We start from the raw sequence: 72,089 nt of genomic DNA, 5'->3' as shown, positions 1-72,089 counted from the left end.
ATTATGATAACCCCAAACTTGAACCTTACTGTGATCATACACTAAAGTACGGTGGCGTTCCAAAGGGAAAGAAAAAGAGCTAAAAGAGTCGCCAACAAGTTTTAGGAACTTGTAAACCCAAAAGACAATCCAAAAGGACCATCAACTACTCCATAAGGTCTTGAACCAAACAGGGTCCGGGGATGAGGGTACGAATCCAATCTACAAAAGAAAGGACCCGCCCTATAAAATAGGCCTCTACTTTGTTCTGCTCGTATTCATGTGCGCTTTTCGAATAACATACAAACATTATATTAAACCTAACCTGTTTATCTATGTTGGTTGAATATTAATGCACAAATAAACTATTATTGGCGATCACTTGAGTTAAAATCACATTAGCCTAAACCAAATTAATAATTATCTTATTAAGCGTGATTTCAAGTACAAATTCCCTTTAACAATCATAAAAGGTGTAATCAAGCAATAACAATAAAATATATCAAGCAACATAATAATAAACAATAAATAATAATAATAATAATCATGATGATAATAACATGATAAGGCATAATAAAGCTTAAATACAATAGCAAGATCCTAGGCATGATACTAACAAGATTAATAACAAATCCTAGCATGTCACTAAACAATAAAGATCAAAGCTTTAAACCTAACATGGCACTAACATGATATTAGAAAGAGTAAAGGCATCCTAAACATGATTCTAGAAAGCATAAAAAACATCCTAACATGATACTAGGAATATTAAACATCCTAACATGATACTAGGAATCATAAAACAATAATAAGCATGCAATCTACATTGTGAATAAAATAGGGAGTAAGCTAATCTACTTACTTTGAAGCCTTGTACCTCTTTCTAATAACAAAATACACAAGTTAGTAAACTTCAATGAAAATAATAAAGAATAATTAAAGAATTAAAGAATTAAATTGAAATCAAGTTAAATAAAGTTTTGACTAGTTTTGGACCAAACCCTCAGAAATTATCAACCTTGCACGTCTAGGGCGAAGGCAACTTCGAACTTGGCTAGATGATTCTAAATCTTGTGAATGCGGAATATTGTTTGTAAAAAGATAGTTTAGAAAGAGAGAGAAAGAATAAGAATTAAGTAATTCTTGATGAGAGAATAGAGATAATTGATTGGGAGAATAGATGAGAGTTGATAAAAGTTGATGAATAAAAACGGAGGTTTGAGACCCTATTTATAAGGAAAAAGTCCGGAAAATCATAGAATTTGATAAGGAATAAAACTCCACTCTGTCGCTAACAAACTGACCTTGTCGCCAGAAATTTATCTTGTCGCCAGGCGACAGAGTCTGTCGCGAGGCGACAAGCCTGTCGTTTGGCGACAGAGACAGTTTTTGCGGATTTTGTTTTTATCATATCTTTTGATCTAGAAGTCCAAATAAGTCATATAATATGTCGTTGGAAATATCTTGAAGTCTAATTTCTAATGCAATTGGAATCAGATTAAAATATTTTGTAGATAAAAAGATATGGCCGAAATAGTGAAAGGGTGTCAGTTTTGGATAGAGTTTCGTATATCTTTAATATCTTTTTCGTTATAGCTCGGATTTATTATTATAATATATCATTGGAAAGATAATTTCAAGATCTATCCAAACATATAAAATTTGGATTAAAAATATGAGGCACGAAAATAATATCTGACTGTCTTTGAACATCTTTAAATCCGAATAGAATTAGGAAAGTTTTAAAAAAGGAAAGTTTTATTTAAATTCAAACTCTATGATCTTATCTTTTCAAAAAAGGATAATTAAGATATTTTAGAAACTTATAGAAGATTCTAATCAATCCTAATTAGTTTAGGAATAGGATTAAACCTTTGGACCCTCCTCATCGTAGGTAAAATCCGGTTTGGGCCCAGTTTAGTATTTTGGCCATAACTTCCTCATTATTCATCGGAATTGGGCTTATAATATATCGTTGGAAAGGTCTTTTCAAGCCCCATCCAACTACACCATTATTGGACCCTTATCATGGACCAAAATAAACTGAATTGGACGTTTTCATAAAATAGAGTGGGTTTTCGAAAACAGAAAGAAGGATTTTAATAAAAACTAACCGCAACACTTGACTTTTCACACTTTCACCTAATTCGATTATGGTTCAACGTGAAAGGTATTCATCACTGTGTTGGTTTTGGGGAGACACAAATGGGTGTCTACAGTACCTCATGGTACTTCACCACAAACTTCAGATAAGTTCTGCTCGACTGATCCATAGTCCAAGTACTTCTCATAGGTATGAATGTTGCTGACTTCATCAACCTGTCCACTATTACCCAAATAGTGTCATTCCCTGCCTTGGTCTTTGGCAAAGCTCCCACAAAATCTATAGAAATCGACTCCCATTTCCACTTGGACACCTCCAAGGATTGGACCTTTCCTTAAGGCCTGCGATGCTCAATCTTCACCTTCTGACATGTCAAACGCTTAGCCATAAATTCAGCCACTTCTCTCTTTATATTGGGCCACCAAAGAGTCTTCTTCATGTCCTTATACAACTTATCCCCTCTAGGATGCATTGAATAAGGAGAATTATGGGCTTCTTCCATCAATCTTTGTTTCAGATCTCCACGATTCTGCGGTACACACCATCTTCCCTTAAAACAGATACTTCCTTCATCACCAATGGTGAAATCCAACACTTGTCCTTCATCAATCTTCTTCTTAATTGCCTTTAACTTCTCATCTACCAATTGAATTTCCCTTATCTCATCATAAATGGATGGTTGAATCACCAAGGCATTCAACATCCTAGTCACTTCACCATGCTCCATCACTTCTAGGTTCAACTTCTGAAATTCAACACACAACTGATCTGGTACTACCATCACATTCACCGTATGTTCTCACTTCCTTCTCAAAGCATCTGCCACCACATTAGCCTTTCCCTCATGATAACGAATATCCAATGTATAATCACTCTATATTCCAACCATCGTCTCTGCCTCCCATTCAAATGCTTTTGGGTGAAAATGTACTTCAAACTCTTATGATCCGTGAAAATCCTACAAGTCACCCCATACAAGTAATGCCTCCAAATTTTCAAGGCAAACACTATTGCAGCTAACTCTAGATCATGGGTTGGATAATTCCCCTCATGGGCCTCGATGCATACGCAATTACTCTTCGTCTTTGCATCAAAACACATCCCAGTCCAAACCTCGATGCATCACTATACACCTCATACAAATCACTTCCATCCGGCAGAGCCAGCACAGGTGTTGTGGTTAACCTTTCTTTCAAGATCTTGAACGCCTCCTCACACTCTGGATTCCATAAGAACTTATGCTCCTTTTTCATTAAACTGATCATGGGATTTGAAATCCTTGAAAAATCTTTCACAAACCTTCTGTAATAGCCTGCCAAACCCAAGAAACTCCTTACATCCGACAAATTCTTTGGGGTTTGCCAATCGCTCACAACTCGAATCTTGCTTGGATCCACTACAACTCCGTCCTTGGAAATCACATGGCCCAAAAATGCTACTTTCTCCAACCAAAACTCACACTTAACAACTTGGCATACAACTGATGCTCCCTTAAACATGATAACACTTGCCTTAAATGCTCCTTATGTTCTTCTTCATTCTTCGAATACACCAAGATATCATCGATAAACACCACCAGAAACTTGTCCAAGTATGGCCTCAAAATCCTATGCATCAAATACATGAACACTGCAGGTGCATTGGTCAAACCAAATTGCATAACTGTCAACTCATAGTGACCATAACGGGTCCTGAAAGCACTTTTTGCAATATCTTGCTCCGAAATTCTCAATTGGTGATACCCTGATCTCAAATCTATCTTTGAGAATACTCTTGCTCCTTTCAGTTGATCAAACAAATCATCGATCCTTGGCAATGGATACTTATTCTTCACTATCACCTTATTCAATTCCCGATAATCAATACACAACCTCATACTGCCATCCTTTTTCTTTATAAACAACACTGGAGCTTCCCAAAGCGAGGAACTAGGTCGAATGTAACCCTTCTCCAACGAATCATCAAACTGAGTGTTCAACTCCTTAATCTCAGCTGGAGCCATCCTATATGGAGCCTTAGAAATAGGTCCGGTACTAGGCACTAGGTCGATAGTGAACTCAACATCCCTTACTGGTGGCATACCCGGAATCTCGTTTGGAAACACATCTATAAACAATAGGAATACTCTCATCACCCTTCTTTTCCTCACTTTTAAGCTCTTGAACACTACACAAAAACAAAGGACAACCCTTCTTAACCAGTTTCTGTAGTTATATTGCAGACACGATTCTCAACCCTGAACTTTTCCGTTCCCTTTTATATACCACTTTGGTCTTACTTGGGCTAGTCAAAGTAACCTTTTCAGCCGCGCAATCAATCTTTGCTTCATACTTTCCTAACCAATCCATACCCAGAATCACATCGAAATCATTCAAATCGAACTCGATCAAATCTGCCAGAAATTTTACCCTAGAGATGGAAATAGGAACACTCAAAAACAATCTCAAACAACTCCTCACTTCCCTAGACGGAATAGATACATCTAGAAAACTGACTCAGCACTCTCTAACTCGAGACTCCCAACTACTTTCTTAGAAATAAAAGAATGCGACACCCCTGAATCAAACAAGACTTTCACAGGAGAAGAACTTATAAAGAAAACACCAATTACCACATCATTATCAGACTCAGCCTGACAGCTATTAATCACGAACACACGACCCTTTGGGGCACCTCCCGCACCGCTATTTGTTTCAGCCTTGGGTGTAGGTCCACTAGACTGAGGTGGTTTACTAGGTGCACTAGACTCTTTTACTTTCCCAAACTTAACATCAGCTTCCTTCTTGAAACACTCGTACTCACGGTGTCCCAACTTCTGACAGTAACGACAAGTTACCGGGTTCCCTTCACAGTCCTTCCCTGGGTGGTCTTTTTACACCTCTTGCAGAAATACTTCCTCTTAGGTCTCTCACCCCTTTGGTTACCATTCCCCTTCTGGTTGGACGACTGGCCTCCATTCCCTTTTCCAAAGTTTCCATTGTTGTCCCTCCTATCTCCAGAATTCCCTTGGTAGCTCCCATTGGGCTTATGCCTCTTTTCACCCCCGTGAAAAGAGTCCGGGTTCTTCCTTTTCTCTCCAACATGTTCTATTTCCCTCCCCTTAATTCCGTACAGATGGGCTGCACGGCCATACACTTCATCCAGGGTCTCAAAGGTCACTCCCCTTAGCTTCCCTTGAAGGGTCAAGGTTAGGCCTTGCTCAAATCTCTAAGCCTTAATGGTTTTAGTAGGGACTACTTCCGGGGCAAACCTCATCAACTCAATGAACTTGTTGTAATATTCACTGATTTACATGTTCCCCATCGTGAGGTTAGTGAACTCCATGCACTTCTACTTTCTCAGGTAGGAAGGGTAAAACTTTTCTCTCAAGGCTTCCTTAAACTCATCCCACCCAAAGTTTGGCTTTTTCAACAGCTCATCTTTTCTTTGTTCCCACCATAGATCAGCTTCCTCCCTCAAGTAGTAAACCCCATTTTTCACCCTCAGCTCACTTAGGCAATTGATAGCCCCTCCCCCCACTGCAACCGCCTCTATACCGGTGCTCCACCGTAGCCCTCCTCCACTGTAGACTCTCTCCTCCACGTACAGAGCAGCTCCTCCTCTCTCGTTCTTTCCCAATAAAGCGCACAGACGACTTCTGAAATCAATTAAGGCGACTTCTGAAAGTGAATTCTGATATCTAGTGAGGCGAATTCTCTCAGGTAACAAGTTATTTTTCTATGCAATCATTGAATCAATTTTACAATCTAGGGTTTATCCTTAATTTGATTGTCAGTATATTCAATTTAGGTTTCTTTTAAACTCGATTATCATATTAAATTATTGCTTATAATTAAGTTTCTATTGAATTATTCGTTGTTAAATTGACTTTTACTTCCCTAGGTGTTCGAAACATGCATGTAATGTAGGTTATTGTTGTTATAGATTTTAGACTCCAAGAAGAAAAGTTTTTTGATTTTGATTAGTCAACTTGTGTTTCCATGTGGTTTGCAATTAGATTGTTGATCTGAAATAGGTGATTAAATATTTACTAATTTGCAGTTTCAATTGCTCTACTTTATATATATATATATATATATATATATATATATATAGGGGAGGGATCCGGTAAGAACCCCTCCTTACATAAAAACTCTTGTCATATAAGAACCAATCTCAATCGTAGGATTAGATTGAAATAGACGCTCTAGATTAAAAGAAAGCAAGTAATGGAATTATAGTAAATACGAAAACTGACCACCTACATATATATACCCCAAATTTTCTCTCTCCTCAAACATAACCCTCTCTTCCTAGAGTTCCTACCACACTCTCTCTCCTAAAACCCCCAAATTTACTTCGAAAATCACCAAAATTGCTTCTATTTAAAGGAAATTCCAAAGATTTCTTATTTTAATTTTCACTCAATTTCAACGAAAATTATTGTTCATAGCATAAACTTTCATTAAACAAGTTTAATTGAGCAATTGATTTGCCAATTTTGTAATTTCGAACCCTAATTTGATGCAAGAAAAAATTGAGTTGAAGGAGAAGATCATCAAAAACGTATACAGAAATTAATTGCTCAAAGGTAATTAATAATTTGACCATTTTGAAGAATTTATGTATTTATTTGTATTTTTTGGTTGATTTGTGCTAATTTCATCACAACTTAATTAAATCTGCAGAGAACTTGCAAGGTTAGAATGAAGAAAATCCAGAAATTTCTGGAACAAATTCATCTTTGTACATGTGTAATGTAAGAAATTTTCTAATATTATTGTTTATGTTTGTGTTCTAATAACCTATATCTATGCTCCAAAAGTTTGGAATTTATGTCTAATAATGTGTTCTAAAATTATAGCCTAAAGTATGATTAACATGTTTAACGACTCTAATAATTTTTTTTCAAAAAAAAAAAAATTATGTTCTAAAGATTGACCATTATGTTCTAAAATTAGTAATATTATGTTCTAAAGTATGTGTTCTAAAATTAGTAATATTATGTTCTATAGTATATGTTCAAATACATTGATAATGTTTATAATCAATAATTAGTTTTGACCTTGGAACTATAGAGTATCATGAGGCTCTACACCCTAAATCTCTAATGATAGAGTGTTAGTTAATGTTGGGAGTGAATGTGACTCAGCTCGTTTAATTAAATGTTGAAGGTGTAATATGCATTATGTAAAAGATATGCAAACTCTTTTAAAAGGTTGGTTTAGAAGCTGTAGGAATCTGCCCCAAATGTTGTTTACAGCTTGAAAATCTATGGTAGTGGAGTAGGTTGTCTTTGCTAGTCGATTGCAAAGATTTCCTTGTATCTTCTTAACATTTGTCTCTTGTCTCAACATTTAAAAGAAAGAATCAAAATCTTGCTAGGTACATTTATATGATCTTTTGCATTGTTGATTAATCAAGTTGGTTGCCTTATGAAGCTTATGTGCTTTTGTTGACATAGTTGCAATTATAGTCTTTCAATTTCACTCTTATAGTCCTTAAATTTCACTCTTATAGTCCTTGAGAAGCACATATAGGAATTCCATTAGGGAACCAATGCGAGGGCTTTTCTTAGAACATAGGTACATGAAAAAAAAAATTTAGAACATAGGAATAAAAAATTAGAAGTTTAGAACATAGGTAGAAGAAAAAAATTTAGAACATTGTAATAAAAAATTAGAACGCAAGTAGAAAAAAAAAATTGAACATAGGAATAAATTTAGAACATATAGAAAAATTTAGAACATATTATAGAAAAAATTTAGAATATAAGAGTTTAGAACATAGGAATTTAGAACATATAAAAAAATTTAGAACATATTAAAAAATTTAGAACATACTAAAAATTTAGAACATAGGCAGAAATATTTAGAACATAGGAAAACTAATCTAGAACAGAACATATATAGGAAAAAAAATATTAGAACATAGGCAGAATAAATTTAGAACATAGGCAGAATAGTTTAGAACATAGGCCAAAAATATTTAAAACATAGAAAAAAAATTAGAACATAGAGAGAAAATTTTAGAACATATGTAAAAAAAATTTAGAACATAGCTAGAAGAATTTAGAACATATATAGACAAAAGAAATTAATATAAATTTAGAACATCGGAAAATAAATTAGAACATAAGATTTTATTATGGTTTAATTTTAGGTTGGATTGCACTATTTAATTTCAAGTCTTTGCCCTCATTGGCATTCCAAGCCTCTAATAGAAACAGTTATATTCGATTCTATTCCATGTAGTAAAAGTAAAACATTAAAATCAACATGCAACCCTTGGAACATAGGGAAAAAATTTAGAACATATAGGTTTAGAACATAAGACTAAAACTTTAGAACATATGAAAAAAAAAAAATTAGAACATAGATTAAATATTATCACGTAAGCTTAAAACCATACAGAGTAGGAAAAAGAGTTAGAACATTGGTAGAAAAAAGTTAGAACATATTTAGACAACTTAGACTAATTTAGAACATAGGGATAAAATATTAGAACATAGAGTTATTGTAATTATTGTACCATTTTTTAATTGTTGGTTTGCTAAAACCTATTAGCTCAAATGGTAGAGCACTATGCAAATGCATAGGGATGTAGGTTCGATTCCTACATAGGTTATCTCTAAATGGAAACTATATTACAATTAAACTCTTATACAAAAATTTCATTTTCACATTATACAAATGAACCTATGTGGGATTCGAACCCACATCTTTTGTCCATTTGCACAATGCTCTACCCATTGAGCTAGTAGGTTAATTGCGCTATACATATTGTCATTAGTTGTCCTTTACTGCATATTTGGGAAGGCAAATACTATCCCATATTAAGACTAGTGCTAATCAGGCAAGCATTGACAAAAACATAACTAATTAACAATAAAGGTAGTACTAATATCAAAAATTATACTCATGATATTCATATCGTGTGGGCACTGTAGGCACACAAGTCATAAAACTATCCATAAATTCCTTTAAGCAGTACCATGTTCTAGAATGGTTGCAATTATAAGGATATGTCTAGCCTAATTCTTGAGCCTTTCTATTGGTATCGATGCTAAGACCATTATGTTTCTTCATGTACTATCTCAAGTCCCAGAGGTGAAGAGCTCAAAATGTTGATAAATTTAGAACTTAATACAGAGTAGTTAGAACATATGCACAAATCTTTAGAACATGATCAATAATAGTCCAAAAAAAATATGAAAAGAAGTTTCATACATTAAACCATTGAAATTAATTACAGGAAATTAACATGGGGAAGATGACTATTAAGATAAACTTAAGGATCAAAAATGAAAAATTATAAACCTGACATTGATAATAAACACATGCAATCAATAAATAAATGCAGCAAAATCAGACGAAAAATAATGACATAAACAAAATTAAGAAAATACATCGGATAAAAACACAAATTTCAGAAAATTTGATGATGTAGTTGAATAAATCAAACACAAATTGATAAAACTTAAGCCGAAAATATCAAACACCAACCTATGAACTTAAGCCGAAAAAATCGAACACTATGGAACAAATTAAGCCGAAATAATCGAACATAAATTAAGAAAATTAAGTCGACCAAAAATCGCATAAATCGGTAAAATGATGTGCTAAAAAATTCGCTCGGCAAATAGCATAAATTCGCTCAATAGTCAGATTTCGCTTTAATTAAACGCTCAAAAAAATTGTGAAAGTCGCAGCCAGAAATCGCTAAAAAAATTGAGAAAATCGCATAAAAAATGCTCCAAAATCGCATAAAAATGCTGTAAAATCGCAACAAAAATTATGAAAATCGAAAAGAATGAATAGAAAGAATTGAATGATAAGAATTTAACAATAAACCTTAATTTTTTGAAGTAAACCCTAATTTCTTAAAGGAATTTGCATCCAAAATCATGAGAGAAGAGAGAGAGAGAGAGAGTTGTAATTGTATGATGTTTCACGGCAAGAGAGAAAGGGGAAAGAAACGTGAATGAGGAGAAGGGGAAAGTATGTTGCGAAAATTACCCAAGCGCCATTACTAATCCATTCATTTTGAGCTGTTAGATCAATTATAATTCACGATCCAGATGGGTTCTTATATAAGATTGGTTCTTATATAGAGGAGGGTTCTTACATGTGCTACATATATATATATATATATATATATATATATATATATATATATATATATATATATAACCTTTGGCTATTATTGTTTAGATCTAATCTTTAAAATTATGACTTAAAAATGTTGATTATATTAATCTGTCCTTCCCTGAATAAAATTGTTCTTATTATTAGTTAAATCAGTTCAATTGGTAATTAATTTATAGTTTGTAAGAGCTTGGTCCAAGCCTGCTATATACACATCACCTATGCTAGAAGGAAATCCAAACAGCAGCAATTTGATTCAACTTGTTAGTTGATGTGGAATTCTGTTACCAAAGTTGTTAGAGGACAGGTTATTAAGTAATCTAGAAGGAGTTTGTTATTTTTCTTGTATGAATCATTCAGAAAAGTTGTGTAATAGATTGAAAGACAGCAATGTAATCTCAGGGTAATAAGCAATAAAGATGGAAGCTTTCGGTTGTTTGATTTCTAATAAGGATAATGGTAGTGGCTTTAGGCCACAACTCTCAAGGAACTTTAGGTTGCTAGTCTCTTAATTAATCATAATAATTCACATGAACTACTACTGAATGAGCTAGCCTCTTATATATTAAGGCACTACTACAAAATTACCTAGTTTCCAATTTAGAGATTTGTCTTGTATTGATGGAATGTCAGAACATCAAAAATTAAGGTACCATCCTCCTTAGTGGAATATTAATTTTGTTTGTTTTCTTCTTCTGCCAAGTCATTTATGCCTACCATGTCATTGTTGTCGTTAGTTGCTTTGCTTGCTTTCCTCCTTGTGTAAACTTTGAGTGGAGGTTGTAGATGGTTCATCATTGTTGGCCTTCTTGTGTAAATCTTACCAATGTTGTAGCCACAGGTCCTTCTCAATGGTATGGCAAACCTGTTTGGAAACAAAATACATTTTAAAAAAATAATTAAAAGGAAAAAGAGAAGTCAATTCAATGGTACATGTATATTTGTGAAACATCTTGTACATGGTTAGTTTCATATTTTGCTTCTTTAGTGCTACCTATTGACAAAATGGTTAGTTTCGTATTTTGCTTCAGAAAATGCGGCACACAACTTTGGTGTAAGAAGGCAAGATAGGACCAAGCAGCGGTGAGTTACATGACGTTTCAGATGTGATATACTTAGATGCTTTCACAGAGTTAAATAATGATTTCTTTGAGCTTGTACTTGATAGGTGAAGTCTCACCAGAAGGCTGCTAAGTCTCACCAGAAGGCTGCTGCTGGTAGATTTAAAGATGAAATAATACATGTACACACAAAGGTTTGTCAATTCATGCTCTTAATAGCTTCTCATGATTTAAAAATGAAAGATTACTGCTACCGTGATGCTTTGTGTCTCATGAGAAGGCTATATATTACTGTTAGTGTGTATGATGGTATCATGGTATCTGGCTGAATGCAAGTATCGCAAATCTAGCTTGTATTCAAGAAGACTGGTACAACTACTGGTATAAGGCATTTCAGAGATGAATTTAAGTTCTCGTACTTGTGTAGCACTTTCCTCTCTTACCTTTTTTTTTTTTTCCATTTCCTCTCTTGTAGGAAATTCTAGCCAGATGACAGATGGCTGATGGTGCTAGAGATGTTATTTTAATGAAAAGAAGTCGTACTATGCATACTAAATGAACAACAATGGCAACAGACTATTCGGCGAATGCGGATGCAGCTGTGGTGATGAGGACGAAGGAGGATATAGAAGAGAAACTTAAGAGCACGTAACAAGATGGCATGATCAAGAGAAGAGTAGGGGTTTGGTGTTTTGGGTATTAGGAAGAGGGATTGTTGGTACTGCATTTAAAGCAATAATTGATAATCTTTTTGTTTGGATAATTAGATTGTTTAGCCAAACAAAAAAAGAGAAAAAAAATGGAGTTTATGGATTTTTTTTTTTTTTTAGAAAACACGAAATTATATCAATTTAATTTATTGTCTATATTATATGTTAATTTCACATTTGTGGTTGTACATGTTAATATTATTGTTATATATAAAATTTTTTTTTTTTAAAAAAAGGGTTGCATATTTTAAACAATTATAGTAGTAATAAATGTTACCTATTAATTAACAAGGTATTACGTTAGTTTGCAAAAAGTGATACATATTGTCAAATATAGTGACACTATATGTCAAAAGATGATTGAAAAATGTTACCTAATAACCAATAAGGTGTTTGAGAAAGTGATATGTAATGCCTAATAGAGTGTTACTATAAGATTGATAAATGTTACTAAAGATAAATAAGTGTTACATAAGAAATAAAAAGTAGCACTTCAAAAATGATACTAGTAATATAAAAAAAGTGTTACATAAGAGGGTTTTTAGTAACACATTTTAAAGTGATACCATAGATTACCCAAAATGTTACATAAGACCTTAGCTAACATGGGCGGATGTATCACCCACTAAAGTGTTACCTATCTTCTATGATAATATTTTTACCACCATATGTAATACTTTTTGGGTGTTACTTAAGGTTAATTATTTACTAGTGTTTCCTTAATTATGAACATTCGATGTTGTAGTTTAGGAAAGCATGATGAGTGATTTATTATATGGCACTTTATAATATATGATGTTATTTATTGTTATATATAGACTAGTATGGCCCATAGATTTTAAATACGATCTGCATATCGTGTCGTATTTTTGTAATCTAAATACGGTCTGCGTACCGTTAAGTATTTTTGTAATTTATTTTATTTTATTTAAGTAGTAGATAGAATAGAATAATATTACAGGTTGCAGTTGATCCAAGAAGCCAATTGAGTGAAGGCCCAAAGGAGCTAGATGGATGAGATCCATGAAGGTTCAAGTGGGAGTTTTGCTTTATTAGTTTTCATAGGATTAAGGGGTCATACTATGTTATGTTTATTTATGCATTAGTAGATTATGCATGTTAGATTTTATTGATGCTTGTGATGATGCGCTAGAGTTCACTTAATTAACCACAAACATAATGAATCTAAGTCCCGGTAATATTGAGGTTGCTTTTCCAATAAAAAAAAACCCAATAAACCTTTGATATTTATGATAGGTCATGCTAAAGCTGGGTGTCATTTTATATCTTGGGAGAGTTGGGGTACATCAAGTTTTATAATTTTAATTGGTTATATTCAACAAGGTTAACTAAAGAGTTTAGAACCTTGAAGCAAAGGGTAATAATTAAACATGTGATGGTTAATTATTCAACCAAGAGTTACAAGAGTTGTAATCAGTAAAGAGTTTACTCACCTTGAAAATGTAATGGTTGATGGTAGGGCCAAAGTTCGGTCAATTATTGCACAAATAAAGGATCTTGGAATCACTTAATTCAAATAAGGATCATTTAAATTGAATGAAGTGTTTTAAAGTTACCAAATTTAATTTTTTATGGTACTTTAAATTTTATTAAACATAATTGAATTTTGCATTTATTTATAAGTAATATTTCCTTCTAATTTTATTTTAATATATAATCTCCTCGATTGAAAATAAAGTTGAGAAACGTTTTCAAAAGGCTAAAAGATAATCCATAAACCTATATTCCAATTTTGCTAAGATGGTTCTAAAAGGCAAGTGTTAGAAATCCATGTCATGTGTCCAAGGTTGGTTTTATTCAAAATGTTTGAGTAAAATACCAACACATCTTCATTTTGAAATATGTTTCAAGGGATATAATGAGATGAGAGGTAAAAACCCTCCAAAAGACAAGTATATAAGTCCAATAAAATCTCTTATCTTCAATATGATTGAATATAAGAAAGTGATTGGAAGTCGCTATGATCAAAAGTTGATTAAAAGACATTATTCTTCATCCATTTCATATAGAGTTAAATAGTTTATTAAACTCTAATATGAATAATGATTGAATAGACTTAGCAAAATCATGAAATGTGCTTAAATTAGTTGAGCAAAGCATCATTTTGAACCTAAGAGAAATGTTCTAAGTGGCTCAAAGGGAAAGGTTTAAGAATATAAGAGGATTGCATTAAGAAGTTATAGGCCAAGAAATGCAAGCAAGTTGCTACTTCTAAAACCTAAAACTACTTATATGCTAAAAGTTGTTATGAACAACAAATGTTACAAATTAAATGGACCAAATCCATTTGATTAGAAACTACCTCATACAGCTGGAAGGTAAAAGAATGGAAATGTTCCAATTTAAGAAGTATATTATAGAAATTGGCATATTACTACTTCTTGGACATGAGATGTCATGTGTATTTCTCTTTCATTGACAATGTGGTTGAACTAAATGAAGAAGTTTGGCTAAGGGAGAAATAAATCTACAAGTTTAGAAACAAATGTTGCTACTTTACAAGTAGAATCTAGAAGTCTGGAAGCAAAAGTTGCAACTTTACAAGTAGAACCTTTTTTTTTCACCTAACCTAGTAATTGACTAGAATTAAATAAATGTTATTTATTCTTGTCATTATCAAAACATACTCATTCAATGTTAGAAATGACTAAGCATTGAAGATTAAAAAACGTGGAGTAAATGTTATTCTATACTTTATTGAGTCACGATGTGCTTTGAAGAGCTAAATAGGTTTAAAAGTTCTATATGGTAGATATAGATAAACCGGTTCTATATATATAAATTGTCTCAAAAAAATGTCAATTTATTCGAATGAAAATGAGCATTGTATGCGAAAGATCCAAAGGGATGGACTTTCAATATGAATCCACTTATATATGTAAATGTCATTCTAATTTGAAAATTTTGACAAAGTCACCATTTAGAGAAATGATGATGTGAACTCAAGGTCGAATACATATCGATGTAAGAAAACCAAAGGTTTAAAGGCTAGAGACGGACAGTGAAACTTCATTTGTGATATGATCACTTGTGCTTAGTTGAAACAAAAGTGTGAAAATTTTGAAAAGTTCAAAAGTCTAGTATGAAGTTCAGAATCAACTTGACAAGATAATAAATACATTACAATATGATTTTAATGGTGAAAGTTTGAGTCAAGACACTTGGCAATTTATATTCAAAATATTGCGATATGATTGTAATAATGAGAATTTAAGCCAAGACCTTTATAAACATCCAAGAGTTGTGAAATCGTTTTACAACAAACTCCGAAATAAAACCTTGTGAAATGTCTATAAAAGGAGCTATTAATCTATATGAAATATATTTTGATAATGGATGAAAATAACCTATCTTCCAACCATTATTCAGAGGATATACTTTTAAGATAAGCTACAAAACTAAACAAAACTACATATGTCAAATCAACATGTAGCAAAGGCTTCATATGTGATATGGATAAGAAAAGTTCTTATAAAGTCTTTCTACAAAGCAAGGAATAAAAAGCGTATTAAATTGTTTTATACACGTTCGATTCCTATATAGAGCACGGGGTACTACTACACAAATCATACATAGCATAAAATGTTTGTTGCTCGAGTAAATGCCCTTCTTGAAATTGTCATTTCCAAAAGGTCAAGTAGGAGTAGTGTAAATCTCGAAAGAGTTCGAGAAAAGAAACAAACAACCATGGTTCAAACCATGGTTGGTTCACCCTATGCTAAATATGCCTCTTCAAATGGCAAGTGGGAGTATAAAAATCTTGAAAGAGTTCGAGATCCTTGAAAGAGTTCAAGAAAAGTTAATTCGAAAATCTTGAAGAAATTCGAGAAGTAATCGAATAAAAGTAACAATATGAGCATGATTCACCTCATATTATAAATGACAACGCGTGGTCTCATTAAACTACTACAAAATTTGTTTTTTCCCAACGCATTTTGAGCCTATTTTCGACGTAAAAAAGCATCGAAAAAATTTTTCTCGACGCTTTTGAAAAAACGTGAGTCGAAAATTTTACTCGACACTTTTACATGTCTAAAAATTTATACAAAGCGTCGAAATATTGTTTAGACAACGCGCCATCAGCAAACTTGTTGACGCTTTTAAGTGTATATTCTCCAAAATTGGCGACGCTTTTATGTGTCATAATTTTATTTTTCCCAAATTTTGTAGTTTTGTCCTTTTGTTCCATATCTTCTATATAAGCCTAGAATTTTATAATTAATACTTTCCCATGGATTAAAGAAATCAATAATAAAAATTCAGTATAATGAAATAAAACAAACATTATTAAATTAAACAGAAATAATATTTTTATTGCATATTAATAACTAGTACAAATGTACAATATCTAATTTCAACTAATGAATTTTACATTACTGTATTTCAAACTATCTGATTTTTCTTTATAATTGATAATATTCTAATTTTTACATCACTAGTTGAATTCAAGATTTGCCTGCCTTGATAGTTGAGTTAGAGATTGAGTACAACTTGATCCGGTAAACAACGTCACAAATTAGCATAAAGAAACACAGCTCGGGAACGTGGTGATTTTGCTGCAATAAGAAAACATAACAAATTAGCACAAACAGTTTAGAAAAAAAAAAAAAAAAACATGCATAGGGTTCGTTTATCACACTAAATGGAGTAAAATCACTTACTCATCCCAAAGAGAGACGTTCAGAATATCTTCTAAGCATATGTTATTGTAAAAACAGGAGATACAATTTTCTTTTCTATTTATAAACCCTGTGCTATACAAAGACCCCCGAAAGCCACGAGTCTATCAAAAACCAAGGAACCGACACATAAAATGGCCAAATACTATAAATGCTAAGTTATTCCTCCAAAATCATACCATAGACTAGCACCGAAAGTGAGGCACAATTAGATAACAACACTAATATTACTAGTGTAGAAGAGCAAACCTTTGTTAGAACAAAATTAATCAACTAAGTAATAATAAGTTCATTTATTCTTCTAAATTTATGCTCCCAGTCCTCAGTGGACAACTTGTTAATCCTAGGCTGATATTAGATGGGACCATCCCTGTGATATCCAGAGAGCTAACTTTGTTCAAAAGGGAAAAAAATAGTTAAATGTGATCCACATGCGTCAATAAAAAGGTTTACCTTGCCTAAGCAAAAATCTAATGCAAGTCTCTGCAATTCTCCACCAGAAATATTCATAGCTTCTTGATCCATTAACAACTCAATCAAAAAAAAGCTTTATAATATTTTAAATAAATTAGAGATGAGTATATATTAGTCTTCCTACAAATATAGCCAAATTCATTCCTTACTTCACCCAAATTGTAAATGAATCTAGATGAAAAAAGAATACGGTCAATTTTTTTGCTACGGAACTACACATCCACTTCAATAAGCACTATTAGCTTGTCAAATTGCTTTTTTTTTTTTTTTTTTTTTTTTTTTGAATTCATCCCTTATAACTTTCTTTTAAACTACATTATATTATTTCAATACTTATAAGTGTATCTTCAAAAAAAAAAATACTTATAAGTGTAGATACTACTATTACATACTGTTAAAGTAAAATTTGAGTTTTCTTATCCATCCAACAATTGAACGCATTCACTATAACTTTCCCATGTACCCACTCCCAAAGCTAAGTCTCAATACAATACCTTCACCCAAAACTTTACTGTACCCACCCACCCCCCAAAACCCGACACACAAAATCAATATTCTTATAATTTATACACTACAACTCTACCCGGGAAAAAATAAAAAGAAAAAAAAAAGTATATATACATACCTCAAAGTCAGATACAACAGCAAGAACACTAATACATTCAAACATTAATACATTCATAGCCCGCTAAAACTATTATATGCTCAGCTACAACCGAACCCAAGTATTTTTGACACAGTGGGTTCAATCTTTTACAACAATACATGTTAAGTAGGGAATTTTTGTGTCAAACTTTTTGTTCACTATAAGATACAAAAGGATGATAATTATGATAAACTAGCTAAGACATACTACGCAAATCTTACTACTGTAAGTATCATCCTGAAATTAAAAACATTCCCACAAATAATTTGATAAGAAATATCACTTGTTCAAAGATCTATTAATTTCAAGTGCAAACTCATAAAAATGAAAATCATAGACCTACTAAAAGAAAAACCAGTACACATTTATTTTATTTTTTTTTAAAAAAAAAAAAACAAAAATATGCAAATACCAATTAACGTATGAACTAGAAAGAAATGTACATACCTTGTCATGAAATCCCCAAAATTCTTAAAAAGAATGAATATAAATATGAAACATATCAACAAATACATATTTGAAATGAAATTAAACAAAGAGAAACCCTTAATTACCAATCGGAACATGTAATAGATGGAAAAAAAGCCCCTAAAGATCGATACTCTAAAGGGAGAGAAAAATATACATACCTGAATTAGGCTGTCAAAAAAATTAAGATAGATTATTGAAATAATCATCAATTTTGTTTCCTCAATTTGTGGTAGATCTGGAAGTTCATGCAAAAGATACATAATGGAGGCCAAAATCAATGAGAATTAATATCACAGTGAGAAAATTAGAGAACAATTGATTTGACAGAGGAATTCGAATAATATATTAGCCAAAAAAAAAAAAAAAACAAACAAATTTATCAAGAAGATTACTAGAAAATTGACGACCAAAGTAAGGAAATTTACACAATTTAAAGCCCATTTCACTGAATCAAGAAAAAAATATCAGAAAAAGAAAAAAATAAAAACAAAAACCCTTAAAATTAAAATCTTAAGAGAAAGGAGAGAATACCGAAAACAATTAGAATGCATACCAAATATGATGAAATCAAAGAGCATTTTCCAGTTTAATTTGTTGCTGGGTTTGTAATATTGGAAAGAGATGAATTGATGAGAGAATTTTAGTAAAGGCTAGGGTTTAGTTATTGGAGAATAGAGAGGAACAATGTTGAGTTTTCCGGCTTTTCCCCCAATTTTTTCTTTTCACAAGCAATAGAACATGTGTTTATCACGTGATTAACATTCAGGACGCTTATTTGGGTCAACAATAAGTGAGGACGCTGAAAAGCGTCGAGGAAACACGGGAATCCTATTTTCCACTAATGCCCTATTGACAGCGTCGAAGGCATAATGTCGAAAATCAATGGGTTGTAATGCGAATAATAACCAAGTGTCGAAGGTAGTACATTCCAAGTGCACATCCTCTATTATCGCTTCTCATTGAAAACTAAACAAAGTTATTGTATAAGTTTCAATTGTTGCATAAAAACCCACAATGATTACTAGCATATGTAAAACTTAGCCAAAGAAATATGAATTCATAATGACTTAAAGTTCTAAAATATTTATTTTGGAACATGATGATTATGCAAGTAATAAAGATGATTTGACAAGTTATAACTCCAAGTAGTTTAACAACCATAAAATCTGAAATAGATTCTAAGTCTGTAAGCAAGTGTATAACACTTGGTTAATTTGCCTAATTGGGTGAGACCCATTATAAGCAAAACAGACAAGAAAGAAAAATGTTTTTTAACTAAAGCAAAGAGTTTTTAAAGGATTCAACTAATTCATAGTATAATTATGACTACGATGAATCCTTTACATTAGTCATATTGCAAAGATCTATTAAAGATATTTTAGTGATTACTACCTTATGAGATTTGATAGATGGATATCAAAACATTTTCTTGAAATTATTCATGAAAGAAGATTTGCATATGATACAATCAAAAGTTTTGAAAATCCAATAATCTTAAGGATGCATAAAAGATCCTTTAATGAATTGAAGTAAGCATCATGGAGTTAGTGTTCTTAATTTTGTGAGTTAATCAAATCATTTGATGTTCTCGTAAAATAAAGAAAAGGTCTTGTGTATACAAAATGTTTAGTGGGAGCTATACAGTCTTCTTGGTCTAGTATAAAGAGCAATTATTCATTGCTTGAAGAGTCAAGTAATAGCTAATGCATTTTGTATGAAAAACCTTGAAGAGGAAAATGAGTACAGTGGGGATTCAAGATCTATAGAGATAGGTTTTGAAGTATGTTTGAGCTTAGTTAAGAAGCTTATATTGATAACATTCTTATAAAGTTTGACATTATATTGAAAGAAGTTTCAATCCCATGTTACGTGGCACATTGCTTAAAGATTCAATGCTTTGAGAAAGGTTGATGAAATTAAGGTTTTGAGTGATACTCCTTATGCAGTTTGCAAAGGATGTATCATGCATGTCATGGACGATACTCGTCTATTTGATTCACGAGTTTTATAAACAAGTGATGATAGAGTTCAATCGAAATCCAATGTAACCTTGGAATACAAATTAGAAATTCCCAAGTTCCTTGCAAAAGGACGAAATAAGATTCTTAGTATATGGAGATGAATGTAATTATAAAATTTAGAAGTTGCAAAATTCATATTTTTGAGAATGTCTCATGACTTGTACTTACTAAACCCCTTCCGTGACCAAAGTATGAGAGTCATACAAAGGTTCTTAGATTGTAGCAAGTTATGTAATTTAAGTTGTATATGTTTTGAGAAAACGTATCATATAAGTAATATTTTAACTTACAGAATTATGTTTATAAATTGAAACAAAGTTTCAATATTATTTAATTATGGTTTTAATGTTAAGTAAAATGTCTAAAATAATTATGGACTGATGGGCTCATCAAGTTGATGACCTGGTGAATGAAACCCCACAGGTGAATAAAATCCATTTATTATTTAAGTTCCTAGTTCGGAATCATTAAAGTGGACATAAATGATTTCATTAAATGGACTAGCATGTAAGATTGATTGAATAGCACAGTTTCATACGCTATAAGGGCATAGTGATGATGCTCGGTCAATCACATGAATATGCATGATCGAACTATAGACCTACTTTGAAGTTCAAGTATAGACACTAGTAGAAAAATGCTATTTGTAACGCCCTAGCCTATTAGTAGCTAGCCTAAATTATGTTAGTTATTATAAGAGTATTAGTAACTAAGATAGCTATTGTTGGTTACAAATAAATTATCACTAGTAACTGGCATAACCAAGGTAAGTTACAAAAAGCAAGTTAAAAATGGGCTGACCAACTATTAGTAACAGACATAAAAAAGGCCAGTTACAAATAACAGGTTAAACTTTATTGACTTTATTAATTGTAACGAGGTTAATCAATATCAGTTACTAATGCTAGCACATGAGCTTCCGGATATATTAGTGGATTCCTTTGACATGAGTGGAACATTGACTCCATTCAATGATTTTCTTAATTGTGGTACATTCAAATGTCATGCCGTAAAAGGGGGGTATAAAGGATGTTTCCCGATTACTTCAAGAATTGAGTGGGAGCTTTGGTTTCACAAGATTTGATTGAGTCTACCTATTTAATTAGAAGTATGTCTTGGCCCCTTGAAGAGGGAGAATTCAGAAAATGCATGGCCGTGCTCAAATGGATTACACAGTAATAATTTGTTTTGTAATTCTACCTCAGATTTCAAGAAAAGATTTGTAGATTAATATGATCACGACATGAGATGCAATCATATTATCAAATCGACGCACATTGACTTAAAAAATTTGAATATTGTGAATTGAAGGAATTATGTCTTCGATAAGTGCAATTACTAGATACATCAAGGATCACTATTATGGAGATAATTAGTTCATTCTGTAGGGTCGTCATTGTCTGGTGTTAGATATGGCAAATGATCTTTGGGCTAGTTAAATAGTCCAAAGCCTAATAGAATGGATCCTATGAGGTCACACAACAAGGGTATTGGGTCAACAAGTAAGAGGCCCATTAATGGAACAAAACTAGATGTTGGAATGAGAATACCACGTGTCACATGTAGTAAGTTATATTATGATAATTTGCAGGGTGCTCCAATATTAAAGTGTTCCCAAAAGTTTTTGTTTTGGGCAACATACCACAATGGTAGGCAGTCCATAAAGAGGAGAGAGGAGAATATTAGGAGAGGGTGGTGTCTCGGCATTGAGGATGCTTTAAGAAAGCATGAATTTAATAAGCAAGACTTTATTTATTAAGGGGAGCTAAAGTTAATATATTGAACATGATTCAAGATTGTATTTACCAAATATCTTGTAGTATATGGTGTTGAGTCAAGAAAGTAAGATTATTTATTACTCTCTCATTTAGAAAAAAAAACGGGTATATTGGGTAATTATAGTGTAAACAGAGATATTTGCTTTCCTAAAATGGATATGGTGTAATGTTTGTGATATTTCCTTAAAAAGCAAGTGGTCCAACATTTAAAAAAAAACAGAATAAGTAATTTACTTTAGTGGGAGGGATGTATATAATTTTAGTGAGTGTATGAATTTTGAGGCATATAATTTGGTAGTACCACAAGGATGATACAAATTACAAATGATCATAGGGAATTTAAACATGTGATCTATTATACAGGATTTACACAAATCCTTAGTCTTAACCAAAATGAAGTAGGAGAATAGCCCAATACATACCCTTATTAGTAGTAAGTTTTTTTTTGTTGTTGGTTCAATAAGGTCCAATAATAAAACAACGATTATTACTTCCTTTATTCTTTTTAATTTTCCTACTTTTCTTTTTGATATTTTTTTGTCTTTCTACATTTGCTTTGTTCTCTTTAAGGTAAAAAATTACTCACTTTTATACCTTTTTACCACACCAACTGATACACATTTTTACTATATAATTATACCAAAACAAGTCAAAAGTGGACACGTTTTCACTAATTCTCATTATTTTATGTTCATCCAAATTACTATAGTAATTGAGAAGATGAAAAATAAAGAGAGAGAAGTCTATTTTCTTTTACCATCCATCACATCTTCATGCAACATATCAAGATCTCATTGCACAATAGAATTATAATATTTTTAGGATAACACACTAAAATTTATTTAAGCTAAGTTTGATATACACTCCACTCGATCGAAAACTTATGTTTGCTTAATTATTTCTCAGTCAATAAAACTCAAAAATAGTGTACAATATAAAATTTCAACATTAATTTGGAACTTTAAACCATGTTTTTCATAATCTAACATCAATTTTATTCAAGGAATTGAATAACACACTTCACTAATAATCCCTAGACATTAAACCATAATTTAAACAACCTAGGGCTTGTAATTTTGCTTGGGGCTTTTTATCTAGACAAAAATCTAAAAAACTACTATATAGTTATATATAATATATGCATATAAATGACTTCATCAACATAATAATTTTAATTTAAAAATATAAAATTAAATTAAATTAAAGTGTGAAGTAATTTTTTTTATGTTACCCACAAAAAAACCACAAAGGAGGGAGGAAGAGGAGACGATGCTGGGCTGCTAGCAATTGCCAACATTTGCTGGAGACTCGTTGGCGGTCCAACGAGTTGGGAGATGGTCAGGCATAAAGGAGGGAGCCGAGAGGCTGGAGAGAGAGGGAACTAGGATTTTTGGTGTACTACTTTTATAAGCAATTGCAATTTAGTTTTTGTGTGTACAAAATAAAAGCTCTTAGGTTATAAATTGGGGTATTCATAGGCTTTATAAAATTAGTTTTATTGGTATTTATAACATTTCCATTAATGATAAAATTCCTCTCTTGCCTTTATTTGAAAAAGATTAGGAAACTTTTTCATTAAGGAGTTTCCTGTTTAAATTTCTTTCCAAAACTAACTTAATTTAAGTAAAACTTTAAAATCAAATAGGTTTTTTTTCCCCTTTTTAATTAAACCTAGATAAAAGCTTGTGGTTTCATCGGTTGATGTTATCTCAAAAAAAAGATAATTTTCTTACTTAAACCATATAATATTTTAATAAAAGTAATTTATAATGTGACCTTATTGGTTGATGTTAGTTAAGTGGTGTAGACATCTACTTTTGGCCTCCTGTCCCGACCGAAAGTGCTATGACAATAAATAAAACCATCTTTGTGTTGGATCAACGTGAAGAATTCTTATGGACAACTAATTAAGTCACGAGAATGAAAAATGAGTAGCCTAACCCAAAACAAAATGGATTAAGGTCCAAATTAACTAAGCCCGATCATAATTAGGCTTAAACCTGAGTTTAAAACCTAATTTTGACGGATTTAGAGACTCCTAGGTTAAAAATTAAAGCTGCTGCAGAAAAATCCGCGGGCATCTCAATGAGTCGTGCTGGTCTGGCGCGTGCAACTCACAAGGTTGCACGTGACACCCAGCGCAACCATTAGTGATGCGCTCGCGGAAGATTCAGAATTTCATAAAAATATAAAATCGAATCTTACAATAATACCGCGCGCAAGATATTTAGTTGTGCTGCCCTTATCAACGCATCCAAATCACTTGCTGTGGCAGAACACTCGAAACCCTAAATGCATCCATTCCCTATAAATAATGGCTTAATATGAGGCTTAAACACACAAAAAATAACCTGAAATTCTGGCAGAAACTTTGTAAACTTGTGTACTCTCAACCCTCTTATTCTAAACACTCACCCCCTTTATTACTTGTTACTACGGTGGAGGTTCCCGAACAAGAAGGAGTCCATAAGTGTTCTAAATGAAGATCTAGCAAGGAAACGTGGTAATAAATTCCCGAGCACATAGATCAATCACCTTTTCTTTTCTTGTTTAAACAAACTTTAATTGATTAATTAGTGTTGTTTGATCACTTTAAACAAACTTTTAATTAATTTGATTTCACATAGTATCTTGCGTTAAATAAAGAATAGAATTGAATAATTAATTGTTGTTTGATCACTTAAGACAAGGCAAATATTGTTTATTTCTTATTCATTTCACGAATTTGAATTAAATAAGAATAACGACTTTTGTAATGTAATTCCTACATGATTGACGCGTGTAAATAAAATCAACTAACTTAGTTTTTAGTTATCACGTTGCATATATTATTTGGTGATGAAATTGTAAAAAAATAAGAGCTAGTAGAGGCCGCACTAGGGCTAGAATAATGATTCTCCCCTAAAGGGAACGTTATTTTAGTACCCTCACTCCCGAAGTCATTTATGGTATAAGTAGGCCAATTTGGGCATGGGTAAACTTACGATTCGTGCTAAATATCCCTTGAACTCTACTTGGGAGAAAGACATGAACGAGGTTTATGAGTTTTCCTAAAACTCATTGGCGACTCCTTACTAGTTTCTTACAAAAAAGCATAATGATAGGATCAACTCTAATTCAAGGTCCCCCAAACAGTCAGGAATTCAAATCCTAATACACCCTAACAAATGTAAAGTCCTAGGCTTTAAAAGGGCAATGGGCATATAAGGAGAAGGATCCTCTACGATGGGCACACGCTCCGATCCTTACAGTGGCGACTCCACTGAGGACTTAAAGGTTACAAGATTAGTTCTTAGTTATGGTTCAAGGTTTCCAACACTAGGTTACCTATGGGTTGTAACGAGAACTAACCCGGATAATTTCTAGTAAGAGAGCGAGACTTGAACGCATAATATCTTCCTTTTTCACAAAAGTAAAAGCCAAACAAGCAACATTACATCATGCATAATCATAGCACACTTTAACCATTGAGGATTGGCTAATTGACTAGGGGTTGCCAACACTAGGCTTTTATCCCGAAATCAATAACAATCATCCCACCCATATCGCCAACAAAATGTTGAGAGGACTATGTCATGGGTCAACACGTTGAGTGATGATTCGTGCATCGTCTCTTAAGATATGGTACCTTTGGACACCCAAACCTTGACCTTAGAATAGCATTGTATGCTTTGACAGTTCCTTTTATGTGCTTATGTGACTGCATGAATATGTGCTTATTATGTGCTTCGTGTCTAATCTAATTAATTCCAAATTGTTACCTAGAGATATTAAAAAATAATTCGCAAAAAATGTGGTTCGACAAAAAAAAAAAAAAAAAAGTCGGGCCTACCATGTGGCACGCGCAACTGTCAATGTTGCAGCGCGCCCTCCAACCGCAAGTCCAAGAGTTGCGGGTGGCCCTTCCGCGCAACACCATGTCTTGCACGCGTCCACTGTTCAACGTTGACTTTGACTCGTTACGAGCAATGTTATACAAAGAAAATGATACTACCATTTCAACGTTAATCGTTAAGTAGGTGCTAATAATATCTCTTTGGCTCACAATGTTGCCTAACTTAGTTGTTTTTTTTTAATTGTTCTTCTTTTCGTTTTTTTTTTAAAAAAATCTCTTTAATCATTCTTTGTTTAAAAAAAAATCAAAAAACATGTCTTTTAATCGTCCTTTTCATTTCCCAAAAAAAAAGTCTTTTATCGTTATTTATGCGTTTTTTTCGTAAAAAAAAAAAAAAAAAAATCGCGTGTGCCACCAGGTGCTACTCTCGAAGTTGCACTTTCCACCTTAGCGCAAGTGAAAATAAAATAGTACACCCACCCGGAAGGTGGAAAGAACATACTTATGTTTGACAACAACATACCCATATATGTTTGATAATATGTTCTTTTATACTTATGTTCTTTAAAATATATTGATTAAACATGTTTTTTGGGTTTCAATAATATAAAGTATGTTCTTTGAATTTCGCTCGTATATTCTTTGAGGTAATGAGTGCCGCACAATTATGTTTTTTATTATCATATGGAGTATCATTTTTTTATTATCATATGTTCTTTAAGTTTGATCACCGTGTTTTTCGGATATGAATTACTACCTCCGTTTCTTATTACGTGCAAAAAAAAAATATTTTATGTTCTCATAAATAATACCCCTTTGTTTCACATAATAAGAAACGGTGGTAGTATATGTTCTTCACATTATAACTTATGTTCTAAAACCTATGTTATTTTGAAATTTGAAATTTAATTTGAAAATGAAATCTTAAATTTTTTTCATTGAAAATATTTTAGAGAGAAAACTAAAATTATTATGGAAATTTGAATTTTTGGAGAGAGAACCATTTTTGGAGAAATGATATATTTGGTAAAGATTTTTTCCATTAATGTGTAATTTTTCATAAAATTTTAATAAAGTTTTTATTACTTTTTTTTGTAATGTCTTTATGTTCTTTAATAATGCATGTTCATTGTTAAACAAAAACAAGTTCTTTTTCAAAAACCTGCATGTTCTTTCCGCCTTCTTTTTTATTTAACCGGGTGCACCATGAGCGCATGGTGCACCCGGTTTTACAGATCATGTATTATAGCGCAAGACGGTAAATTGCGCGCGATACAGTTTTCGATTATGATGATTCATTTACGTACTTTATAATCGAACTAATGACATTACTTCTCATAAGGTTCGTCATTAGAAATTCGCATCTCTTGATAGGGCGTCATCAATATTCCCATTCTTAAATGTGCCTATTTTCATGGTCGTCATCTTTTAGTTGTAATTAGTCAACCTTGACTTAAGATCATAATTTATTTACTTCTTCTATGGTTTAAAAAGAAAATCCCAAGAACCTTATTTGGGATGATTGCCTCACAAAAAAAAAAAAAAAAAAAAAAAAAAAAGCAAAAAAATGGAACGAAGAAAAAAATCAAGAAATTGTTCTTAAAAAAAAGAGTATGATACAAAAAGATTATTATCCTAAAAAAAAGAGAGAAGATAATGAATGATAGAACCGAGAAAATGATTTAATTATTTTTTGGATTTTACATTTAGAGGCCATTATTCTTTTTAAGCAAATAGTAATATACTATCCTTAAAAGATGAGCAATATGAGAATCATAATAATAAAAAAAAAAAACGATAAAGATCTCTATTGTAATCTAAATGATCAACAAATACCATATTTCTAGTATATTGATCATAAGGAGTATACTAAGGTTGACTAATATTTCTAAAAATTTGATGAGCATGTCAATCCAACTTTCCCTTTCTTTCTTTTCTCCCTTTTTCGAAAATAATTCACTTCAAGTAAAATCCTTAGATGATTAACTTGTTGAAGTCAACACAAATCATGACATTCCATTAATGATTGTTTGTGAATTTTTTGACATTTTTATCAATAAACTTACTTATAGTGAATTCGTATTACAAGGACTAAAAAAAACAATCATTTCGACTTTTGATCGTTGTTGGAATGCTTGACAGAAAGGGTTTAAGTGAACGCGCTCAATTTCTCGTGATACACATTACTAGATCATCTTCCACATTCGCATACTAGTCCAATTATGGGTGACAAAGAAGCATTGGAGAAACATAGAGAGGAACTCCAAAACCTAAAGGCCCTACGAGAACAAGAAGCCCAAATGAAGGCTCATAAAAAAGAAAAAAAAGGCTAAAATAAAAGCAGAGAAAGAAAAAGAAAACATTTTGCAAGAAAAAGCAAGAGCCGAAAGAGTAGAGGCCTTGGAGAAACTTGTCCTTCGAGCTAGCTCAGGGAATAAGTACTTCAATTATGAGCTTGCACCATAGCCTAGTGGAAAGACTCTCCTAGAAAAGTTCTTGACTACGGATTTACCAACCTTCAAGATTACAAACAATCCTAGGACTCACTTAATGAGCTTTATTAGAATTATGCCATTGAAAGGGGTTGAGCATAGTTTATATGCATGTAGTTTTCCTCTTTCATTGGACCCAACTGCTAGATCATGGTTTTATAACCTCGATGCAAAACAAACTTCCACTTGGAGTGACGTTGTAAAAACGTTTTTAGCCCAATATGGAGACAACATCAAGCTCACAACTACCTTGCGCGATCTTGAATTGCTTAAGAAAGAGGAAGAAGAAGGATTTATTGACTTTTTTTTCCAGGTGGAGATCAAAGGTTGCTATTCTTTCAAATAGACCTCTAGATCATGAACTTGTCTCAAAGTTCATAGACAATATGTCTCCACCATACAAGTGTCATTTACAATACCTTGGTTTAGACACATTTTAAAAAGTCTATACTGTGGGAACATTAATTGAAAGGGACTTGATAAATGAAACCATGAATCATATAGATGGACTAGATTTTTAGAGAGGATTTCACCTACGTTGGAAACGGACAAAGCTCGAAGACACAATCTCAAGAAGTCGTCAACAATTCAAGATGTAACACCCTAGGTCTTGTTTTGTTTCTTTTTCTTTTATTTCTTTATGATAGACTAAGAGATTCATGCTGTCGAATCTACTTATTATGTACTCTCATTAATTAATGAATAAAAATTATATTTTCAAGTATGTCTATCTTGTTCTCTTTTCAATCTCTTTGTTGTTATTAGCTTGAATTAAATGAAATACACCTATAAAAAGGCAATATCAAAAAAGGCATACATACTCAACACTTTAAGAATCTTAATTAGCTCTAGCTTACAAGATTTACCGAATGAAAAGAGGCCTCTCTTTTGGCCCACTAAGAAAAGATATGATGATTACACCAACACAGGAGGAAACTTGAAACTCCACGTAGATAATTCCATGTTAATAACCTTAGAACAATCCATCTTTTGTTAGCCCTTTTGAGTTTCGTCAATTGAGCCTTACTTATTCAACCTACATTATTCCAAACCTTGGGATGGGAATGGTGCAAAGAGATACAAATGGAAAAATTAGGGGAACGAAACATAAGAGGGGGACAAAAAGTTAGTTTAAACCAAAAAAAGGAAAGATTTAATGCAAAATCCTTCTAAACCCAAAATCAAACTTGTCAAAAAGGAGGGGAAAAAAAAGAAAGAGAGGGGAGACAAGAAAAAAGGTACCTAATGCTGGAGTTTTCACACAAAATAGAAAGGTTTTAATTTGAGAAGCACCAAAAGTAAGGGATTAAGTGATATGAAACATCCAAGAAAACCAAGAAAAAGGGGAAAAATCAACTAACAACAACTTCAAATCAACAAAACAAGATAAACCTATCTCAACAATCACCAAGATATATGAAATAGGGTTCTTAATCAAAGCTAACACAAAGTAAAGCTAGGATTAAGGTTTAACCACAAAGATTACAAGTAGAAATCACAAAGAAAGCAAATAATCACAAAGATTATGGGTAGAGAGATCTCATTGATTTCAAAATTAAGCAAAGTTGCTCCCCAAAAGAAAGTTTAGCCCTATTTAAAGGCTTTACAAATAACCTTAAAGTTCTTAAATTACACCCCTTGGATTAAAAATGAAAGGTCAAGATTAAAAGATAGTAAATAGAAGCACAAAAGAAAGGAAGTTGTTCGCTCGAAACAGGGCATCGGGAGCGGGCGCTCCTCAAACCTGGAATTTCAAAAGACATCCAACAAAGGAGTGCGCGCTCCTCCTGGGGGAGCAGGTGCTCCTTATAAGGGGATCGGCCGCTCCTCGCGACTGCCTGGACAGCTCAACTTCAAACGTTCATAACTTTTTCGTTTCTTGCTCAAATTTGGCATGTGACCTGTCGTTGGAAAGCTCTTGAACTCTAATTCCACCTCAAACTTTAATCACCTAAAAACTCTTTGTAACGAAGGAGATATGGCTGAATGAAATAGATGCATCATACATTGATAAATTTCTTTCTTGGCTAACACACGGAAACCTTAGAGCTTTATTCTAAGAAAACAAAACTTACTCAAGTTTGATGATAGTCAACCCTGAGAGGTGACCACCAAGGAGTTTAGTTCGACTACGTGTCACAACACGTGGCACGTCTTCAACTTCCTCCACTAAGTTCCATGCACCCGTTTCAAATCCCTCCTCTTCAAAAGGAATTTCCCTTAATTCCGGATCATTATCACCAACATCTTCTTCAAAAAGAAAAGGAGCAAGATTACCAACGTAAAGGTAGCATGAACTCCAAAGTCTCCCGAAAGTTTGAGCTTGTAAGCATTAGATCCAACCCTCTCCACAATTTCAAAGGGGCCTTCGGATCTTGGCATGAGCTTGTTCTTTCTCTTAGCCAGAAATCTTTCCTTGGCTTCTTGAATTTGTTTGCTTTTGCCTTATAACTCTTATTTGCTTTCTCAATCCTCTTCTTGACATCTTCATGAAGCTTTTTAATCGTTTCAACTCTATCTTTTGCCTCAAAACTCAACTCCTCTTGAGGAATACTAGGCAACAAGTCAAGTGGTAAGCGGGGATTGAAACCATATACTACTTCAAATGGTGTTTTCTTGGTAGCTATGCAATGAGAGCGGTTGTAAGCAAATTCAACTTGAGGAAGTTTAAGATCCCAATCTTTCATGTGTTTGCTAATGATAGCTCGGAGAACAGTGGACATGGTATGATTTGTCACCTCCGTTTGCCCATCGGTTTGAGGGTGACTAGAAGTACTAAATAAGAGCTTGGTTCCTACTAACTTCCACAAGGTCTTCCAAAAGTATCTCAAGAACTTAGGATCTCGATCTGACACAATGCTTTTTGGAATGCCATGAAGCTTCACCACTTCTCTAAAGAACAAGGTACCCACATGAGAAACTTTGTCGGTCTTGTGATAAGGAATGAAATGAGCCATCTTGCTAAAACGATTAACCACAATAACACGGAATCATTTTGCCTTGAAGTGCGAGGGAGAGCAACCACAAAATCCATACTAAGGTCATCCCATGGGTGACTAGGAACTAGAAGAGGAGAGTAGAGTCCTTCATGGAATTGACTCTTAGCCTTATGACAAGCCCCACAACGAGCTATTACGTCTTGCACATCAGCAAATATTCTAGCCAATAAAAATGTTCTCGAAGGATGTCATACGTTTTTGCAACCCCAAAGTGTCCGACTAGGCCTCCTTGATGAGCTTCTTTAACAAGTAACTTTCAATGAGAACATTTCGGAACACAAAGCTTGTTTCCCTTGAAAATGAAACCTTCTTGCATCATGAAAGAGCCATTGATCCCCTTCTCACACTTCTTCATTAACTCACCAAAATCCTCATCATCACCATACAACTCTTTGAGCAACTCAAACCCCAAAAACTTTGCATCGAAAATAGTGATCACAATGCCTCCTAGAAAGAGCATCGGCCATAACATTGCTCTTCCCTTCTTTGTACTTAGAAGAGAAAGTAAAAGATTGGAGAAATTCAACCCATTTGGCATGTCTTGCATTGAGTTTATGAGAACTATTGATGTACTTGAGAGATTCATGATCTGAATGTAGTACAAATGGTCTAGGCCTCAAGTAATGTGACTAATGATCAAGAGCCCTCACAATGGCATTGAACTCCTTGTCATAAGTACTATATCTCATTCTTGCCCCACCAAGCTTCTCACTAAAATAAGCAACCGGCCTCCCTCCTTGAACAAGTACCGCCCAACTCCAACCCCACTAGCATCACATTCAACCTCAAAGGGTTGATCAAAATTTGGAAGAGCTAAGATTGGAGCCTCACACAACTTCTTCTAGAGAGTCTCAAAAGCCCGTTGTGCCGATGGTGTCCACTCAAAAGTACCTTTCTTCATGCATTCGATTACCGGAGCCAAAATAGTGCTAAAATTTTTCAGAAATCTTCGATAGAAAGAATCTAGACCATGGAAACTCCTAACTTGGGTGAGAGTGGTAGGAGTAGGCCAAGATTGAATGGCTTCCACCTTACTAGGGTCTATTGAGATCCCTACATTAGAAATCACATAGCCAAGAAAAATAACACTGTCCACCATAAAAGTACATTTTTCTAACTTGGCAAAAAGCCTCCTACATCTTAATGTTTCAAATATTTGCTTTAAATGTTCAACATGATCAAGTTCACATTTGCTATAAACAAGTATATCGTCAAAATAAACAACAACAAATCTACCAATGAAGGGGCGAAGTACCTCATTCATGAGTCTCATGAAAGTGCTAGGAGCATTTGAGAGCCCAAATGGCATTACAAGCCACTCATACAAGTCTTGCTTTGTCTTAAAAGTGGTTTTCCATTTATCTCCTTCACGCATGCGAATTTGGTGGTACCCCATCCTCAAGTCAATCTTTGAAAACATCTTGGAACCATTCAATTCATCAAGCATATCATCAAGTCGAGGAATAGGAAATCGATATTTGATGGTAATATTATTGATGGCCCTACTATCCACACACATCCTCCATGTGCCATCTTTTTTTGGAACCGGAACCGAATAAGGGCTAAGGGATTCCCTCACAAATTCTCTTTCCATTAACTCAGCAACTTGTCTTTGAAGTTCTCTTGCTTTATCGGGAGTACATCTATAAGCCGGTCTATTAGGGAGTTGTGATCTGGGAATAAGATCAATTTGATGCTTAATTCCCCTAATAGGTGGCAAACCGGGTGGGAGATCATCGGGGAAAACATCATGGTACTCAACCAACACTTCCTTGACAAGGGGGTAGATTGGGTTCTCTCGCTCACTCTCTTGTGTTTCCCTAAGAAGACAAATAAAAACAATTTGTCCTTGATTTATCTCATTTCCTATCTCATTTTCCCCAATGCTAAGGTTCTCTTTGATTGTGTTTCCCGTACCCAAGGGTTCTTTGTGTTTAATTGTCGGGGACAAGGGGTTGAGTACAATCTTTTTCTTATCCATTAGGAATGAATAAGTGTTTTTTCTTCCATCATGCAATACATTTATATCAAATTTCCAAGACCTTCCAAGTAAAACATGACAAGCATCCATAGGCAACACATCACAAAGCACCTCATCCTTATATAATTTGCCAATTGAAAAAGAAAGAAGAGTTTGTTTTGTTACCTTCACCTCATTGTGATTATTAAGCCATTGAAGCGTATATGGAGTAGGATGATCGGTAGTGTCAAGATTGATCTTGCTCACTAATGTTGTTGAAGCCAAATTAGTGCAAGAGCCACTATCAATGATAAGGTTGCAAACTCGATCTTTGATGGTGCAACGAGTTTGGAAAATGTTCTCCCTTTGCTCTTCCGCCAAGGGAGTGGAAATGGAGTGAAGTGCCCTTCTAACAACAAGGATTTGACCCTCATCGGCTTCTACAAAAACCTCATCCTCCTCATCATATATAGGGTCCCCAAAATCCTTCTTCTCATCTTCATACTCATCATCATCCATTTCACGAATCATCATACCTCTACTATTGGGACACTCATTAGCAAAATGTCCATAGCCTCTACACTTGTAGCAAGCCTTCCTATTTCTCATCTTGTTATGATCATCTTTGCTAGAAGAATGCATAGGAGCCTTGCCTTTGTCATCCTTGGCAATGGGCTTGCTTGTCTCACCCTTTGGAGTAAAAGGATTCTTGAAAGTAGGTTTAGAATACCCACTAGCACTACTTATCTTGTCATACTTCTCAAACTTCAAAGCCTTTTGCACAACTTGATCAAAACTTCCATGGGCATGTACATCAACCTTTTGCCCAAGCTTTCTCTCAAGACCACCAATGTACCTAGCAATCTTATGCTCCGGTGCTTCTTCAATTCCACTCAAAATAGAGAGTTTTTCAAACTCCCTAGTATACTTTTCTATCGACATAGCCCCTTGCTTAAGAGAATTCAATTTAAGATAGGCATCTTGCAAATAATCTCTAGGCACAAAAGCTCTATTCATATGTTTCTTCAATTTCTCCCAAGAAGTGATTTTTGATTTTCCATCTTTCCTCCTACGATTCTTTAAGTTCTCATACCACAAAGAAGCATGTTGTTTAAGTTTAAGGATGGCCAATTTACAACGTTTTTCATTATTATAACCCTTATATTCAAACATATTCTCCATACTTCTAACCCAATCAAGAAATTCATTAGGATCAAGATTACCTTCAAACTCCGGAAATTCCAACTTGATGTCTCAGTCATGGTTGTCCTCATGGTGTCGTTGGTGGTGTTCCCTTCTCCAGTGAGGGGAGTGAAAACCATCTTCTCCACTTGGGCTTCTCCTTCTTCTAGGACTTCTTATATTCTCCAAGACCTCAAGAAGTCTATCAAACTTCCTTTCTAGAGAATCCAATTTAGAGTGCTCATTGTAACTTTCATCATGTTCATAATAGTACCTATCATCCATGTTTCTAGTTAAAAGCTTGTATCTTTGAGAGAAAATTTCAAATTTTGCGGGAAAAAGATGAGATCTTTTGAGAGGGGGAAAGAGAAATTCAAAAGGTAGGATCTTTCTAGACTAATAACCTAGGCTCTTGATACCAAATTGATATGAAATATCCAAGAAAACCAAGAAAAAGGGGGGAAAATCAACTAACAACTTCAAATTAACAAAACAAGATAAACCTATCTCAACAATCACCAAGATATATGAAATAGGGTTCTTAATAAAATCTAACACAAAGTAAAGCTAGGATTAAGGTGTAACCACAAAGATTACAAGTAGCAATCACAAAAAAAGCAAATAATCACAAAGATTATGGGTAGAGAGAGAAAATCTCATTGAATTCAAAATTAAGCAAAGTTCCTCCCCAAAAGAAAGTTTAGCCCTATTTAAAGTCTTTACAAATAACCCTAAAGTTCTTAAATTACACCCCTTAGATTACAAATGAAAGGCTAAGATTAAAAGATAGTAAAAAGAAGCACAAAATAAAGGAAGTCGTTCGCTCGAAACAGGGCATCGGGAGCGGCTGCTCTAAAGGGAAGGAGCGGGCGCTCCTCAAACCTGGAATTTCAAAAGACACCCATATGAGTGGGCGCTCCTTTGTGAGGAGCGCTCGCTCCTCCTGGGGGAGCGGGCGCTCCTTATAAGGGGAGCGCCTGCTCCTCGCGACTGCCTGGACAGCTCAACTTCAAACATTCATAACTTCTTTGTTTCTTGCTCAAATTTGGCATGTGACCTGTTGTTGGAAAGATCTTGAACTCTATTTTCACCTCCAACTTGAATCACCTAAAAACTCTTTGTAACGAAGGAGATATGGCTGAATGAAGTAGATACATCATACATTGATAAATTTATTTCTTGGCTAACACACGAAATCCTTGGAGCTTTATTCTAAGAAAACAAAACTTACTCAAGTTTGATGATATTCAACACCAAGAGGTGACCACCAAGGAGTTGAGCTCGACTACGTGTCACAACACGTGGCACGTCTTCAACTTCCTCCACCAAGTTCCATACACCCGCATCATTAAGGGAGTATACTTAAGCCTGTCCATTTTTCATAGCCTTGAGCCTAGCCACGTTACAACCCTAGAAAGGCCCTCCTTGAGGTAGACCATAACCATATACCAAAATCATCATTCTACGAAAATATAGCCCACCTTAGGCCTTTGCACATATGGACCTACTATTGAGTAGTTATGCCCATACATAAAATGCATAAAATGTTGAGTAGGTGTTTTCTCTGATGTGAGAGAATGTAGGGTAGTCTAATAAATGATTGTATTTGTTCCCAAAATGGGGAAAATCTCCCTATTTATAGGGTCATGGGAATACGTGCTCATTAGGTCATTCTGACCTAATGGGCTGTGCCACATTGCGACTTTCTTGGGAATTAGGCCTTGAAGGCCGCAATTCCAACTGATATCTGAGGTTGACACGTGTCATCTGGTGAGTGGCCCACGTGGGGCCTGTCCAGGCTTAACACGTGTCCCTCTCTAATTGGGCCACGTGTCTAGGTTATTTTTACCCAAACATTTGCCCCTCATAGGGGTGACGTGGCAGGCCACTTTACGCCTGTGACACGTGTCTCCCTGTGAATGGTGAACAGTAAAAATGACCATTACCTTCTGGGGAGTGACGGGGATGCCCTCGTTTACCCCTCTATAAATAAATTTTACCCCCTATCTCTCCCTCATCTTTGACCCTTTTTCAAAAGTCTAGAGAGAGAAAGAGAGAAATTTTCTAGAGAAAGAGGCTCTGACTCCGTCTGTAGCAAGTTTTGAAGCTTCCGTCTGCATTCTAGGCGAACATAACCGGTCACCGACTGAGGCTGTTTTCAGAACAAAGTTAAAGGTAACCGCCTCTACCCCCTTCAAGCTTTTTACACTTTTTCCGTTTGTTTTCATAGATTTCCAAATAAAAATGGACTCTCCATCAACACACACGGTACTGCCTAGGTCATTCAGCCAGTCTCCAAGTACGGCTGATTCTAGAACCGGGGGTGCCTGTTCTAGACTTTTGGACCTGCTTTGCTCATCCCCGAATCCCTCCGTCTCCGCGTCTATGTAGGAGACGATGGCTAAAGTTAAACAGACGGCTACTAAGCCAAGGAGACGGCGCACTCAGGAAGTGCCCGCCGAAGAGGTTACTTCAGATGAGGAGTACGAGGGATCGGAGGAGCGAGCAGGTTCTTCTCCAAGCGGCGTCCCATCCACTCCCAATTTTGGGATTCTAAGAGAGTCAGGCGGTGAGGAAGCCGTCTCTTCTCATGACTCAGAGGAAGAGTCAGGCGGCGAAGAGGTCGCTAAACGATCTAGGTCAGAGGCATCAAGCTCTGACCAAGAAGATATTACGGCTGATTATCAGCAACCGTCTAGGGCGCCTTCTTCTTCAGAACCTACATAAATGGGCATGTCCCCTAAGGACATTTCTACCTTGGAAAGTAGCTTCCAATCTTTTAAGAACACCCACCCTATAGGAGACGGCTGGCATATTGAGGTGCCGCCTATCGAGGCAACTGTTACCTGGGTGGACAACATAGAGAATGCCAATAATTACTTTGGCTGCTATGAGGCGGTTATCAGAGCCTGTCTCCACTTCCCTCTCTATAAGGAGATAAAAAAGATATTAAAGGGGTACGAGTTAGGCGTCTGGCAACTCACCCCTAACTCATGGATTAATATCCTATGTTACATTGCCGCTTGTGAGTTCTGAAACCTTGAGCCAAGCTTCGAGGCTTTTTCTCACATGCATTACATGAGCCGGGCCCCAGGAGGATTTGGGGGCATGGTACACTTTGATGACGCATCTGCAGTATATGATGTCGTTGGATAAGCCGTCGAAGTGGCCCAGGCTTGGGAACAAATAATAGAGCCGAGATTTTTTGAGACCACTACTAAGTCATTGGATGATGGAACCCACATAATTGTACCCAAGAACTGGGTACCCCATCCGGACTTCCTGAAGGACGAGGCATTTCTTTCTGCTTGCGGCCTTAGCCCTATGTTTCCAAAGGGTAGATTCACCTACACATCCGGCAGCTTGCCGTCTCTATAGATGCGTTGTTTTTTTTGTTATTCTTGCTGAACTGTTTTTTTTTTTTTAACAGAGGAAGTACTGAAAATGGTAGACGCAAACAAAAAGCCTGCCAAGCCGGCTGCCTAGTTGAGGAAGGAGCAGTTGTTGTAGAAGAAGGCAGCCTTGGATGCCAAGGAGACCAAGAAGGATGGGGTAAAGACCGCCTGCCATACTTTCTGGATTTTTATCCTTAACCTTAATATTTGCCGGCTGTAACCCTTCTGTCTCACTTGTAGAGTGGTAATAGAGTCATCCCCCGCTCTATCACAAAAATGATCAAGCAAAAGCGGCCGGGGGATGATCTGGCTAAGAACCCGACCAAGACTTTGAAAAAGAATCCTTTTGTTTCCTCCTCCCTATAAAACCAAGGACATCCTACAACCAGGGGTAAGAGCCCAGCTGTGATGAATGCTCTAAGCGAAAGCTCGAAGCACGTTGGAAAACTGTCGGATGCCTCAACGTCATCGAAGAGTGGTGTGCCACTCAATGCTGCAGACGACCTGCAACGACTGGGGAAGAGGAGACCTCCCAGCCTCAGGCCCAAGGTAAGGCTGGTATTACAGTCCCTTGGCCACTTGACTATATGCGAGTCAAGACTCAGGTCAGCCCCTTTGGAGGTTCAATAAGTAGTCGGCATAAATTGGATACCGCTTATGCTGCTTTCTCACCAAGTACTTCTTATGGTGTAGATTCTACCTCAGAGCCACCTGATGTCCAGGCATTTGCCAAGAGGATGGTAAGGTCTCTAACAAGATTAGAGAAAAGCTCAGTGCCTGATCTGCAGGTAGTAGACTTTGACCAGATCCAAGGCTTGTTGGCTGAGGTAACTCAAAGTTCAATTTGTACTTTATTCTTTTCTTTTCTTACTCAAGTGCTTAACTTGCCGTCTGTATCCCTTTAGGCAATGCTAAGGGTAGACGGGCTTAGGGCCCCCTTCAGGCGGAAGCAAGATGAGGTAAACGATGCTAAACAAAGGGCCTCTAAAGCTCTCAACTCTGTTGGATATAGTAAAATAATGTGTGATGTAGAAATTAAAGCAGTGGAGTTGAAACAGGAGGAGCTGATAAAGAGTCTGACGGCTGCCGCTGACGCCGCCAACGCCAAAGCCTCTAACCTTGAGTTGGAGTTAAAGAACGCCAAATCTGACCTTGCGGCATTGGGGGAGGCGAATAAGGAGAATGCTTAGCTGAGAGAAGATGCCAGCCGGCTTAGGCTGGAGATTATTCAAATGAGGAACAATCACCAAGAAGAGCTCTCCAAGGAGCAAAGCCAGCTGGTGGCAGAGAATGAGCGGGACACTGAGGCCCACTTGAAGCTTGCTTGGAAACTTCTCCACCCGACAGTAGACTTCGAGTATTTCAAACTGAAGTATGATTACGCCACAGCGATGTATGATGCCGAAGTTTTGAAGGAGTAGGCCCCACCTCCATTTAAAGAATGAGCCTGGGATAAAGGCTTTGAGGTTTCTGATGGAGAGGAGGAGAAGAGAAAGGACCAGGCTGACCCAATCAAAACTAAAGTCCTCCTTGAGAAAAATGAAGCGGACCTCCCTACCGGCCAAGACCAGCAGGAGCAGACTTAGGAGCCTTAAGATTTTCTGCAGTAGTATGCCAATCATGTTTTCACCGACCTGTGAGCCGTGTATTTCTATATCTACCGACTGAGGGGTCGGTTAACAATTTAAATTTTTTTCTTTTCTCCGGATGTTAATCCGGATAACAATATCTCCCAGCCTTTTGGCTGGTTTTGAATTTATGAAGTTTGCCGACTGAGTCGGTTTGTTCAATTTGTTTTAATTTTTGCATTTAAATTTTTGCAATTTTTGCCTAACTCTTTAATTGCATGCGGATTCGATAAACCGGCTGCACTTGCCCCTAGGCAGATGTGTGATTTGTTTTAATACTTCTCTAATTGATTGACTTGGGAACTTTTGATACTTTAAAGAGTATGAGATGTTCCTAAGTCGATCAATCAAAATAGTGATTTCCCCAAACCAAGTGCACAGCCATCCAATTGTACTCTGTCCGTTTGTCCCATTGGGTGCACTTGTACAATATCGAAAAAATAATCTAAGTTAGAACTTTGGTCAATCACCGGCTGATGTCCTTACACATCTGGCTTTCGTAGACTTGGTCGTTCTTTAGATTATCCTAGTCAGACAGCTATGATTTGACAATTACGTCGTTCAATCTTTGCCGTCTGTATGAGTTGGTAGAGCATTTTGTTACTTGGATGGGAGATACTCTCTACGACGATTCCACCCGGACGGGCGTCGCCAGACGCCTTACTCATGTTGGAGCAGACGAATTTATAAAATATGTATCATCCGGCCATTGGCCTCGTTTTTTGAACACTAATTTAGCCACTAAGTTATTAACTTAGTTTAATTCTAACCATTGTCAGCCGACCGTCTGTGCATTGAACAGGCGGTATTCTAACACTGTGCATGTATATATAAGAATTAAATAACAGGTTTGGAAACAAAAAGCAACTTTATCATTGATAGCTTTTCATTTACAAAAGTTTACAAATCTCAAAAGTAGTACTTTTTCTAGTTATCTACATTCCAAGTTCTAGGCAGCCGCCTGCCGTCTGGAGTTTCCAGGCGGTAGGTGCCGTCCCTTACTTCTTCATAGATCCGGTAGGGGCCTTCCCAATTAGGAGTTAGCTTTTCATGCTCATTGGCCCTATCGGTTGCCTCCATTTTCCGTAACACAAAGTCCCCAACTTTCAAGGGCCATTTGTATACTCGTTTATTATAGGCACGGGTCATTCTCAGACGGTAAATCTCATGATGCAAGGCGGCATTGCCCCTGCGTTTCGGGAGTGAATCCAATTATCCAATTTAAGTCGCATGGCCTCCCAGTTTGCCTCTTCATCGTATAGTATAGAGTCGGCTCATAATGCTCGATGGGCAAGATGGCTTCAGCACCGTAAACCGCGAGAAATGGGGTCTCACCAGTTTCCCCTTTTTCAGTTATTCGAATGGCCCATAGGACATGAATTAATTCTTCAGCCCATAAACCACCGGCTCTCTCAATTTTCTTTTTAATGCCGTCTGAGATGAGTTTGTTGAAGGCTTCAACTTGGCCGTTTGCTTGGGGTCGGTCGACTAATGCAAAACAATGTGAGATCCCTTGATCTCCCAACCAAATCTTGAGCTGAGGCGTTTCAAACTGAAGGCCATCATCAAACACCATAGACATAGGTACCCCATACCGGGTGATGATGTTCTTCCAAATGAAAGAGTTGACATCCTTTGTCTTGATGCTCTTGATCGCCTCTGCCTCCACCCACTTAGTGAAATAATCCACAGCCACCAGAATATAGTGCTTCCCGCTTGGTGCAGGCATATAAGGACCTAAAATGTCCATGCCCCATTTAGCAAACGAGACTGGGCTGTGGATTGTCGCCAGGTCAGTAACCGGATGATGGATTAGCTTGCCAAATTTTTGACACTTGTCAAATTTTTTTACCATCCTCATGGCGTCTGCCCCAAGGGTAGGCCAAAAGTAACCCTGCTGCCTGGCTCTGACGGCCAAAGATTTTCCACCTATAGGGGAGGCGCAGTTCCCGGCATGCAATTCTTCAAGAACTTCTTTCCCATTTTCTAGGGTAACACACTTCAGCAGGGGTTTCAGAAAACCTGCTTTGAAGAGTTCTCCATTTCTCATCTTAAAGTTTGTAGCACGTTTCTTTAATACGGCTGCCTCCTGGGGTGAATCAGGAAGTGTACCGTCTGTCAAATACGCTCAGATGCCATCCACCCACGTAGAGCTTCGTTCAAGTAATCCAATGGGCTCTTCTTTAGATATACTTCGTTTTTCCATAACCTCCCAGAAGACTGACCGAGGGGTATCACAGGAGGCGGAGGATGCCAATTTTGACAGAGCATACGCCTGATTGTTTTCAGACCTGGGCACTTTACTTAGATGGAATTCTTCAAGTGTCCCAGCCTCAGCTTTGACCGCCTGAGGGTATTTGATCATTGCCGGATGGGTGGCTTCATATTCACCATGGTATTGGCTAACGACCAACTAAGAGTCGGAGTAGGCATCAATTTTTGTTGCCCCTGCCGCCTTGCACATGCGGATGCCGGCTAGTAGGGCTTCATATTCTGCCTCATTGTTTGAGGCATGGAACTTAAACCGTAGTGCATATTCATACGTGTCCCCCTCAGGAGACTGACAGATTACGCCTGCACCACAGCCGTTCAAGGTAGAGCTCCCATCTACATACACTTTCCAAACCTGATCAAGATTGTCCGGAGCAACTGGCCTTGTCATTTCAACAATGAAGTCGGCGAATGCCTGACCCTTCATTGCCTTTCATGATTCGTAGGTGATTTCAAGACTTTACATTCAATAACCCATTTGAGCATTCTACCAGATGGCTCCAAGGTTGTCATTGGCCGCATGATATGTTGGTCTGTGTATATCACAACCGGATGTGCCAATAAGTAAGGTTTCAACTTCTTGACAGCCATGTAAAGGGCAAGGCCAAATTTTTCAACCATGAGGTACCATAGTTCAGCATTTCTAAGAACATGGCTAATGAAATAAACCGGGAGCTGAATGTCGTCTCTCTCAGCAAGGAGAACGACACTGAGGGCATGATCTGAGACGGCTAAATACATGTAAAGCATCTCCTTGGGTAGAGGGCTAACAAGCCTTGGCAAAGAGTGTAAATGTTCTTTCAATTGTTGAAAGGCCGCCTCAGCATCATCCCCCCATTCAAATCTAGTCTTCTTCCTGATTGCTTAGAAGAAGTAAAGGAATTTGTCACCTGACCCGCTGAGGAATCTCCCCAACGCCGCCAGGAAACCGGTGAGCTTCTAAACTTCCTTGACAGTGCGGGGTGACTTCATGTCAATTACCGCTTGTATCTTCTCAAGGTTAGCCTCTTTCCCCCTTTGATCAATCAGGAATCCGAGAAACTTTCCAAACTCAACACCAAAAACATACTTTTTGGGATTTAACATGACCTTATGCCGCCTGAGTGTGGTGAAGGTTTCTCGGAGATCAGCAAGGTGATCCGTTTGTAGCTTGGATTTGACTATCATGTCATCAATGTACGCCTCTACATTCCTCCCAATCTGATTAATGAAGACTGTATTAATCATCCATTGGAAATTAGCCGGCGCATTATTCAAGCCAGACAACATCACCGTATAACAGAATAACCCCTGATCAGTGACAAAGGTCGTCTTCTCTTGATCTTTTTTCCACAGAGGTATCTGGTGGAAGCCTGAGTAGGCATCCATAAAACTCATCAAGGCATGCTGGCTGTAGAGTCGACCAAGCTGTCGATCTTTGGAAGCGGGTTACTGTCCTTTGGACATGCCTTGTTCAAGTCAATGTAATCTACACACATGCGCCAGGTACCATTTGGCTTCTTCACAAGCACCACATTCGTAACCCAATCAGGGAAGTTACATGGCCGAATGAACCCAGCGTCTAACAGTTTTTTGATCTCGGTAGCTGCTGCCTTACTTCTCTCCTCGTCGTGATTTCTTTTCTTTTGCCGGATGGGCTTCTTTTTAGGATCCACGGCGAGTTTGTGGACAGCAAGATCCGAGCTGATGGCTGGCATCTCTTCCACTTTAAAGGCAAAAATGTCTTTGAATTCTTTCAGCAGGAGGTGTAAGTCTGCACCCAACCTTTCAAAGGCAGCCGTCCCCACCTTAACAGTTCACGCCTGTCGTCTGGAGGAATTTCAATGTGTTCACCAGCCGGCTGGGGACGGAGCTCATCTGACCGTTCCCCGGTCAGTGATTGATATTTCTTCTCTTTCTTCACTTCCACCAGCTAATCAGCCTTTCTTTTCTTTTTGGCTACTGGTGGGGCTGGGTTAGAGTCCTTGACATCGTCAAGGTCTATTGGCTCCTTCACCTGACCAGCTGCAATAGCCGTTGGTTTGACGTCTGAGAGGTAACACTCCCTTGTCATCTTCTGATCTCCGTTGAGGGATCCAATAGAGCCATCATCCTTTTCATACTTGAGCAGCATGAGAGCTAGGATGATGACAGCCTTGCACTCGTTCAGAGTAGGTCGGCCCAAAATGATGTTGTAGGCGGTCAGCTCTTCAACCACCAAAAATCGGAAGATCATATGCCACCCTTTCCCCTTCTGCCCCAGCCGGATGGGTAGATCAATTTGTCCGACTGGGTGCACAACCCCTCCCCCAAAGCTAACAAGGGGATGGGAGACGTCGCGCAGGCTGTCCAGCTTATAATTTAGATCAAAGGAGCTACCAGCGTATATAAGGATTCGTCCAACCAGCTGGTTGGCGACCTTGTATTCAATGACGATCGGGTCATCATGCGGTCGGCAGACTTTGTCCCGATCCTTCTCAGTGATGAGGATGTCTGGGAATGTACTACTGGTGGACGCTTGTCCATCATCAACTGAGTGGATCATCTTCTTCAAATGATCCTTGGTACCCCGAATGGTCGGGCCATCGCTGGCGAACCCACCTGCTATGGTATAGACCAGATCCTTGTCGGTGTCCGAACTACTAGTAGGCTGGGGGTCTTTTTGGACGATTGCCCCTTGTTCGCCTTCGGGGTGGCCTTGGACTTGAGGATGTATGACTTCAACTCCCCTTGATCAGCCAGACGGTCCAACAACCGCTGGAGGCTGAAGCAATCATTGGTATCATGGCCAATGTCTTCATGGAACTTACAGTATTTTTTCTTATTTCGATTCTTAGCAGAACCTTTCATGGCCGCGGGCTTCTCAATAGTCACCCGGTCCCGTATCTCCATGAGGATGGAGTAACAATCTTTATTAAACTCGTACCTTGGGGCGTATAGTTTGAATTTCTTCTTTTTCTTCTGGGACGGATGATCAGAATCTTCAACTGCCCAGACTTTTTTTTCTCTTTTTGCTCTGATCAGCCTTGGGAGCTGGCTGAGCAGACCGGCTCTCCTTTTGTTTGTCAGACTTCTTGGAGTCTGACTGATTGCTGGACGTGCAGAGGTCGGTTGCTTGTATGAAGCTCTCTGCCTCTATCAATGCCTCTAGAAGGGTGAAAACCCTCTTTCTGACAAGGTCAAACTTAAAATTTGACCCGTCCTTCAGACCCCTAAAGAAGTCCGTATAGGCAACTTCGTCAAACAGTCCTTGAATCTGGATTCTTACTAAATTGAACCACCTGAAGTAGGAGCGGAGTCCTTCTCTGTCCCCCTGTCGAATAGTGCTCAAGTCAAGACTTGTTTTCTTGGCAAGGATGTTCATCGAGAAGTTTGAAGCAAATAAGAAGGTAAGCCTCCTGAAGCTATCTATACATCCGGCTTGCAGGTTGCCAAACCATTGTTAGGCTATGCCCTTTAAGGTAGCCGGGAAGCATCTGCACCACATAGCATCCTCCAACCCCTGCATATGCATAAGGTTGGAGTAGGCCATGAGGTGGTCCTTAGGGTTGGAGGTGCCATCGTAAGCACCAACCAACACATTCTTAACCTTGGTCGGCTGTGCCGCCTCGGTTATCTCCTTGGTGAACGCAGAAGTTTGTTTACCAAGTTTAAGAAGACAGAGCTGCCAGTCCAAGGGTTGGACATTATATGCCGCCTGTCCCCCAAAGAGGGATGGCTGCATGAAGTGAGGGGTGTATGGCCCGTATGCCATCTGAGGCACTTACGGGGCATTCCCAATCATCTGAGGGCCAGAATGGACGGACTTGCCGCCTGTATGGCTCTCATGCAAGGACTGAGTATTCCTTGCAAATGTATTCTTGAAGCTGTCTGGAAAGCTCGACGTAGAAGCTGATTCAGACAGCTGCTGATTTCGATTTTGCTCGATGACATGTCGAGCATCAGTGAAGGTTTTCTTGCTGCCATCCGGCTGAACAGCTCGAATGACCTTCCTTGTGCCCGTCTAGGGCAGAAGGATCTTAGTCTAGTAATGGCAGGCGTAGTCTTTTCCTTTGGATGTGGAGTAGGCTGCCTGTCTCTGACTGATTTCCTCCTCGCAGCTTGAGGAGATTTTTTGGCCGACTAACCCTTGCTAGAGCCAGATGTCCTTTTTTCGATAGGTCCTTGATCTCACCCTTGAAACTTGTCATGAATTTCATGAGTTCATCTCGAGTTACTAGAGCCTGACCTCTTGTCTCCTAGGTATTACCAGGCGGTGGTCCAGCAGACTTGCTGGGACCGGCTTCATTGTTTACTCGTTTTAGATTGTCACTAGAACGGATGTGTTTAGCAATGAGTGACCCATCTATGGCCACATAAGTTTTGACTTTATCGTGGTCGTCTTCATGGTCTGTAAAGACCTCCCCATCGACCAGAGGACGGCTAAGGTTTGGCGGTGGTATAGACTCTTGAACCATCTTTGAGGTACTCTCCCCACAAACGGCGCCAATTATTTTGGGTGTTTTTATCCCTCAAGAGAGTTACAACTCGAAGACTGGTCTGGTGACGCTTGTACCTGTAAAATAACGGAGACTCCAGGTGGTTGGAGCTCCGCCTCCGACGGTCAAGTTAGAACATGTTGGAGAAATATTCACAAAAAGGCTCATCATCATGTTGAGAAAAAGATAAACATGCCATTTTTACAAGGAAGACAAAAACAAAATAAAAGAAAAGTATACACAAAGATCTAGACTCAAGCAATTAAAAACACTTAAACATAGACACCGTTCCCCGGCAACGGCGCCATTTTGACGTGGGAAAATTAGGTCGTTGGACTAATCCTCCTAAGCCAAACAAAATTTATAAACACTCAACAAACCTAAATACAAGTATAGAGGTAAGTCAAGGGTCGAACCCAAAGGAACGGTAATGTCTAAGTGCTTTCAATTATGTGCCTAAGCTAGGTCGAAGACTAAGGGTAAAAGAGGACACTAACAACTACTAAGACAAAGAAACCAAACAAATAAAATGCTAGGGATTAGGATTCACTTATAATAGCAATGAACAATGCAAATTTGGTTTAGGAAGTTGACTAAGTCAAGCAATGTGAGGGGAGATCAATTATGCAACCAAAAGAGCATATCAAGCTATTCTCCTAGAGGTCTAACTAGCGTCAACTACGATAAACTCTAGCTAGGAAACATCACAAGACACCTCAATCGTGTAAATGCAAGCCACAAATCAATGGTCCGTATCAATGTGAACTTACAATGCAATCTAGTGTGAATAACTAGGGTGATCAAGCCTAAATCAAACACACACATGCACATAATCAATTAACCAATTTAATCACATCATCAACTCCATCAAAATCCCCAATCTACATCAATTCATTACATTATACAAGCTTCACCAAATCCCTAACCAAACAACTACTCTAGTAACATCATCAATTTAACAAACAACTAAGAAATCAACAATCTACAATCAAAGAATCAACAATCAAAGAAGAACAATAACTCTAATCAAACATCAAACATCAAATCATCAAAATCTAATCAAAATCAAACAATCCAAACATGAATACTAAACAAAACAATAAATGAGATAGAGTTTAGAAATGCTCATTGATAATATAGTAGATCTCCAATACAATTGTCACCATTGGATCTTCAATCTCTCAATCACCATTGAAATTCTTCACTTTCTCTCTCTAAAATCTACTCCTAAAACTAACCCCTAAATCTAGAGAGAGAACCTCTCAACTAAGCTAAGAATATGATCTAATTCTATTATTAAAACTTCTTACAAAAATTGGGTTCAAATAGGTATAAGAAGAGAGAGAAAATCGTCAAAATCCGATCGGAAAAGACCCACGATGGTGCGGCCACACAACAGGGGATGTGCGCCCGCACAACCATGATGTGCGCCCGCACAACAATGGTGTGCGGCCGCACATCCCTCGTGTGCGCCCGCACATTCTGCGCGTGCGGCCGCACTCAGCTGGGTTTCTTCGAATCTTCAACTCTTCAAGCTCAAGGGGGTGCACACATGATTTATGATGGTGATGGAGGACAAGGTAGGCAGTAGCTAAGGCTTAATATTGAGAGCACACACTTCCTTTAAAGGGAGCACAAGAGAAGAGCCAAGACTTGGAACTTCCACTTCCTTGCATCTTGAGCTTCCCAAACTCCATGAACTTGATCCTAAAGCTTCTTTCACCATAGTGGATCACCAAAATCACGACCCGAACCTCTTCCAATACCTACAACCACGAAAATAGAGCAAATAAAGAAGAAAAGGCTAGAAAACCAACGAAAAGCACAAAAGCTACAAAATAAGAGAAGAAAGGTAAAACTAAGCAACAAAGCATAAAACTAAGCACTTATTAAGCATGAAAGCTATGAAAAGAGAATAGAAAGGACCTAAATGCTCGTCAAATGTGTGCCATTTATGACACACATCAAATACCCCCAAGCTTACCTTTTGCTCGTCCTCGAGCAAAACAAAACCAAGGGAGTGGAAATGACGAGCTTTTTAAAACAAACTAAAGAAGAGACGAGATGAGAATATACACTAACTCACTTTCGTAGGAATCACGGTCAATTTTAGCAACTAATGACAAGCCATTTAAACCCCTAGATCGCCCTAGAGGACGAGTGATGCTCTCGTAAGGGTATCCTAAGAGTTTACCCATAACTCTCATAATAATACAAACAAGGCAAAGCATGAAAAAGAAAACAAAATACAAGAAAAGCAAACAAATGTTCATGAAAGGACTTTTGCAAATGTACAAGCACAAGTGGATGCAAATCTTTCTAAACAAGTAAGGGAGTGCACGCTCCAAGATACCCAAGGTTGATTGAAACATAAATATGCTAAGCATAGGAACTAGCTTTCACAATCCACTTTCATCCCAAACAATCTTACCGCGTTCTTCCTAATAGCTTCAAATCGACCTCAAGTGAGCATCCCAATGATTCCACGAAGGAACCGAAAAAAGAGAATTTTTAGGCTACTCGACATCTTGACTTTTGCATTCCCTCTCCCTATTCCTAAAACTCACATTCCTCTCCACCGATGAGTGACTCAACCATTTAGGTCAAAAGGTCTTTCCCCAAGGTTGTAACGTTAAGGCAAAAGGGTGAAGGTAGACTAAACTACAAAATTTGGTGGTTTTCCTAATAGTGAAGCAAAGAACGGCCAATTCTTAGAATCACAATCAAGTAGTCACCAAACAAAAACAAACTAACACCCCCAAGCTTATTCAAAGCTATAAATCACAAACATATACACAAAAAGCGTGAGAACGCTTCCCCCCAAGCTTAAATGGAGCATTGTCCTCAATGCTCAAAAAGGGAGAAAGCTCACATCAAAATATTTTTGAATTTTTTCATTTTTCACTTTTTTTTTTCTTCATTTTAATAGTGCTTTGTCCTCGCCTCTTTTAACTTTGGACGGCTTTTTCGATTTTTGCACTTATTTGTCCATGCCTTTTATAATATAGGACGGCTTTTACTCATACTCATTTGCCATTATTCACAAGGAAGAAATCACACAATCTTGCTATCATAAGAACCAAACATTCCAACTTCTCCACCACAAACTCCATCAAGAATGATCAATCGCTTCACAAAAACCAAGAAAAGAAAGAAAATGAAACAAAAGGCCAAAGATCTAAACATGTGGCTTGAAAAGAAGGTATAAGGCTCAAATGGTCGCAAGATGGCAAATGTGAACCCAAAAATAAAGAATGAAACAAACTATCCTAAAAATAGAAATATACCACCCCGAAAAAGGTGCCTTTGTCCTTCCTAAATGGTTCGGTCTCGGATTCAAGATCTATGAGTCAAGTTTCAAGATTAGGTTTGCAAGAAGTCAAGGATCCATGCCGCTCATACAAGTAAGGTAGAAGGCTTGAAACATAGAACTTACATGGTTGTAGCAAAAACTCACTATTGGTGTCAAATCGACTATAGGAAGCAACTACCAAACGGGCCACAAACAAGTAGAATCCGGCTTCATGTTCCCACTAGTTCTAACCAACTACCTTAGCATGCTTTATCCTAGAATCAACCAAGCGTACTCTCAAACCGTGCACACCACTATCATTTAGGAAGAAAAGCATTCAATTATACAAGTCCAAATGTTATTATGTCCAAAGCAAGAACAAAACAAAACACATTGCAAATTTGCCTTGATAGAAAGGAAAATCTTTTTGGAGTTTTCAAAATATCAGAAACATGGAAAAGCATATACAAAGGTGCATAACACATAAGAATCAACATTCCACCAAACATGATAGAATACCCTCCCCCAAGCTTGAATGAGACAATACACTCAAACATAAATCATATAAACCATGGGAGGGGAAAACAAGGAGATCAATCCAACAAACCAACATATGTCCAACAAGTCATCATCTACTAGAGAAAGAGCAAAGAAAGATATTACCGGATTTGAGGTGGGTGTAAATACCCGCAAATGACCCAATTAAACCTTTCATAGCTAATTTCTCAAGAATTGAACCTTGTTTCCATATGCTCGCAAAGATAGGAGTCAACCTTCCTTGATTCTTGATCCAAATTGAAGCACCAAAGTATATCAAGTCATGTACCTAGCAAAAGGCACACAAAAATTTCCATGAGAGAAAAATCTATTCTAAAAAGAAAAGGAAAATCTAATCTAAAACACGAGTTACTTCCCGAGAAAGGCTTGCTTAAGGTCCAAGCTTAACCGCTCTAGTAAAATAATATTGCAACGATCGCAAGAGCTTGTCAAATGCACTACTACACATTTCATAAGAAAGTAAGTGTGCACATGACAAAAATAAGGCATGCAACAAGCAAAGTGCACACCTATGAGGAGAGAGATGCCAAGGGAAGGAAGATGAATCAAAAGAAAACTCAACAAAATAAGAAGAAAAAGAAAAATAAGAAGAAAAGGAAAAAGAAGGCAAACTCTCCTCAAAATATTTTTGGGTGGCAACATCACCCTTTTCCCAAATTGGAGACAAATGAGCCACATTCAAATCTTCATAGACATAAGGATCCCCAATAGGCTTACCAACAAAGGAAGGGAGAAAAATAGGGCAATAGGAGATGTGGTTAAACTTTTGAGAGAAAGGGGTATGAGAAAAAGGCAAAGGGTTAGCTACTCCCTCAACATAAGGTCTCACATCACCAATGAGGGCATGAAAATCAATCATAGAATCCTCAAAAGAAGAACGCTCATGATCACCATCTCCCTCAAACATCCAACTCCCAAGAGGAACCACATAATCTCCTCCATTACCTTCATGAACAATAGCTCCCTCAACTTCCTTAAAGCCTAGAGTCTCAAAACCATGCATGAATGGAGGCAAATTAATTTCAAAATCATCTCTCTCCCATGAAGCATCATCAATGAACTTGCTTAAAAGGCTTTGCCTATTCCCTATGCACTCAACAAACACATTTGTCATAACCTCAAACGAGTCCAAATACTCATGGATAGAAGAGTCACATTCATACACTTGAAACTCATCACAATCAACAAAGGTAGAGATGTCTAGACTTAAAATTTCATCAAACTCATTATCACTGTCGACTCTCTCTCCTTCACTCTTGTGCTCAACAATAGGATCCTCACACATTCTTGGTTGCTCGAATTTACCATCATCACCCTCAACACACACATTAGATTTGTAACTTTCACACATAAGCATCAAGGATGACAATTGGCTTCCTAGCTCTTCATTTCTCCTTCTTCCCTCCTCAAGACGCTCCTCACTCTTTTTCATCATCTCCAATTGACTTCTTAAACAATTAAGAGTCGACTCTTTATTAGGCCCAAGATCATCACGAAGCTCAACATGCCTAATTTGAGTTTCCAAGGTAGCAATAAGAGATTCAAAAGGGGTAAGAGATTGAGGCTCAACAAGAGAAGAAGAAGTACAACCAAAAGTGGGATCATCATCATTACAAACATGAGCATTTTCATCAAATAGGGGGTTGGGAGCATTTTCAAATGTATGAGATTTGTTAGCTTGAACATGCAACACATTATCATGAACAAAAGAGGAAATAGAATTGGAAGCATTTGTTCTAGGTTCAACTATGGGGTCATGTGACATATCATGGTAAATCATGCTAGCATTGAAAGAATTAACACATTGCACATCAAAAATGGAAGCACGTTTACCCTTGTTATAGACTTCCCAAGTAAACCAAACATAAAATTTCCAAGCATCTTCAATAGAAAATGCTCTAAAATCACCATTATGCATTCCTTCAACTATATCCCTAGTTTGCTCATTCAAACCATGATAACAAATCTCACAAGCTTCCCAAAGACTACAACAATTATAGTCAAGAAATTCCTTAAGTCTATTGAAATATTCACAAAAAGGCTCATCATCATGTTGAGAAAAAGATAAACATGCCATTTTTACAAGGAAGACAAAAACAAAATAAAAGAAAAGTATACACAAAGATCTAGACTCAAGCAATTAAAAACACTTAAACATAGACACCGTTCCCCGGCAACGGCGCCATTTTGACGTGGGAAAATTAGGTCGTTGGACTAATCCTCCTAAGCCAAACAAAATTTATAAACACTCAACAAACCTAAATACAAGTATAGAGGTAAGTCAAGGGTCGAACCCAAAGGAACGGTAATGTCTAAGTGCTTTCAATTATGTGCCTAAGCTAGGTCGAAGACTAAGGGTAAAAGAGGACACTAACAACTACTAAGACAAAGAAACCAAACAAATAAAATGCTAGGGATTAGGATTCACTTATAATAGCAATGAACAATGCAAATTTGGTTTAGGAAGTTGACTAAGTCAAGCAATGTGAGGGGAGATCAATTATGCAACCAAAAGAGCATATCAAGCTATTCTCCTAGAGGTCTAACTAGCGTCAACTACGATAAACTCTAGCTAGGAAACATCACAAGACACCTCAATCGTGTAAATGCAAGCCACAAATCAATGGTCCGTATCAATGTGAACTTACAATGCAATCTAGTGTGAATAACTAGGGTGATCAAGCCTAAATCAAACACACACATGCACATAATCAATTAACCAATTTAATCACATCATCAACTCCATCAAAATCCCCAATCTACATCAATTCATTACATTATACAAGCTTCACCAAATCCCTAACCAAACAACTACTCTAGTAACATCATCAATTTAACAAACAACTAAGAAATCAACAATCTACAATCAAAGAATCAACAATCAAAGAAGAACAATAACTCTAATCAAACATCAAACATCAAATCATCAAAATCTAATCAAAATCAAACAATCCAAACATGAATACTAAACAAAACAATAAATGAGATAGAGTTTAGAAATGCTCATTGATAATATAGTAGATCTCCAATACAATTGTCACCATTGGATCTTCAATCTCTCAATCACCATTGAAATTCTTCACTTTCTCTCTCTAAAATCTACTCCTAAAACTAACCCCTAAATCTAGAGAGAGAACCTCTCAACTAAGCTAAGAATATGATCTAATTCTATTATTAAAACTTCTTACAAAAATTGGGTTCAAATAGGTATAAGAAGAGAGAGAAAATCGTCAAAATCCGATCGGAAAAGACCCACGATGGTGCGGCCACACAACAGGGGATGTGCGCCCGCACAACCATGATGTGCGCCCGCACAACAATGGTGTGCGGCCGCACATCCCTCGTGTGCGCCCGCACATTCTGCGCGTGCGGCCGCACTCAGCTGGGTTTCTTCGAATCTTCAACTCTTCAAGCTCAAGGGGGTGCACACATGATTTATGATGGTGATGGAGGACAAGGTAGGCAGTAGCTAAGGCTTAATATTGAGAGCACACACTTCCTTTAAAGGGAGCACAAGAGAAGAGCCAAGACTTGGAACTTCCACTTCCTTGCATCTTGAGCTTCCCAAACTCCATGAACTTGATCCTAAAGCTTCTTTCACCATAGTGGATCACCAAAATCACGACCCGAACCTCTTCCAATACCTACAACCACGAAAATAGAGCAAATAAAGAAGAAAAGGCTAGAAAACCAACGAAAAGCACAAAAGCTACAAAATAAGAGAAGAAAGGTAAAACTAAGCAACAAAGCATAAAACTAAGCACTTATTAAGCATGAAAGCTATGAAAAGAGAATAGAAAGGACCTAAATGCTCGTCAAATGTGTGCCATTTATGACACACATCAGTCTAATAAATGATTGTAGTTGTTCCCAAAATGCGGAAAATCTCCCTATTTATAGGGTAATGGGAATACATGCTCATTAGGTCATTCTGACTTAATGGGCCGTGCCGCATTGCGGCTTTCTCAAGAATTGGGCCTTGAAGGCCGCAATTCCAACTGATATCTGAGGCTGACAAATGTTAGCTAGTGAGTGGCCCACGTGGGACCTGTTCAGGCTTGACACGTGTCCCTCTCTAATTGGGCCACGTGTCTAGGGTATTTTTACCCTAAACAAATACCATTTCCTATTATTTAACCAAGATAATTAATTATGTTACTTGATCAAGCAGTTCGTGATAAACATATGAAATATTCCACAAATTGAAAATACAAATCTTGGGACTCCAAATAAACAAGAGAAACATCCCCTAGCATATGTATACATGAATTCCAAAAGCCACCTAAATCTACACTTGGGGGCTACAAAAATATAGGTCTCACCTTAACTTTCGTTTTGAAATAAGACCATATTTTGGAAAGTGATTCGAATGATTTTATAAATTATTCTAACACTCAATCAAACCTTAGTTTGATAAATATTCATTCTCAAAGTACGGTGCTTATTTAATTGGAAGAACTTCACTTTCAATTAGAAAAATATGACAATGATGACAAACACTAAAAAGAAAAAAACATAAACAAAATTAGATATACAATAGTTTGCTCAAATTTTCATAGCTTTGAAATAAGTTGCAAATTACAACTTACCTTCATCAATCTTGGACGGAAAAGGCACACTCAATTACGAGCTAGACTTTTCTTTCCATTTTGGGTCCAGTTTTGAAAATAACATGATTATGTATTTTGCGTACTAGAAAAAGTTTCTTCATTTTATTCTTAAAACAAACTTTCGTTAAATTTATTGGACCTTCTCCGGATTTTGAATTCTAGTTCGAAATAACATGTTTCTTACTCTTTAAATAAAAAAATAGTCTTCAAAATTTCATTTCTGAATTTTTATTTCATTTTCTCAAATAAATAAATAATTTTCAAATTCTCAATAACCGTTTGGATAATACATACATAAATATTTCCAAAAGGAATGAACAAAGATTTGACTTATTCTTCACTCGAACTTGCTCTCGCCTAGTTATCGTGCGAACATGGGCTTAGGGATGGTAAACGAACCACCTACAAGACCAAAATCAAAGATTGATAAGAACAATGAAATCATTCGATGTTTTAAATCGACTTTGAAGAATAATATTACCTCAATGATCTCTACGAATGTTTTGACATTAAGTAAAGAATACTAAACCTTAACTATAATTATTTTGGGTTTATAAACAAGTAAAGAACTAACTTGCTTCCTTGAACATGACTTTAACTAAAATGCGTAAGCCATGTCATTATCCTAAAATGTTCTGAAAACACAAAACATGGGATACATAGGCTCATTCCCATATCATCATTATATGAATGACCTAAACAATATCAAGTCAGTAGAACTACCCCAAATTGGAGGCTCCAAGACTTGTTAAATAGCAAGAATGCGCATAACCCGACTCATGGGGGCTCCAATATCAAATAAACAAAATGAGATATTCATGCCATTTGAGCTACTTTCGAGAATTTCCTAAACTATAAATGGTTACATAGATCTCGAGCCTTACAATATTTTTCAATTGGATCACAATGATTTGACAAAAATTTTGTTCCTTTGAAAATTATGTTTGCAATTGAACTTGGCCATAGAACAAGCTACATATTCGAGCCATTTTCAAATTCGAAAACTAATCTTAGTGAATAATTGATGTTTCAATACTTCAATTTACCTCAAGGATTAGAAAGTACGACTAGTATAGAGAAAAAGAAATAAAATCACGAGTTTCAAAATAGAATTCAAACGCATACAACATACTTGCTCATACGAAAGTTTAGTACTCAAACATTCATCATGAAATTTGTATCAAGACACTTCATTAACATAATACAAACAATTTTATGAGTTAGAATAAAAGACTCCTAAATTCTAAATTAAAAGATCTTCATTTTAAATTCTCTATTGTTGCATGAATAAAAAAATTTAAAAACATTGAAATTTCACGAAGAGGATAATATCTACTTTCTCGAGCTTCAATCAGTAACAAAAATTTGAACTCAAGAGAAAGAATTCGAGAGTAGCGAGAATAGAGGAAAAAATTGAGCAACATTTCATTTTTCCTCTTACTTGTTCCAACAAATGACCAATATTACTAGACTTAGCAAATTTCATTTGTTAAAAGTATGAATGGTCGAAAACAATTTAAACAATTTAATTATTTCCAAGATCCTAGTTGTTATCATAATAAGACGACACACAGGACTTCTAGACCCATTTCAAGCAACATGAAAGGGTTTAATTATTAAAAACAAGCAAGTCATCGAAGTCACCCAACACTAGGGGCTACAACATTCGAAAATATAAAATGGGGGCTTAAAAGTTCGAGATATAGCCAAATTACACCAGTTCGATGATGTCTTCAAGAATTTCCTAAATTTACTAGTTTATGCAAATCTTGAAATTGCAATTTTATAAGTGAATAATAATAACTATCAGTTATTTTTATCATTGTTAAAACCAATTTTGAAACTTAGGCATGACAAAGATAAACATGAGTCGCAAGAACAATTTCATGCCATTATCAAAGTTCAAAATTTCCATCATAATTTTAGCGCATAATTGTCATTCTAATAACACTTTAATTTACATTAAAATTCACAAGTATAGTCCATGTGAGCAAAAAAGAAAAAAAGTTCAAGCACAAATTAAAAAAAAAAAACATGTATATGCTTGTATATGCTCATACATGATCAATACTTTACCGTTTCACATGAAATTTGTTGTAGTGTATGCCTTAAACATGTCAGAACAACATAGAACAAACAAATTCATGAAAACAAGTCAAATTGAAAGCCCCTAACTTCTAAAAGTTAGGGTTCTTCATTTGGCTTTCTCCATTTTATTGACCAAGTTCAAAGTTTGGTACAATAAAAAGAGCAATATTTACTTTCCTTAGCTTCAAACGACAACAAAAAAAGGGGAAGAGATCGAAAATGGTGAAAGAGGAGAAGAAGAGAGTAAGCTGCAGATCGCGCTTCTCCACCTCTTTTTATTGATTCAAATGTCGCGCGCAACTCATCAAGTTACGTGTGGCATCCCAGCGCAACCCAGCGTCTTGCGTGCGCCTGGCCAGTGCGATCCTCAGAGTTGCGCGCGGATACTGGTCACTTAAAAGACCGATTCTCAGATTTTGATCCGTTTCAAAAAAATTTCAACGGTTTTGTGTATTGTTAGACGTAATAACGCGCAAATCATTGAAATCTTTTAATTTTCTTTGCATCTTGTAGTTTATTTTCTTCTTTGATAATTTTTTGCATCATCATGCATGCACACCGTGCTTTGTGCCTGACCCAAGCATACGTTTTGGACGTTTTTCGTGAGCGTGTCTTAAAACGTTCCATAGTGGTGCGTTGCGTAAAAGCTCCCATAGACAAGTTTGTTATTTTACTGTACTGACTTTTGAAATGTCACGTTCTTTACGTTTTTTGCGTCCATAGCAAAAAGAATCGCGTATCGTGCAGCGTAAAATTGCATGGCGTATCGTACAACGTAAAATTGTATGGCGTAGGTGCTGCGTAAAATTGCATCCTCTTCCCCAGCAACATGATCTACCTCCTATAACGAAAACGGTAGAACTTCTTTACAAACTTTAAGCATTAGCTTTACGAGTCAACAGGCATGTTGAGCCATCAAGAACAGACACTTCTCGATTGGAAGCAAATACGGTAGTTAGTGAGCTTACTAGCTTACTGGACAGTTAAGTGTCTGTCTACCCCCTGTATAAAGAGCGACATGCCGAAGTTGCTCCTATTTAGACACGTGCCCCCAGTCTTGAGACGCGTGTTTTCATCTTGTGGACAAAACTGCTGAGAGAGTTGCCGATTTTCTTCTCTCTCACTGGATTAAGATATATGCCTCCAGTCCTAAGACATGTATTTCTATCTTGTGAACCCCGAATACTGCATTTTGGAAAGGGAGTCTCAAAACCTCTATTCACATGTTACACCTCTTCTTTTATCATCTATTAACCTGTTAAAATCATGGACTAAAGTTTAAATGACATATCGAGGGACTTTAGATCAACAATGCCATATTTGAGAGGATATCATCCTCTTTACTCTTTTTTAAACCGATATCTTCTCATGATGTGACATCACTTAGGACAGCCTTTACTTGTAAAAGCGTTCTACACTTGAAAAGGATCAACCTAGATTCTTTAGCGCGTTTAAACTAGAAAAATACTTTTTCTATCCTTAATAGCTACTTGTCTCAAACACTTAGCGAATCAAGGATCGTTTTGACATCCTTAACACTACTGAAAGATTCTCTATTCTTAGGGAACTTTGCAAAATGAGTCTCGGATTTACTTCCTTGACTATTTTGATCCTCGTCTATTCAAGACTCGATCAAAGTGGGGGCTAACTGTAGACATATACTTTTGGCCTCCTATCCCGACTGGAAGTGCTATGACGATAAATAAAACCATCTTGTGTTGGATCAACGTGAAGAATGCTTATAGACAATTGATTAAGTCACGAGAATGCAAAATGACTAGCCTAACCAAAAACAAAATGGATTAAGGTCCAAATTAACTAAGCCCGATCATAATTAGGCTTAAACCCGAGGTTAAAACCTAATTTTGATGGATTTGGAGGCGCCTAGGTTAAAAATTAAAGCCGCCGCAGAAAAATCCGCGCGCATCTCAATGAGTCGCGCTGGTCTGGCGCGCGCAACTCACAAGGTTGCGCGTGACACCCAGTGCAACCCCTAGTGATGCGCTCGCGGAAGATTCAAAATTTCATAAAAATATAAAATCGAATCTTACCATAATACCGCACGCAAGACATTTAGTTGCGCTGCCCTTAGCAGCGCATCCAAATTACTTGCGCTCAGCAGGCGCGCACAACCTATTCAGATGCACGTGAAACCTGTTGCGGCAGAACACTCGAAACCCTAAACGCATCCATTCCCTATAAATAGAGGCTTAATACGAGGCTTAAACACACAGAAAATAACCCGAAACTCTGGCAGAAACTTTGTGAACTTGTGTACTCTCAACCCTCTTGTCCTAAACACTCACCCCCTTTATTACTTGTTACTACGGTGGAGGTTTCTGAACAAGGAGGAGTCCATAAGTGTTCTAAACGAAGATCTAGCAAGGAAAAGTGGTAAATTCCCGAGCACTTAGATCAATCACCTTTTCTTTTCTTGTTTAAACAAACTTTAATTGATTAATTAGTGTTGTTTGATCACTTTAAACAAACTTTTAATTAATTTAATTTCACATAGTATCTTGCGTTAAATAAAGAATAGAATTGAATAATTAATTGTTGTTTGATCACTTAAGACAAGGCGAATACTGTTTATTTCTTGTTCTTTTCACGAATTTGAATTAAATAAGAATAACAACTTTTGCAATGTAATTCCTACATGATTGACGCGTGTAAATAAAATCAACTAACTTAGTTTTTAGGTATCACGTTGCACATATTGTTTGGTGATGAAATTGTGAAAAAGGAAGAGCTAGTAGAGGCCGCACTAGGGCTAGAATAACGATTCCCCCCTAAAGGGAACGTTATTTTAGTACCCTTACTCCCGAACTCATTTTTGGTATAAGTAGACCAATTTGGGCATGGGTAAACTTACGATTCGTGCTAAATATCCCTTGAACTCTACTTGGGAGAAAGGCATGAACGAGATTTATGAGTTTTCCTAAAACTCATTGGCGACTCCTTACTAGTTTCTTACAAAAAGTCATAATGATAGGATCAACTCTAATTCAAGGTCCCCCAAATAGTTAGGAATTCAAATCCTAATACACCCTATCAAGTGTAAAGTCCTAGGATTTTAAAGGGCTATGGGCATATAAGGAGAAGGATCCCCTACAATGGGCACACCCTCCTTACAAGTGGCAATTGACGTTATTGGATCTTATAATACTAAAATAAAATAGATTGAATCGCTGATGTTCAACTTCTGAAATACACTTCTTTGCCTGTAAATATATATATTTGGCACTTAGAATTCTCATAAAATTGTATGTTTATTTGTGTGGCTCTATGAGATTAACAATAGATTGGTTACATAGGATTAAAAAAAAATACTAAATTTAAAGTGGTGATAAATTTTCATCATTGAAAATAATAAATTTTGTTAATATAGTATTTAATTTTTTAATAGAATAAATGAGAAGCAGATATTTTTTTTATTTAATTTTTTAATAGAATAAATTTTGCTAATGACCTCACTCCAATTCAGAACCCTATTCCTTTTGCCCAGTAGGGAATAGACATCTTAGGGCTATTCACTACTAGCACAGGGGGTAGGAAGTTTCTGATCGTAGCTTTGGATTATTTTACAAAGTGGATAGAAGTAGAGCCTACAAAGTACATTAAAGCTTCACATATCAGATTGTTCATATGGAAGACTCTTATCACCAGATTCGGTATCCCACAATGTATAGTGTTCGACCGTGACTGCCAATTTGATTGTGATACCATCAGAGATTACCTCGAAGAAATGGGAATGAAGTATGCTAGCTCTTCTATCTGTCACCCGTAGAGTAAAGGGCAGGCAGAGGCAGCCAATAAACAGATACTGTATGCCCTACAGAAGAAATTGGAAGAGCATAAGGGATTGTGGGCTGATTTAGTCCCAGAAGTGTTATGGGCCAACAGAACCACCGAGAAAGAAGCAACAGGGAAGAGTCCTTTCTCTCTAGAATACGGGGCTGATGAGGCAGTAGTCCCCATCGAGGTACAACTCCCAAGCTTAAGGGTGCAACATTATGACAGTCAGCAAAATGAAGAAAGGTTAAAGGAAGAGTTGGACCTCCTGCCAATAGTCAGGCTGAGTGTAATACTCCGTATTTTTATTATATTTCTATATATAAAAATTAATTATTTTATTTATTCTATTTATTAAAATGATTTATTTCATTTTAAGAAGAAATTATTTTTTTAAATAAATTGTAAGTGTGTATAAGTTAAATGGATCATGAATTGAGGCAACAAAAGTATTTTTAATTGGGTCAATCCTATTTAAATGAGTGGACCAACTTATTGGGAATTTGGAGGTCCAATAAGTTGGCCCAAGTGAAAATATGAGCGAGAGTAGGAGTTAGTAATGACAAAGTTGTAAATATGAGTTTTATTTTTAAAAGGGGAGTATGAATACCTTAAAAGCTCAAGATTTTTTCACACAAGTTTCATAATTATCATATTACACAAAAGTTCAAAAGTTTTCTCTTTATTTTCTCTCTCCTTTTTCTCCTTATTTTTCTTTTCTTTTTCTTCTTCTTTTTCCCCTATTTTCCCACGCACTCTCCTCTCTCCTCCTTCCTCCTTCACGCTGGCCAACACTACCGGCACCACCACCACCAACAGCGGCAGCAGCAACATCGGCAGCCCAGCCGACGTTCGCCCGTCTTTCTCCTCCTCTCTCCTGTTTTACAGTTTGTGTGTAAAAAAAAATAAACTCTTTTATTCCTAAAATTATTTATATTGCTTTATTGTTTTAAAGACATGATTTTTACTATGTTTTGGTATTGATTTTGGGATTTTGATGTTGTTAATTTATTAATATAAATTTTAGATTTTTATTTAATCGATCAAAAACCCCAAATTATAAACCCTAGAAATTGGGGATTTTGTATAATTGGTTAGGGATTGGTGCTAGGTTGTTGTTATTGATTAATTCATGGTTTAAACATGTTTTTGATGAGTTTAAAGCCCTCAATTTAATGCTGTAATTTAACTATACACACTATACTTTAATTATTGAGTTAGAGTTTGATTACCCATAAAAGGAAAAGGTTTTAATGATTTATATATGATTTTCTAGTCTACAAGTGATGTTTTATATTAAATAAGTATGCTGGAATTTTATTTAAGTCATGAAAACTAAGTCTTTTTGAAAGGATTTAAAGTACCCACTTAAAGAAAAGGTTTTATGGCTTTTATGTCATTAAAAGGGGTTGATTAGCATGGTTTAAATAGTATTATAGTTGTTGGAAATTTGTGAGAATAGTAGATTAGCTATAGTTATGTATTTTTAAATTGTAGGAAGGTTTGAGATAAGTGATTTCTAACGAGTGCGGCCGATTAAGGCAATATTAAAGGTACGTATGTGCACAAAAATATTTGTGTATGCGTAATCCATGTTACGATTGTGAATTATGGTTGAAGTGATGAATTAGTAGCATGTTTAGTTGAACATGAATTATTATTATAAGCAAGTAAACATTATCGCCCTTCATTCATGTTTTATTAATTCCAAGGACATAATCAACTAAAGGCAATATGTCTTACTAAACATCACTAAATATTATCGCCCTTCATTCATGTTTTATTTTCAAGTATCAAGGGAGTATGAAATTAATAAGCAAGGCTTATGTATGTTTAAAAGAGCTATAATTAGAATTCTTGAGCATGATTCATGAATTTTATTCTCACCCATTTATTATTGGTGTAGACATCCAAATGTGTCTCCCCAAAACCAAACCCAGTGATGAATACCTTTCACGTCATTTGATTATCGAACGAAGTGAAAGCGTGAAAAGTCTAGTGATGCGGTTGTTTTTATTAAAATATCTCTCTTTCTGTTTTTGAAAATATTTCTTTATATACTCTATTTATGAAAATAGCCAGTCCAGTTTAGTTTGGTCCATGATAAGGGTCCAATAATAGTGTAGTTAGATCAAGCTCGAAAAGAGCTTTCCAACGATATATTATAAGCCCAATTCCGATGAATAATGAGGAAGTTGTGGTCAAAATACTAAATTGGGCTCGAAATGAATTTTATATGGGCCTGATGATCTAGAGGAGGGTCTATTAATTATTATTACTAAAGTTATTAGGATTGATTTTAATCTTCTAGAATATCTAGAATATCTAGAGGAGGATTGATAATAATTATTTTAAAGAGTGTTATTTGGAATAAAATAAGTGTTTTATGATAAATCTGATCTTAAAACTGTTTAACGCGGATTCTAATTACTTAATTATATTAGGAAAAAGATTCCGTACAAATCGCGTTTTATCTTTTAATTGTCGCCAGACGACAGAACCAATTTTATTCCGATTCGAATTCTTACTCTTTCGATCGGTTTTCGGACGATTTTCTTATAAATAAGGTCCTAGACCTCCATTTTCAAATCACCCAGAATTCTCTAATTCTCTCTCTTCTCTCTCTTAAGCAATAGCTTATTCTTTCTCTCTCTAGCTTTCTAAACTAGCTTTTTCACAAACACCATACCGCATACATTAGTTCTAGACACACCTAGCCAAGTTCGAAGTTGCCTTCGCCCTAGACGTGAAAGGTTGATAATTTCTGAGGGTTTGGTCCCAAATCCCTATTTCAATTATTTAATTTAATTGTTTGTTTAATATTTTCCTTGAAGTTACTAACGCGTATATTTTGTTATTAGAAAGAGATACGAGGCATCCAAGTAAGTAATTTAATTGTTATTATTTTGATATAGAAATCATGCTTTGATTGTTTTGATTCCTAGTATCATGTTAGGATGTCTTTATGATTCCTAGTATCATGTTTAGGGTAATAACTAATATTTCTAATATCATGCATGTTTCTAGGTTACTTCCTATTCTTTCTAATATCATGTTAGTATCATGTTAGGGCAAAAGATTTGGTCTTTATTGTTTAGTGACATGCTAGGATTTGTTATTAATCTTGTTAGTATCATGCCTAGGATCTTGCTAATATTATTATGCTTTATTGAGATTATTAAGATGATGATTATTTTATGTTGCTTAATATTATTATTGTTATTGCTTGATCACGCCCTCTCTTGCAGGTTTAAAGGGAATTTGTACTTGTAATCACGCTTAATAAGATAATTAATAATCTTGTTTAGGCTAATATGATTATAATTCAAGTGATTGCCAATAATAGATTTGTTTGTGCATTGATATTTTACCAATATAGATTAAACAGGTTTAGGATTAATCTATTGATTGTATGTTAGTCAAAAAGCGCACATGAATATGAGAAAAATAAAGTAGAGGCCTATTTAGGGCAGGTTCAATCTGTTCTAGGTTGGATTTGTACCTTCATCCCCAAATATCCAGTCATGGTTCCAGACCACTATGGAGTTAGCGATCTCATGGATCGTGAAGGGGTGTAACCTTTACCCTGTGAACGGTTTACAAGTTCCTAAAACTTTTTGGCGACTCTTTTACTCTAGCTTCCTTCCCTTTGGACGCCACTATGCTTAAGTGTATGATCTCAGTGGGGCTCAAGTGTGGATGCTTGAAATATTCCCTACAGTTGGTGTTGAGTCAAGGAAGTTAGTTTATTTATTTACTCACTCAAGTAAGTTGAGATCGAATCAAGGAAGTTTATTAGTGCATTCTATGCACCAAGGTAGTAATCGTGCAATTTTGTGCACAAAACTAGGTAAGGAACCTTAATTAAAATATATAGTATGTGCTCACTAATGAATTCAAGAATGAATTGGAAGTATGTGTTGATTGTTATTATGTTTATTCTTGATTGATTGGTTGGAGTCATCACATGTTAAATTGATAAATCACATAAACTGTAAGAGGATACGCACCAAAAATCTTGGAACGTATATACCTTGAGTATGAACATATGTGGGGAGTTATGTGACTTTATATTTAAGCATAGCTTCTACAAGGGTACTTTAAGTTTTTATTATTTATGCGCTGGAATTCCGTCACCAAGTGTGATATAGTAGGTGCCAATTAGGGTAGCTCCATGATTGGAAGCTCCATTTTTAGTGGGCTATTTTTAAGGAAAAAAACTCGTTCGATGCGTAATCTAAAGTTATTATTTAATTACTAATATTGCTAGTTATGAGTCAAAGGTAAGTTGAATGTTGATTGTATGGCGAGCATGTTTTATTATTATTCTTGTTGATAGAATACTCATGTTAGAGTGGTGCATATGTACTCAGCTTTTGCTGATTCGTACTTTTGTGTTTGTGTTTAGATTTTCTTTGGTTGGCCCTACTATGACCCATTTATATGGTGAGTAGAAGGTTGAAATAAAGGGGAAGTGATAGGTACTTGAAGCATGAAGAGCATGATGGGAATAATGATTGCCTAGAGTTATTTGTTATGCTTTCCTAGTTTTATGATTTGATTTATTGATTATGGACTAACTTAGTTGTGTTTAATTTTAAGTTGGATTTTAAAAAGGGCCATGTTTGGATTGGTTCTAACTTGTGGATTATTTATTTCTATTTTGTTTTGAGGTTGTGAACTCAAGTTTTATTTTGAAAGTTGGTTTTTATTTTAGACTTTCGCTGTGTGACTTTGAAAAATAACCTTAGCTGTTATCACGGTTGCGGTAATATTTTGGATATTTCCTTAAAAGAGTTTTAATTTGAGTAAAAAGAGTTTTATTTTTATTTTAGATATTTTGGATATTTCCGGGGTATTACACTGAGAGCTGCCCTGAAGTTAGCTGCTCAGAAGAGTAGAATGGCTAAGGTCTACAACAAAAGAGTGAAGCACAGAGAGCTCGATGAAGGGGATTTAGTCCTAAGGAGAACAACCGCCGTGGGCAAAGGAAAGTTGCATGGGAAGCTAAGTGCAAACTTGGAAGGACCCTTCATAATACACAAACAGGTAGGGCTAGGGGCATACCTGCTCTCTGACCAAGATGGATGCATCCTAAGAAACAGCTTTAATGCTAACGTCTTAAAGAGGTTCTTCATGTAATTCAATGTTTTTAGCTGTTCATTTAATTCTAAGTAAAGAAAAATCTGAGTCCTTATTGTAGCTAAGTTGTAATTTCAAATAAGTGGAACATTAACCTCTACGTGAGGCCTTTCATATTTTTCAATGGAATATTTAACCTCTACGTGAGGCCTTTCCTTGAACTTAATAATATTTCATTGCATTGCTTACATGTTTATTTGCAAGATATCATACTATAATGTCAATACAAACAAGAGGAAGGCAAAGACTACTATAACAAAGCAGAGCCCAACATAAGCTGCAAAAAGCGAAACATAACGATTTCGTCTCACTATAGCCCCGCTATAATAAAGCAGAGGTAGAAACCCTGTTCATAGAAACAGAGGCATAATGACTAAAATCGTACTAAAATGAAGTAACGGTATGAAAACCTAAAAACCTTGCCCAAGAGGCAGAGGATGGGCATAAAAGCACAAGTGCCACAATCCTGCGCTTAGACATTGGCATGGGCCAGGTACAAAAATGGCACGGCACGACATGAGCACGCCAGCGACACAGCACGGCACGCTGACCGAGGAGTGGGTTGTGAGCCGTGCTGTGAACACGATTTTGAAAATTCAGCACGGGCACGGCACGAACCCGTGGGTGGCACGGTACTTTAGCTAGCAAGCACAACACATGGCACGGCCAAGCACGGAATGCGGCACGCCAAGCATGGCAAGACCCGTGCAAAACGACTACTCATTCGCTGCTTCAAATAAATTAATAATAAAAATAACATAAATAATAAAGAACTATAATAATAAAAAGAACAATGATAATATAATAATTAAATAATATACACATAAATTAATTAAATTATTTAAATAGTATATCCATTTTAAAAGTTGTTCAAAAAAAATATATCGATTTTTTTTAAATAAAAAAAAACATGGGCGGCACTGTGACCGGCCCGGCATGGCGCGCTAGGCACGAGGGCCGTGTTGTGCCGTGAGCTAGGGTGTGCGAAATGGTGGCCTGGCACGGCATGGCTCACCAAAATGCAGGCACAGCACGGCACGAGCCACCACTAGGCACGACCCGCGGTGGCCCAGCACGGCACGATGCCCACCTCTACGGCTGTGCTGAAAGTGACTTCAGCCTTAGAGGAAATTGTTATAATAGGGACGCCTGAAATAACAACTTACCTAAGTAAACCAATGCCAAATTTATTATTAGGCAAAGGTAGCCAGCAGCTAAGTCAAGGGTGCGACGGTATCAGCCAAAGAAAGGGGAGAACTCTAAAATGGCAAAATTAAGAGTGCCCTTTTATGTTATTTTTATTATTAATTTATGCAATGAAGGAAGCAGAATTCAAAGAAGAGTAAAACGCTGAAAGATAAAGCGAAGTCACATACAAGCAAAATAAATTGCAAAGTCTGCGCCAGACAACCCCTGGCACTAGGTAAAAACCAAAAGTGCAGTTTAGGAAATATAAAGACATTGTTCTAACAAACGGAGGAGAAGTAAGCAGTTCTGGCAGAAAGCCAAGACAATCACAAATCTCAAAAAACAACACAACCATTGACGACCAAACACCCCAATGTTAGAAGGAAGAAAAAGTTGATAAACACTAGTTTATTATAGAGCAGGGAGAAGGATATTTAGACAAGCCACTGAAGGAAGAGGGAGCTGGCCGCCAAAGCCTTTATTGGTTAGTAGGAAGAGCATCTACCCCAATAGCAGCAGTAAGGTCAGGAGACTCAACGGGAACCTTATTAAGAATCGCATGATCAGGGATGCCACATGCAGCAATGCGAGGGTGGCCAACGGGATACACATAAACGTCTTGGTCCCCAGCCTGATCCTCTTTGGTGCCAAACACATGATTAGCACACTTGCGTGCAGCCTCCCAACCTCCATCATGCTTATCTGTGAGAAAATTCGCAATGGACTGAGAAGAGGCAAACTTCACTAAGGCATCCCGGCAAGCTGCGTCAAGCTCTGCGGCATAGTCTCGCTCCAAGCAAGCGATGGTTGCCTCCATATTCTTCACTTAGACCTGAACTATTTTCAGCATCATCGCGCTTAGCCAACTTTTGTGCAGTCGGAAGGTACTCGGCTAGCTGAAGTTGGGCAGTACGCAAAGCGTCGTCTTTCTCCTCCAACCCACGATCCAACTCTGTTTTCTCATTATGAACTCGCTCAAGGTCCACTATCTTTTCATTCAAGCTTGAGCTCTGCGATTGGTATCCCTTCTCAATAGTGAGTAGAGCATTGGCCAAATCGCCAATAGAGCAAATCAGTTGAGCGGAAAACAAAGTTCAAACAAAATAAAGGATTAAGAAAAAAGAGAGAGATAAAACAGAGAACGAAAAACAATTAAAAACATAACAACAACAATACCTTTTGTAAGTCATGGTAGGCAACATCATGAGGCACGCTAACGTACTCATTCCCAAGATCGGTGGGAAGTCGAACACCCTGAGTCAGCCTGTACCATAGAGTACCTCCTTGAAGAGAATCGTCTAGGAAGATAGACTCATTAACCCTGACATTTAAAGCAGGGAGAAGGGCTCATCAGCAACATCAGAAGGACATGGTGCAGGCCTTAGAGCTGCGTCAATATGAACTTCAGAGAACTCCAAAGGGCCAGCTAGCCTGAAAATCCTACTTGCGGATTTAGAAGAAAGATAGAAGGGATGAGTGTAAGTCTCCCCAAAATATTGTTTCACATAACGGTTAAGTTCGCTAGAGGCAGGAGTAGTCCCACCTTGAGAGTTCAGCATCATGACTGGCTCCGATTGGCTAGAGGCTGAGGCAAGCAACTCGTCAACAGTTGGGACTCTAGCCCTTTTGGGAGAGGGCTCCCGTGGAGGAGAAGTGGGCTCCAAATCAATAACATGAGTAGGGTCGTCCTCTTCTTGAGGTGTTGGCTATGAACCCACCACGACGACGGCTGCGCAAACGATCATGATATGGTCGTAATTGAGGAACAGAGCTGTGAGTCACCATGGAGCCAGAAAATACAGAGGAGGGAAGTTCAACAGTTAGTCCTGCGGTGGCAGAAGTTTCGAGTAGAAGATGCCCGACAGAAACAGAGGATGGAAGAGGTTGGCTCTCAGAAAGAGGAAGCAAATCCTCATTAGTGGAGGGCAGAACATGCCCAATAAAAATAGATCCCTGCAGCTCCTACCCAAATGCTGCATCAACCTGCATGGGGCTCAGGGGCTTCACCAGCAGCTGGAGCGTCAAAGGGGGAAGCATTAAACAAAGAGTCCTAAAACTCATCATTACTATGACCTGTGAGGTCGGAAGTTTCATTAACATCAAGAATTTCACGGACAAGGGCTTTATCCTTATCGTCATCAATTGTCTGGGCTGTCGACCGACCAGAGGCCGCAACCAAAGCATTCGGCACCACCAACTACCCAGACTTTTAGGGGGAGTCAACATCCACTTTAACATGTTCACTGCCAGCAGTAGAAGCTTCGAGCTCAGCCTCTGCTCGAACAGTAGGAGTAGAACGAGCAGAGGTGCCAGCGGTAGTAAACCCATGTCTAAACTTCACAGGGAGGGGATGAGTCTCACCCAAGCGAGCAACAACATAAACCTCCAACACTTCAAGGAGAAAAAGAGAATACTCTAGAGTCTTGGCAAGGGGTTTCTAGGAATCATCCACACCCAACAATGCCTTGCCCAACTTATCATAACCTGCGAATGAAAGGGACACAAGTCAGCCACGGTGCTACAAATGCAAAGAAGGAAACTGAACAAGGGTAAGGATAAGACGAGAAAGAAAATTTTACCTAATTCGTGTTGGACACAGGTGCATGGCAGAGAGTTGAGTGTTTCCTATAATATATATCCCGTTAGGAAGCCACGTCTTGGGGGCGTAAGATTCACTCTCAAAGTGATCGAAGGCCTGAGCTTCTCAAGCAGCATTAACTGCCTTTACAGTAACACCCCCGGTATTTGATCGAACACAACAAAAAGACTGGGGACAACCAAAGTTAGCAAGGACACGCAGCCAAAAGAATTTACCCTGCAAATCCTTAAAACGACCCAGCTTGAGGTAGGATAATACTTTCTTAGGCTTGGAAACAAGATAAAACCAGCCATAGTCAGCACCAGAGGCACTCCGTTTGAAGCTAAATAGTTGGTGAAATAAAGAGAGGCCGGGACTTTAGAAAACGTTTAAAACACACTGTCCAAAGCAGACATATCAAAGTATGTAAAGATGTAGGAAGAATAAAAGAAAGAGGGCTATTGAAGGCACGCAACAACTTGTCCAAAGTTGGGTCTAAAGGAAACCTCAGTCCAACATCCAGCTGGGAATCAAAAACAGCAATGTGACCCTCTTGAGGATTGGCAAGGCTGAACCCGGCTTTGAGTAGTACCAGCTCATAACCTTCTCCCAGCCCGTAGAATGTTTTACCACACTTAGCCAACTTTAAACGGGCAGCCAGTTTCTGCCAGTCGAATCTTAGGGTGCAAAGACGAGGACCATCAGCTTTGTCATCCAAATAAAAGGTGGAATAACCTAGAGGGACCACCTCATTAATATACCAAGGCTGGCAAGAATTTAGAACAACATCGCCAGGAGAAAAAGGGTGAGGGGCAGCCATTGGAATATCAGCAGGAGAGGAACTGTGCTCTGTATAATGCTCAAAACAATGTACATTAGATATATCATCCAGCCAAGCAAACTCATGCAAGGGAAACACATCAGGAAAAGGGCTTTTAGGGGCATCGATAGGAGGGTTAGCTCTTACCTCCACTGCCAGTCGCGCATGGCGGGCAGCCCGCAGCCACAGACGCAGCAGGTGAGGTAACACAGCCCCCTGGTCATCAAGACCCTCTCGTAATAAGGATCAAAGGTATCGTTGCACGTCTCACCAAGAAGATTATAACGTTTGCCGCTCGGCTCAGCAATAGAAGCAGAAGCACCAGCAGCAGACTCAGTCCTCGATGAAAAATTACAGGGAGAAGGAAAGATAACTTGAAGAGGAGAATAGGAAGGGGGAGAAGAAAAAGGGTCAGATGGCCGGCTCACCTGAGCGAGTCGACTCGGAAGAAGAAGTAAACTCGGACTCGCCCTCGTCACCGTAAGAACGGGCGGAATCATTCTGACTATCAGAAGCGTCTGACATGGCCAAAAAAAGATCCGAGCTAGGAAAACACAAAAAAAAGACAAGAATTTCCAATAAGGAAGCGAAACAAGAAGAAAGGAAAAAAGAAAAGGAGTGGCGAAAAAACAAGTTAAAAGAATGAATAGTACAAGTATGCGCGACGGCAAAGAAATTACAACAACAATAAAACAAGAATCGGTCTTTGAGCAAAAATGGAAGTGTACAAGAACCATGAAAGAAGAAGGAAGAGCACAAGATATAGGCTTAAGAAGACCGCGTGAAGGAAATGCTTTAACCAACGACAGGCTGTAAGGAAGAGGATCGAAGGACTTGAAGGTAAAGGCAGCAAGGTTAAGCGAAGCCATCGACCTTCGCGACTTATTTAGATTTAGGGGCTGGATTGAGCCATTTAATAGCTCCATTTCGAACTATATCTGATAGTTCGTATCCCCCTTCAACCGGCTTCAAAACTAGCTATTCTGCTGACGATTTTAGCCTTTATATATCACCCCGAATGGAGTACTCAAATTGAACCGGGTGGAAATCTCCTTTGGAAGGGTCTGTTTGAGAACTTCACAACTTCACTCTAGGGCGATTCCAACCTCGAAAAGCGGGTTTCCTCTATTTATTCAATAGAACAGTGGCCAATCTAGCGAAATCATCAATAGGTCTTCGACCTACCCCTTAAGAGAAGTTCTATATATCAAAGATCTGAAAATCCCTCTACAACGGGAAAGTAGGGAAAGCCTCTACGCCCTAAAACCAGTATAGACTAAACAACCCTAGCGGGGACTTCAAGAATGGAAAAGTCCACTTTTTGAAACATGAACATTTGTACTATAACATTTGGAGAACTATGATATTCCAATTCTTTGACTCTACACCCCTAAAACCAATATCGTCTAACTGGAAAAGTAGCTACTTTGAAAGAGTTTCCCCACCTAGTGATTCATCATATGAGGCAAAAAAGTCCATTTTGAAATAAGGTAATTGCCAGCGGGAAATGCTAGAGTAGGGGTAAAAAGAAAGGAACAACCAGATGCGTTGCTTACTCCTGATAAGCAGATATGGATGGTATGATGGGAACTACCTAGGCCTGTTCAAAGCCGATTGAAGCCCAAGATGAATCTCCCTTTTCCCCTTAGGCCTTGAGAAGAAGAGCTTCCTTAGCCTTTTTAAGCTAAGCTATCTTTCTTCTTTCCTGGAGTCTTTTTAAAGGGATACGCAG

The 72,089-nt window shown here is 37.0% G+C and overlaps 2 protein-coding genes and 1 long non-coding RNA gene across 3 annotated transcripts; 1 reads left to right on the top strand and 2 right to left on the bottom strand.

Moving 5' to 3' along the window:
• Nucleotides 1-16,271: 16,271 nt before the first annotated feature.
• LOC145582162 (uncharacterized) lies at nucleotides 16,272-18,965 on the bottom strand. Its single transcript, XR_014099802.1, has 3 exons — nucleotides 18,825-18,965; nucleotides 18,430-18,506; nucleotides 16,272-16,557 (listed from the first exon to the last, which is right to left on the bottom strand). It is a non-coding gene; the product is annotated as an uncharacterized LOC145582162 (long non-coding RNA).
• A 12,687-nt stretch (nucleotides 18,966-31,652) lies between these two features.
• LOC145581076 (uncharacterized) lies at nucleotides 31,653-34,823 on the bottom strand. The gene is made up of 5 exons (XM_081638145.1): nucleotides 34,676-34,823; nucleotides 34,176-34,579; nucleotides 33,543-34,130; nucleotides 32,310-32,804; nucleotides 31,653-31,985 (listed from the first exon to the last, which is right to left on the bottom strand). The coding sequence occupies exons 1-5, from the start codon at nucleotides 34,821-34,823 to the stop codon at nucleotides 31,653-31,655; spliced, it is 1,968 nt and encodes a 655-aa protein (XP_081494271.1).
• Nucleotides 34,824-39,165: 4,342 nt separating this feature from the next.
• LOC145581075 (uncharacterized) lies at nucleotides 39,166-65,771 on the top strand. Its single transcript, XM_081638143.1, has 3 exons — nucleotides 39,166-39,339; nucleotides 60,625-60,875; nucleotides 65,465-65,771. The coding sequence occupies exons 1-3, from the start codon at nucleotides 39,166-39,168 to the stop codon at nucleotides 65,769-65,771; spliced, it is 732 nt and encodes a 243-aa protein (XP_081494269.1).
• Nucleotides 65,772-72,089: the final 6,318 nt, after the last annotated feature.

The sequence above is a fragment of the Chenopodium album genome, chromosome 15 (assembly GCF_948465745.1).
Source record: "Chenopodium album chromosome 15, dcCheAlbu1.1, whole genome shotgun sequence".
NCBI classification, from domain to species: Eukaryota; Viridiplantae; Streptophyta; class Magnoliopsida; order Caryophyllales; family Amaranthaceae; genus Chenopodium; species Chenopodium album.
The sequence above is the reverse complement of the archived record's forward strand: the minus strand, read 5'-3'. Positions and strand labels throughout refer to the sequence as shown.

Coding starts and splice junctions, on each gene's coding strand:
- LOC145581076 (XM_081638145.1), bottom strand. CDS start 34,823: ATGGATGATAGGTACTATTATGAACATGATGAAAGTTACAATGAGCAC. Junction 34,131..34,175: donor AGAGAAAGCTTGGGCAAAAG/GTTGATGTACAT, acceptor GTTGTGCAAAAG/GCTTTGAAGTTTGAGAAGTA. Junction 32,805..33,542: donor ATAATCACAATGAGGTGAAG/GTAACAAAACAA, acceptor ATGTTTTCAAAG/ATTGACTTGAGGATGGGGTA.
- LOC145581075 (XM_081638143.1), top strand. CDS start 39,166: ATGAGGAACAATCACCAAGAAGAGCTCTCCAAGGAGCAAAGCCAGCTG. Junction 39,340..60,624: donor CAGCGATGTATGATGCCGAA/GTTTTGAAGGAG, acceptor TGTCACCCGTAG/AGTAAAGGGCAGGCAGAGGC. Junction 60,876..65,464: donor AGTCAGCAAAATGAAGAAAG/GTTAAAGGAAGA, acceptor TTTTTATTTTAG/ATATTTTGGATATTTCCGGG.